Below are 72,089 nucleotides of genomic sequence, written 5' to 3'. Positions count from 1 at the left end.
CCCGGTCTGTCTCTGTTATCTGATCCTTGACCTCGAGTCTATAGGGAGTTCACTTTGCATGCATGTATACTCATACTCTCGTACTGAGCGTTTTATGCTCACGTCTCGTATTCTGTGTTTCTAGACACTCTATTCCATGGGGCAGGTTTGCGATTGGACGAGGAGGGTGGATCCAGGAGGGGCTAGTCAGTGGTTGGCCAGCTGGAGCTTCGTCTAGGTTTTATTACTGTTGTTTGGGTTTATACAGCTATTCGATTTGGTTGTATATTATTTGGATAAATTACAGATTCCTTTACTTGGGATTGTATAATGATTATGGTTTCCGCAGTTTTATTCTGATATCTGTTTAATTAAGTTAATTGCATGCCTAAGTTCTGTTTAGTAGGTGATCCGGGTTAGAGTCACTACATTTATGGTATCATAGCATGCAAAAAAATTCTTGGGATTTAGTCTCATCATGAGGTATTTTTGAAGATGGCAAATCGTGACGACCGGAGTTTTCATGGCAGTGTTGGTAGGCGTTTGGGTGATGCCGACCGGGAGCCTCGTCGAGAACGGCGTCATCGTCATCATGACGACGAGCGTTTCACTGTGCGTCAATTTTTAGCTATGGGTCCTAAGCCCTTAGTTGGAGGTGAGTCCCCGGAGGATGCGGAGAACTGGTTAGACCGCATGGAGACGACTTTTCAGACTTTCCAATGCACCGAGGAGCAGAAGGTGGAGACCCTTGGCTATCTTCTGGATGGGCGTGCGCGCAGGTGGTGGAGGTTTACTTCTGCACCTTTTGTTGCGGCGAGAGGAGTGGCCACCTGGGCTGAGTTCCGCACAGCTTTCCAAAAGCGGTATTTTCCTCCTGCACTCCGACAGTCAAAGGCAGGCGAGCTACTGAGTCTGCGACAGGGAGCCATGTCTATCGATGAGTATCAGCAGAGGTTCTTTGATCTGCTATCCTATTGCCCCGAGATTGCTGATAGCTCAGAGATGAAGTATAATCTGTTCCTTCAGGGCCTTAACCCTGAGATCCATGACCGTGTGGCAGTTGACGACGACATGTCCTACGAGGGTTTGGTGAGCCGTTGTCACCAGGAGGAGGACAGCATTCGGCGGAACAGGTCTTTCCCTCAGTCGAAACCTGCTAGTTCTTTGGGTCCCCGTGCCCAAACTTTCAAGAAGTCTGGATCTTCTTCTTCCTCTGGTTCTGGAGGTGTTGTCCGTTATGGTAAGAAGGACAAGTGTGATTACTGTGGGAAGAACCATCCATCCGACAAGTGCCGTAGAGCTTCTGGAGCTTGTTTCCGTTGTGGAGAGACTGGTCATATCCGGAGGGATTGTCCACTGTCTGGGGGAGGCGGTTCTGGATCTGGTTCAGGATCTGATTCTCAGGCCACCGTACAGCAGAGGTCGCAGGGACAGTCTGCTGGGAGTTCTCATTTGAGGCCACGAGCTTCTGGCCAGGTGTTTGCCCTGAGACATGATCAGGCTGTGGAGGAGAATGAGAAAGTCATCGCAGGTACATTTTTGCTTTATGGTATACCTGCTCTTGTACTTGTTGACACTGGTGCATCTCATTCCTTCATTTCTGCACGTTTTGTTAAGAGGCATAAGTTAACATGCATTGCACTAGACGTAGTGATGTCTGTTTCTACTCCGACGGGCCAATCTGCTTTGGCTAAGCGACTAGTGATGGGTTGCCCTTTAGAGTTCGAAGGGAACATTCTGTTAGCGAATCTCATGGTCCTGGCGATGGACGACTTTGATTGCATTCTGGGGATAGATATGTTGACTACCTATCGAGCTTCAGTGGACTGCTATCAGAGATTAGTACGCTTTCATCCAGAGGGGAGTGAGAGTTGGTTTTTCTATGGTGAGGGAGCGCGACCCCCGATGCCTTTGGTATCAGCTTTGAGAGCCTGTCGAGCTCTAGAGTCTGGCGGGAAAGGCTACCTTATCTATGCAGTTGATTTGTCCGCTGAGAGTATTGGGATAGAGAGCATTCCTGTTGTGGATGAATTTCCAGATGTATTTCCTGATGAGATTCCGGGTTTTCCTCCTGCTAGGGAAGTCGAGTTTGGCATAGAGTTGATGCCGGGTACTTCGTCTATTTCTAGAGCACCGTATCGTCTGGCTCCGTCAGAGATGCGTGAGTTGAAGAATCAGCTACAGGATCTTTTGGACAAGGGGTATATTCGTCCTAGTGTATCTCCTTGGGAAGCTCCTGTTCTCTTCGTGAAGAAGAAGGATGGGTCGATGCGGCTGTGCATTGACTATCGGCAGCTGAATCGAGTCACTGTGAAGAACAAGTATCCGTTGCCTCGTATTGATGACTTGTTTGACCAGCTGCAGGGCACATCAATTTACTCCAAGATTGACTTGAGATCTGGGTATCATCAGTTGAGAGTCCGTGATCAGGACGTAGCCAAGACTGCATTCCGTACTCGCTATGGGCATTACGAGTTCCTAGTGATGCCATTTGGTTTGACCAATGCGCCGGCTATATTCATGGATCTGATGAACCGTGTTTTCAGAGAGTATTTGGACAAGTTTGTCGTGGTCTTCATTGACGACATCTTGGTTTATTCGCGTAATACGGAAGAGCATGTTTCTCACTTGCGGTTGGTACTACAGACTCTTCGAGATGAGCAGTTGTACGCCAAGCTGAGCAAGTGTGAGTTCTGGATGGATAGAGTGGTCTTTTTTGGCCATATCATATCCAGGGAAGGGATTTCTGTTGATCCAAGCAAGATTGAAGCGGTACTTAATTGGTCGCGTCCGACGACAGTTGCTGAGATCCGTAGTTTTCTGGGTATAGCAGGGTATTATCGTCGCTTCATTCTGAACTTCTCTCAGTTAGCTCGACCTTTGACGCAGCTTACCCGCAAGGGTGTGGATTTCGAGTGGTCCTCCGAGTGTGAGGAGAATTTTTGTGAGCTTCGATGGCGGTTGACTTCTGCGCCGGTGTTGGCATTACCGTCCGGATCTGGAGGGTATGTGGTTTACACGGATGCTTCTCTTCAGGGGTTAGGTTGTGTCCTGACTCAGAATGGGCATGTGATCGCATACGCTTCTAGACAGCTGAAGCTTCACGAGGACAACTACCCAGTCCATGATTTGGAGTTAGCAGCCATTGTGTTCGCTTTGAAGATCTGGCGTCATTATTGTATGGCGAGAAATTTGAGATCTTCACCGACCATAAGAGTCTCAAGTATTTGTTCACTCAGGCGGAGTTGAACATGAGGCAGAGACGTTGGATGGACTTGCTTAAGGACTATGATTGCGAGATTAAGTACCATCCGGGAGCTGCTAATCTCACCGTTGATGCTTTGAGTCGCAAGGTGCGACTCTCCGCACTTCACACTTGTTCGATGTCTAGTGCGATCAGTGACTGTTGTACTTCAGGGTATACCTTCAAGCATAAGAAAGGTATGCAGAGTATCCAGATGTTTGCGATATTATCTGAGCCAGCCTTGTACTCGCGGATCCGAGATGCTCAGATGTCTGATTCGAAGACCCAGCGTTTAGCTCGTCTAGCTAACGAGGGTAGCTCGTCTGGATTTCATTATCAGTAAGATGGCTTTCTGTGTTTGTCTGGTAGGCTTGTGATTCTGCAGGATGAAGAGTTGCGAGAGGAGATTTTGTCTCAGGCGCATCGCACTAAGTTGAGTATTCATCGTGGGAGCAACAAGATGTACAAGGATCTACGTACTCGTTTCTGGTGGAAGGGAATGAAACACAGTGTTTATCAGTTTGTTTCGAGATGTTTGGTGTGTCAACAGGTCAAGGCAGAGCACCGACGACTTGGAGGATTGCTTCACAGTCTGCCTATTCCTGAATGGAAATGGGAGTTTATCACAATGAACTTTGTGACCCATTTGCCGGTATCCCCGAGGAACTGTGATGCTATCTGGGTTGTGGTGGACCGACTCACCAAGTCAGCGCATTTCATTGCCTATAGCCGAGAATACTCTGTGGATCGCATGGCACGGATGTACATTCAGGAGATCGTTCGACTTCATGGAGTGCCTGTGAGCATTGTCAGCGATCGGGACCCCAGGTTTACTTCTAGATTCTGGGGGAGTGTTCAGCGTGCGATGGGTACTACTCTCAGTTTGAGTACAGCCTATCATCCGGAGACTGATGGTCAGTCAGAGCGCACTATCCGTACTTTGGAGGATATGCTTAGAGCGTGCGTCATGGATTTTGGTTCAGCCTGGCAGGATCATTTGCCGTTGATCGAGTTCGCGTACAACAACAGCTATCATACTAGTATTGGGATGGCACCTTTTGAGGAGTTGTACGGGCGACGTTGTCGTACTCCACTCTTTTGGGAAGAAGTGGGGGAGAGACAGGCTGAGGGACCGGAGCTTATCCAGCAGGCGGTAGACATTGTTGATCAGATCAAGAAACGGATTAAGACTGCACAGGATCGTCAGGCCAGCTATGCTAATATCAAGCGTAGGCCTTTGCAGTTCGATGTCGGGGAGAAAGTGTTTCTGAGAGTGTCACCTTTCCGCAAGATTCTCATATTTGGCCTTAAGGGCAAGTTATCTCCCAGGTTTATCGGTCCGTTTGAGATCTTAGAGAGCATTGGCGATTTGGCTTATCGACTAGCTTTGCCACCGCATCTATCCAGTATTCACGACATGTTCCACGTATCTCTGTTGCGGCGGTATGTGGCGGATGAATCTCATATTCTGCAGCGGTCTGAGGTTCAGGTAGACAAGGATTTGACGTATGTTGAGAAACCTCTTCCTATCCTGGATTATAAGGATAAGGTTTTTTGGAACAAAGTCATTCCTTTGGTTTTAGTTCAGTGGCAGCGCCGAGGCACTGAGGAAGCTACATGGGAGCTTGAGGACAGGATGCGTAAAGACCATCCTGAGTTGTTTTGATTTCATTCTTTAAGTTGTATTCAGTTGCAAACTCTGTAAACGTTTAATTTGAATAAAGAATGTTTCTGATTTCGGTATTTGTATTCGGTACTTAAGATCTGATTTCCAGGACGAAATATCTTAAGTGGGGGAGAATGTAGTAGCCCGTAACCAGTATCAGTAATTAAGGAATTAATCATAATTACTTGGGTAGAGTTCGGAAGCTCCGAAGGTGAGTTCGGAAGCTCCGATCAGGATCGGAAGCTCCGAACAGGATCGGAAGCTCCGATCGATATTACGTCAGGCATGACGTGTGGCAAGATCGGAAGCTTCGATCAGGACCGGAAGCTCCGATTACCCCTATCCGGAGTCAACAAGTGATATTTTGACACGTGGCAGATCAGGATCTTCGGAAGCTCCGATGGCAGGATCGGACGTTCCGATCGAGGTTCGGACGTTCCGATCAAGGATCGGAAGTTCCGATCGTTGTCTATAAATAGAAGGCCAAGGCTTCACTTTCATTTGCCAATTCCGAGTTCTCCTTTCCATTCTAGTCCTTTTGGAGCTGTTCTAGTCTTCTTAGGCTTGGTCTGGAGGTCGGCGAGGCGTTCGGTAGTCGTAGCGGAGTTGTGCCCAAGTTCTGGAGGCATCGACATCAAAGGGCTAACGACGGACGAAGGTATAGCTTTTGCTTCCTATAAATATTTAGGAGTATGCAATAGCTTAGTTAAGGCTTTTAGAGCACTTTAATGATAGTAGTATCATTTGGCAGTGTAGAGCAGACTATAGGCGTGGACCTAGAGTTGGTAGAGCTTGCATTGTTTTGAGGTACGAAAGTACTGTTCGAGATATCCTGACTGAGTATGCATGTATTATGTGACTGCATGATTTATATGCCATGATATTATGCTGCATTCATTTGCATCTTGCTGTATCTCTTTCGAGATGTCTGTTAGTAGGGTTGTACCCTATCGTGTTAGTGGATGGACTTCCATCGATTTGGGTCCGGCGTATCCACGGTTATCTCGGTATGGGAGCCACCTCCTGAAGCGACGGCACAGCGTGCTACATACCAGGGCCCGGTCTATCTCTGTTATCTGATCCTTGACCTCGAGTCTATAGGGAGTTCACTTTGCATGCATGTATACTCATACTCTCGTACTGAGCGTTTTATGCTCACGTCTCGTATTCTGTGTTTCTGGACACCCTATTTCATGGGGCAGGTTTGCGATTGGACGAGGAGGGTGGATCCAGGAGGGGCTAGTCAGTGGTTGGCCAGCTGGAGCTTCGTCTAGGTTTTATTACTGTTGTTTGGGTTTATACAGCTATTCGATTTGGTTGTATATTATTTGGATAAATTACAGATTCCTTTACTTGGGATTGTATAATGATTATGGTTTTCGTAGTTTTATTCTGATATCTGTTTAATTAAGTTAATTGCATGCCTAAGTTCTGTTTAGTAGGTGATCCGGGTTAGGGTCACTACATTGCCATTGCGGCATATGCATATGACTTCGCAGACCAATGGTTCAAGGGAGGATTTTGTGACATGATTTTCATTTGATGAGAGTTCCTTCATGACACAGTGTTGGGATCGGTATTTCCTGACTAAAGGTGTTATGCATCGAGAGATTTTGGAACCATCGGAAGGTTAGATTTAGTTTGGTGATTCGACGGATGTCGTAAGCCAGTCAGGTTATGACTTGGTCTTCGTCAGTCTAAGATTTTCCTTGGGACGATGGTTCCAAAATCTCTCGATGCATAAGGTGATTCGACGGATGTCGTAAGCCAGTCAGGTTATGATTTGGTCTTCGTCAGTCTAAGATTTTCCTTGGGACGATGATCTCGATCAAGAGGATGTTTGTATCCATCGTGATCAGTGAGATCGTGGTCAAAATGGAAGATGTATCGGTGTTGAGATACATTAGTTCCAGAGAAGTTCGATTGTCGACAAGCAGCGCAGTAAATTTTCAATTGGGAGAATGCTAATGCGGTTCAACATTAATGGAGCCCGCAGGAATTTTTTCAAGAGTCTGAGTGTGTCAGAAGCTATTCGACCAGACGCGCAAGTAAGGATCTTTAATTACATTCTCGAGATTTTACCCTAGATTTCGAGGACGAAATCTTTTAAGGGGGGGAAAATGTAGTGACCCGTATCCAGAATTAACGTTTAATCAGTAATTAATCATCGAATCATGTTGGTATTAAGTAAAACATGATTAAGAAAATTCCAAATAGATTAACGGAGTCCAAAAATGAATCCAGGACACTCAAAATGGCTGGGAAGGTTCGGAGGATCCGAACCGGATCGGAGGGTCCGAACTTGCATGGCCAGCTGTCCGAGAGAAATTCATCATTGGTGACGTCACTGATGGGACTTCGGAGGATCCGAAGTCGGGAACGGAGTATCCGAACTGGATCGGAGGATCCGAAGTCAGGATCGGAGGCTCTGAACTCCGTCTATAAATAGAGGTGCCGAGATTTCATTTTGAGCGCACCAAATTCCTCCTCTCTCAATTCCTTAGCCTTCTAACTTATATCTAGGGAATTCTAGACGTCCTATTGGGAATTCGGAAGTAGCGGAGCGATCCCGGCGTCGTAGCGGAGCTGTGGCCTAGTTTTGAGAAAAGCGGCAGCAAAGGGCTGATGAAAGACGCAGGTATAGCTTTGGCTTCCTAAAAATATTTAGGAATATGTAATAGCTTAGTTAAGGCTTTTAGAGCTTAATGAATGATGCATGAGTATTTGCATTGTAGAGTTGATGCTAGGCTTGAAACCTAGAGTTGGACTACTAGGACTGCCTGTTGTAAGGTACGTAAGTACTGACTGAGATTTCTAGCGGGTATGCAAGCTTATATGTTGCATTTATGTGTTTGCATGTGATTGCATGGATATTATTATGCGGCATGTACATATCATATTGTGTCTGTACATCTTTTGAGATGAGCCATTTAGGGTTGCTCAGCCCTGTTTGGACGTTTTGATGCCGAGTACCCTTAGGTACTGGTATCTAGAGGATTCCTTGGTCCGCGTCCGAGATTCGGGAGTGAGTGGTCGGGCATAGTTGTTAGCGACCCCGATGTGACGAGCTCATGTCTCAGGCGCCAGTCTGAGCAGTTTGTATACAGTTATCTCTGATATGGATACACTGTCATTTGCATGCATCATATTTGTATATTTATCCGTGCTTTCGTATTGAGCCTAGAGCTCACGTCCAGTATTTTCTGTGCATCTGGACACCCCATTCGACGGGGCAGGTATAGGTGCAAGATTGAGCACTAGGAGCTTGGAGTAGCCAATGACCTTAAAGACAACAGGATTAGCTGTAAGTCTCTACCCTTAGGATTATTTGTAATTCGATTGTATATTGGTTTATTTAGCCGGCTGTATTCTGCCAATCTATTTTATTTAAGTTTTCGGCAACAATTTATTTAATGCATGCTTAATTATTCTTTTAACTCTGATTAGGTAGTGGATCTGGGTAGGATCGCTACATCTACAAGCTAAACAAAGCAAATAGCAACAATGAAGTTGATTTTTTTATCAATTCACATGAAGCAAAATATCATTCTGAAATCTATATTATTGGATAAACCAAAACTTTGTATAAAATCTTTATGCAAACATAAGTAACAAGATTCAAACTTTATTTACAACATCATACTTAAATTGTTAAAAGCACCGAGATTCTTACTTTCTGGCCAATATCATGTTCGAGGTAACGAAAAACTTGATTCTCATTATATTTTCTACAGCAAGGTTGCTGAAGAACCCAAGCAGACCGACTATAACTCCAATAAGAAAACAAAATATCCATTTGATGAGTATATATTGAAATAACTGGATCTTCCCTCTGCTCCTCCAATCTTGTTTGAAAAAATCATTGCCCCAAAACCTATTCTAATCGCAAAAGCTATATGTTAGCTAAATTAAAACTTATACCCAAAAATAAAAAAGAACATATATTTCAAGATCCTTGATAATGGATATAACAAGGAAAAGATTCTTTGGCACATAATGATCATTTCACATAATTTAAATTCGCATCAAATCCTCAAAACTATGCAAGAGCAAAAACGAAAACACTATTTAAAAATCTAACGCAAGAACCCTAACCTATGGCATCACAGATATCAACCCAAGAAAAATCCAACCTCAAATCAACTTAAGAAAAGAACTCCCGGCCCACACTCGAAAAGGTAACAACATAAACAACCACATTGAAGGAAAAAATCTTTTATGTATTTTTAAGGGAAGTTAAGTGAATTTTACTGATCACAAAAGTTTGGGAATAATAGAATTGAACCTCAACAAGAGCGACAAAAGCTATGCTAGTGCAATAATATCCTCCCCAACATGCAGACTGGGTTGACCCCATTGAATAGGATATGGAGTGTTGATCCTGCATGTGTTTTTGAACAGTAAAATAAGCCCTCAAACCCAACAGCTAGTTCTCAAGAAACTTTCTCTTTTAAATACGTACCATGAGGATCCTACCCCGAGTTTAGAGCGATCAACTCGACAACTTAACTAAGTGTTTAGGGGGCAATTTTTTTATGCACCAGCTACAGTCAAAAGAGCTACATTTTCCCACACAATTTCTACTGATATTACGACAACATAGTGCACGAAAATGGGATGTTTATTTCTCCAGATTCCATGAACATATATACTGCAACAAAATGATGATCTCCACAAGGTCATAAACAATATCTTGAGGAATACTTTTGGGAAAAATCATTAATACAATATAAGAAAACAGAAAATCTAGATGAAGGCATTTACCAAACTTAATCTTTGATGTAGACTATGCAACATAAAAAATACTCACTTGACCAAAAAAAAGAAGAAGAAGGAATCATCTTCGGAAGCCCAATTTCCACACATAGTGCAAGCTACAAGCATCGGCCAACAAGAATTATGAATAAGCAAATAGTTGATAGACTAATTTAAACACATGTATTCAATTGCTAATCTGAACTTGTAATCTAAGTCTCCATTTCGATACATCCAATATAGCCTTCAGAGTATTGATAACTAAAAATAAATTGTGAATAAGAAGAAAAATATCATTTACCAACATGAAATTTATATCATTATGAAGGATGATTAATCAGATGTTCTTATAGAAAAGTAAGCTCGGAAAGATTTCCCAATTCACTCGGTATGGGCTTTGTAAAGCTATATCCAGCAAGAATTCTGAAAATTAACAAAGTGTAATTATCCTTGAAAATTTTCCTCTCGGCCCACTATTGAATCCAGCCAAACCCTCTTCTTTATAATTGGAATTTATTTGAGAAAACGCACGGAAGAACAAGAAGAAGGTGCTTAATTGATCAATGAAGCGACAGTAATCACAGATCTTATTTATAATGTATTATGAGATTTGGGAATTTTTTCATATTTATTAAGATAAAACTGAGAAGGACTAAGACACCTGAAAAAAGTACTCGTTTCCCCTCCCTTTGTTATTGTGGGATAGAGGCAGAAAGAACGACACATCATGCGATTAAAAAACACAAGTGTTAACAGCAGAAACCACAAATAAATAAAGAAAACATGTTTCACACACACAACCAATTTACTCAGAATCGAAAAGAAAAAAATGAAAAAAAATATGAAAAAACAACTACATGCGAAACTATGGTTGAACAGAGCGATGACTTCGAATCTTCACGTCGCGATTCCTTGCTATATTGTCATCAAAACAAACCTTAGGACAAGATCTAACCTAATCCTTGCTCCAATAGCAGATTTCCGACTTCATTGGCAGCAAATCGGCGGAAAGAAGTGGGCGGGCGGCTAGGGTTGGGTTTTGGAGGAATCGTGAGAGGAAGCTGTGAGAGGAGAGAGGAATAATTGCTTAAGTTCCTTAAAAAAAATAAGAAGGAAACACAAGGGTTTGACGGTAACATTGTCATATACTAAAAATAAATCCGCTCATAGACAACGGTTTTAAAAAAACGTTGTATTTTTTTTAAAAAAACTGTAGTTGTATAGCTTAAAAAAAATGCACATAAACAGTTGTTTATGAGCGGGTTTTATGACTTATGACAACAGTTTTCAATAAAACCGTTGTTAAAGAGAAAAATACAAGGGTTTTTTGTTGTTTATTAAGTTTTGTTGAATCCAAATATTCTTGTAGTGGAAAGACACTTCAAAGATGAAGTTTACTGAACTTATAAGCATTCTTCAAGTGTTTGAAATAAACTCTATGGAACAAAAGAAAGACAAAGGAAAGTCTATAGTCTTTCAAGTCTCAAACGACACATACAAGGATTTTGTTCAATTAGGCCAAGAAGTATTTCAGTCAGATCTGGCAGACGAATCAATCTTACTCATCACTAAAAAATTTAGTGATTATCTGAAAAAGATAAGGGAGACAAAGAAGACTAATCAGAAACTTAAAGCTCCAATGTTTCTATTAAAAAACCTTTGAGAATCGACAGGCCTGATCAAGCACCAAGAAAGCTTCCTGATCCTCAGAAGCCTAGAATTATTCTAGAAGGGAAGAAAAAGCATACTTCAAAGAAGATTGACATGGTACAGTGTCATGCATGTCAAGATTATGGGCATTATGCAAATGAGTGTGCAAATAAACTTCGGAAAGGGATGAACACATCCTTGAGTTATGAAGAATCTGAAGAAGACGAAGAACATGATGATGAAGAAAGTCACACAACCCTATCAGCTTTGTTGTAAAGCAAGAATATGTTTCAAGTCAATCCCTTAGGTGTTTCTGCAGGTGTTGCCACACCTCACCTCAACATCTCCAAAAATTCAGTATGTTTGACTTCTTCTACTTCTAATAATGTGTGTAATTCTGATGCAGGTGATGAAAAAATTTCTATGGAAGATGTGTGTATTCTATATAAAGAGTTGTATGCTGACTGGATTGAAAGAAATAAGACGAATATTATTCTTTCAAAAGAAAATACTGACTTGAAGTTTCAGGTAAAAGAAGAACTCGGTGAAGCTAAGGCCACACTGGCCAAGTTCAACTCAAGCACAAACAAGCTTGATTATTTGCTCACGATGGGAAGATATGGTAAGGCAATATTAGGCTTTGAAAACAGTAAGTTTAAAGTTGGTGAAACTTCAAAAACTCCAGTGTTTGTCAAGGAAAGTAGCTGTACAGTGAGCTCAACCAAAAAGGCCACGTCAACCGATCTACCTAAATCAAAGCCACAACATACTATTCCTAAAATTCCTGGAAGAAAACTTAAGTTTTTCTGTCACAACTGTCATAGACATGGTCATATCAAACCTTTTTGTTTTAAGTTGAAGGAAGACTACAAACAGACATCTGCATCTAAGGTGTTGTCTAAGATGTTACCCAACATCTCCAATAACATTTTCAGGAACAAATTTATTGTAAGAAAGGTTTGGATACCAAAGTCTGATATTCATTGTTATATGATCTATACTGCTTTGAGAACTAATGTTTCAGGTGCTAATACTTTGATAGTGGAAGCTCACGTCGTATGACAGGTTCTATTAAGTTTCTCACAGTTTATGTTGAACAAAATAGTGGGAAAGTATTTTATGGAGGAGGTTCAAAGGGAAATATCGTAGGAAAAGGCACACTGAATGTTGCTGGTATACCTAAGCTTCGCAACGTGCTCAATGTTGAAGGACTAACTGCAAATATAATAAGCATTAGCCAGCTTTATGATGATAACTTGCATGTGTAGTTTGATAATAAATTATGCAAAGTTTTTGATAGTTCTAACGTGTGTGTAATGACAGGTACAAGGTCATCTGATAATTGTTATCAACTTGGAGAAGAGATGGCTTTTAGGCATATAAAAAGTGACTGAGTTTGACCTATGACATCAAAAGTTGGGTCATGCTAATTTCAAGAACTTGAAGAACTTAAGTAAGCTTGATGTTGTTAGAGATATGTCTAATTTATTTAAAATTTCGAATTTCATTTGTGTGTGAAGCATGTCAAAAAGGGAAGTAGAGCAGGGTGTCGGACCAGATGTTGCCAACATATGAGACAACATGTTGTCTTGAGCTTATTCATATGGACTTAATGAGTTCAATGGATGTTGAAAGCTTCGGAGGTAAGAAATACTCTTTCGTTTGTGTTGATAATTTTTCAAGATATACTTGGGTAAGTTTTTTGAGAGAAAAATCAGATATGTTTGATGCTTTTAAGAAATTTTTCACAAGGATTGTTAATCTATAGAACCTGAAGGTAGTCAAATTCGCACGGATCATGGTAAATAGTTCGAAAACTCTTCCTTTGAAAATTTGTACGACAATAAAGGTATTTCTCATGAATTCTCTACTCCTAAAACTCCACAAAAAATGGAATTTCTGAAAAAAAGAATAGAACTTTGCAAGAGATGGCTAGAGTAATGTTAAGTTCTAAAAATATTTCAAAACATTTTTGGGCAGAAGCCCTAAACATAGCATGTCACATCTCAAATAGAAAATACTTGAGGAATGATACTACTATGAAATCCTATGAAATACTCATGGAAAAAAGGCCAAACCTTAAGTACTTTAATGTTTTTGGCTGTTTATGTTATGTTTTGAATGATAGAGATCATCTTGCTAAGTTTAATGCAAAGATTGATAAAAATATGTTCTTAGGTTATGCTTCGAATAGTCGAGCTTACATGATGTTTAAATTAAGAACTAGAACAATTTTTGAGTCTATTAATATTTTTTTTTGATGACTTTGCAGATGTAAAGAAGAAAACACTCGAAGATGAAGTTGATGATCTGCTTGAAATTTTTTGAAATTCAGATGTTGTCTAAGGTGTTACAACACCTGTGAAAACATCCTCATCAAAATCTCTAGAAACAAAAATTGAATAGTCCACTGATGATAATGAGGATGAGGACACTGAGGAAAATGAAGTTGGTAAGAATATTCCTAGAAAAATTTAGAAGAACCACCCAACCTCATAGGTCATTAGAGATATACATGGAGATATGAAAACCCAAAGAAAATAAAAGGTGGATTATAGGAAGATGGCTGGACTAATTTGCATGAGCTCCAAGTTCTCACAGGTAAGATTTTCGTGTTTTATCACAAACATTGAACCCAAAAATGTAGTAGAATCTTTGAAAGATGAATTTTGGGTCAATGCTATGCATGAAGAGTTAGAACAGTTTGTTAGGAATGATGTTTGGTACTTGGTACCATGTCCTGATCATGTTAATGTTATAGGAACAAAATGAATTTTCAAAAATAAAACTGATGAATTAGGAAACATCATAAGAAACAAATAAAGGTTGGTGGCTCAAGGGTATACACAGGTTGAGGGGGTGGATTTTGATGAAAACTTTTCTCCTGTAGCCAGCATTGAGCATGTCCGACTTTTTCTTGTTATTTCATGTCACATGAGAATGAAATTTTTTTAAATGGATGTAAAAAGTGCCTTTTTTAATGGGATCTTGAATGAAAAGGTATATGTGAAACAACCCAAAGGGTTTGAGGATCCACAACATCTTGATCATGTGAATAAGTTGAAAAAAGGCATTGTATGGATTGAAGAAAGCATCGCATGCATGGTATGAAAGATTAACCAAATACTTGCTCAACCTTGGTTTCAAAAGAGGTGAGGTTGATAAGACTTTGTTTGTGCCAAAGTCTCAAGGTAATATTCTTATTTGCCAAGTTTATGTAGATAACATAATCTTTTGTGCTTCTTGTGAAAAAATTGTTGATGAGTTTGTGAAGTGCATGTCTTCTACTTTTGAGATGAGTATGGTTGGTGAATTGAATTATTTCTTGGAATTGTAAGCCAAAAAAATTCATGATGGTATATTTTTATGTCAGAGTAAATATGCTAGAAATTTGGTGAAAAAGTTTTTGAATGACAACACTAAACACATGCGCACACCTATGGGGTCTAGTGAAAAACTGTCGAGGGACGATGTTGCCAAAGATGTTGACAACACCATCTACAGAAGCATGATTGGAAGTCTTCTTTATTTAAGTGCTACTAGTCCTGATATCATGTTTAGTGTTTTTTTGTGTGCTAGATACCAATCTAACCCAAAAGTTACACATCTTAAGGCCGTAAAAAGAATATTGAAATATGTGGCAGGAACTTTGGATTTGGGTTTGTGGTACACTAAAGAAACCAACACAAATTTGGTAGGCTTTAGTGATGCTGATTTGGCTAGGGATCTAGATGAGAGAAAGAGAACCACGGGAGGTTGTTTCTACTTGGGAAATAACTTAGTATCTTGGTATAGTAAGAAACAAAATTGTGTATCTCTTTCAACTTTTGAATCATAATATGTAGCTGTTGGAAGTTGCTGCTCACAACTCCTATGGATGAATCAAATGTTGAATGATTATGGAATTAAAAGTAAAACTCCCATAGTGTACTATGATAATTCTAGTTCCATTGACATTTCAAAAAATCCAGTACAGCACTCTCGAACCAAACACATTGACATTAGGCATCACTTCATTCGAGATTTGGTCTAGAAAGGCATGATCTTTATTGAGTTTGTTGGAACTACCAATCAATTAGCTGATATATTCACAAAAGCTTTGGATTTTAAGAGATTTTTCAATCTAAGAAAGTCTCTCAGTATGTGTTCATTATAGACAGAGTACAGATGTTGTCTTGAGTGTTGCCAATACCTAAGACAACACCTAAACATGCATGTGCATTTTTATGATCTTTAGGCATTTTACATTCATGCATTCATACTGTTTTGTGAAATGTTTGATACTTTGGAACTATCGACCAGTCATCACTCAGGATTATTATGAAAAATTGTTTTTACAGCCCAATAATGGTTAATTAATTAAGAGCTTTGACTAAAACACTGAGTAGTTGAGGGATGTTCGCGTATTTCATGATCTTGTCCCATGTGAAAAGTGATTTTGCAAATTTAGAAGCTCAAATTGATAAAATTTGGTCAATAATAATCATCTCAATCATCAAATTTGATTGAAAATCAGAAGAAAATAGAAAAAAATACCTAAAGGGGTCCTTTGAAGATCTTTCTTTTAGTGTGCAGGCTACCACTTTTGTAAAAAATATAATGGTTGTCTGTTTATAAAAAAATTTGAAGTGTTGCTGCTAGATGTTGCCAACATTGTCGATAACACTTCATTTGTCAACATAATTTTTGCAAGTGATTACATTTTATTTTTTTGTCAAACTCTGTTTTAGGCATACTTAGGACATGCATATTTATTTTTGTGTGAATATATCTTGCTTAAAGGTTTGACGCTCGAACTAAATGAAATTTCAGTGATTTTCCCTATCGACTAAAATTTTAATTTTTGATTGTGATTGAATTTGTTTCAGTGGAGTTATATTTTGATGAGGAGTTTATTTTTGGGAAATGTTTGTAAAATATTTGGGCTAAGATTATTACAAAAATCAGAAATTTTGTTTCCTAATTGAAGTTGGATTTTTTTACCGTGGGGGATTTTGTTACCGTGAGGGGGTCAGTAATTCGGCCAAACGTTAGGAGTGAAGGAGTTCAGGATTATATTTTTGATGAGTCTTTATTCTTGTAATAAATTATTACCCTTGATATCCTTCCTCTCTCTTCTATCTCTCGTCTTTCGTCTTTCTGCCCTAATCTTCTATCTGTTTTTACTCTCGCAAATTCAATAGCAGGAAAGCAATTTGATTCTCACGACATTCACATAGAGATGGGTCACAAGTTAGATGCTGAGGAGGATGTGCCGACACCTTCTTCTCACATCCTGTGATCGAGCATGCTATTGTACCAGTAGTTGAGGAACCTGTGCCTCTGGATTCCATTGCACCAGTAGAACCCACCAACGCTTTGGATGTTGAAAATCTGTCGGATATGTCTATACTCAACAAGGTGTTCCCTTCCAAACCCCTAACTTGTCGGTCGAAGATATAGGCTGGTTACAATTCATATTACACAGTCACAAATCGATTTCGTGGCAAGGTCCATTCATCACGGCCTTCGTTGATTGATACTGAGTACTCTTAAGGTGATGACAGTGTTGACCAAGATTTTGTGGTGAAAGCTCGTTCAAAGAGCAAATCAAGTTCTACTGCTCAACCAAACTCTGCGATCCCCGTACCCTTTGCTGCTAAGAGTGAATTGTCTTATGATTCCTCGTCTACTAATGAGTCTACTCCATCAAAGTGTGGAGGCCCCGGGTTCGATCTATAAAACGACAAGAAACTAAACCGGGAAAGGAAGATAAAAAAATTTTTAAGGGGGAGAAGCGCAAAAGTGCTTCTGATTCGCAAGGTAAGCACAGATGTGCTTCAGGTACGCATATCTGGAGCACTATTGCGCTCTATCTGAAGCCCAAAAGCACTTCTGGCTTAGCAAAAATTCTGCTGCTGCTGATTTCTTTCCTTTTTTTCAATTTCTAACTTCAAAACCCAGAAAAATGCAATCTTGATATATGGTCAAATCCTACAATCCAAGGGGTTTCAAAAACTATAAAAACTAGATACAAAATACAAAATGTTTGACAAATACTAATCTTCAACATTTCAAAACAAGTTAAACTTGAAAGCTAAAACTGAGCTCCACTTCTACTCTCTATTCCATCGCCCTCAAGGTCCTCTAAAGCTCAACCCTGAACCACCTGTTTTAATGCACACACACAAGACAAAGCAACAGACAGAAAACCTATGAGAAAAAAACTCAGTATGAACGGCAGGAACATATATAAGGATTTAAGCATTTCAAAACAATAATCTCAAATTAATAAGTATTCTCAAATGAACGATCTTCAAATGAAATGCATGCTCAATGAAATAAGGGTTATCAAATCTCTAATTTACTCTGAATCTTGACTATAGGGATCCCAAGGGAAAAAAAACACAACATCACCACCTACTCTCCCAATCGGGGTGGGTGTTGGGCTTCTCAACCACGAACTTTGGCGCAACTATATAGAATATTCTGGCCATAAGAGCTACTCTGCATCCTATGCCACTCAAATATAGACCCAAACGTCCGCTGAAATAAAGGCAATTCTGCCATCAAATCTCCAAGGAATTTGGCTTAATATGAATGAGATGATGCAATTCAAATATATCTAAAACTCTGATCAATCTGATCATTTCATCTCATAAATCAAATCTTAGATTCATATAAACAACATGAATGCAAATGCGATAATCATCGATCTATAATCAAATATTCAATCAATTTCATGAACCGAATAAATTAAACAAATAAAATATAAACAAGTAAATGTGTGGTTTAAGGGGCTCGAGAAATCTCACCCGTCTCCAGGATTCAATCTCATTCTTTTCATTGTCCGATCATACCTTCAATCTTCCAAATTCCGGAAAGCTCAAATCTCTGAAATGATTTAACTCAATCAAACTCAAAAAATTCCATGCGGTCAACTTGGCATTCTAAAATACATAAAACCAAACCAACCTTGACCGAATTTCTCAACAACTCAACTCTTGCAAACATAGCTTGAACTGAATCAACTCCAATCAAATCTGTAATGGATAATAAAATACAAAAATCATATCTAAATTTATCTCGCTCAACAATATATCAACAACTCTTTCAAAATCAAACAAGCGGAATAACGTCTAAAAAATCGGATATCTCCAAAATCTGAACATCAAAATCAACTCAATATCAACTCCAAAACAACACAAAATCATCACCAAATTTTCGAAATACTCTTTCTTAAACAAAATCTGGGATTTTTCGAAAATGCTTCCAAAATAATAAACATGCTCAAACGATGGTATTTTTTCAAATCGTCTTAGATACACCAACTCTATAAGCTCAAGAACATATTTATAAACTCAAATCCAACATAACCCAAAATTTTGAACTTGGTAGAATCTTACCAAACTTACATATAATGAAGCCCTAAACGCTGGGATTCCAAATATGTAGCTATCTTTAAAATATAACGGTCGGATGAAGCCGGATCGGAGCTCCAAGAGCTGAAAAATGGCATCGCTTTTCTGCTCTCCTCCTTCTCGGTTTCTTGGCTGGAAAATGGGGAAGAAACACTTGAAATTAACTCATTTAATTGGCTAAAAACTAGTGAAATCCAATTCTTCAATTTAGTCCCCTATCAAACTTAAAAACTCCAATTCAGTCCCTAAATTTCTGAAACTCGAAATTTAAATCCAAAATACCATAAATTCTTAAATTAAATACTTTTGGGGCATTAAAATTCCTCCCCTATAATAAAAAATTTCTTCCTCGAAATCGAATCTAAATCTTAATGCTGACGAAAAATAGACTGAATTAAATGTTGTAAAACAATATCACCTCAAGCAAAAATTTCTGGATATCTCTGTCTCATATCCTGCTCTAACTCCCAAGTTTCTTCTTCAACACCATGTAAACTCCACTGTACTTTCACTAACTGAATCGTCTTATTTCTGAGCTTCTTATCTTTTCTATCTGGAATCTGAATTGGTCGGTCAAAATAGCTCAAAATCTCATCAAGTTCTACCTCATCTAGCTGAAGTACATGAGAAGGTGATAACTTTGTTTAGTATGCATTATTTTTGTGATATTTTATATTTATTTCGCATGCAATATACTCTCTTGGTTGGATTTTGTAGGATAATGAAGATTTTTGGAACCAAATATGCGGACAATGCGCGCGCGCGAGGCTCTTCCTCGCGCGTGTCCAGAGTTAATCTCCAGAGCCTTCATAGCCAAGGCGCGCGCGGGCGAGCTCCTACCCCGCGCGTGCGCAGAAGAATATTCCAGAGAAGCCTGAATGGAAGTCGCGCGCGCGCGCGAGGTGTTTACAATGCCCCTGTCTTTTAGAGCTGCGCGCACGCGAGCTGTGCCAGGCGCCCGCGTGCGTGTTCGGGATTGCGTGACGTTTGGAAATTATAGGTAGTCGAGGATTCCAATTGGCGCGAATACTATAAATATAAGTTGGAAGATATTTCTGAGAACTTTTTGTCTTTTTTAGTACGCACAAAGCTTACGGCGGCTGCTGAACAATTTCTTCAGTTTTTTCTTCTACTCTCGTATTTCATTAGTTTATGGTTTTAGACTTTGTTTTTATTAATTATGTTTATTAGTGAGTAGTAGTTTTTCTTCGATCAAGACCACGTGATTGGGCCAGACAATTTATGTATAAAACTTGATTTGTTTATTCGATATTTTCAGACTTGATTTGCTTTTATTGTTTATCGAATTTATATTTGTCTTGTGAATTTTCTGGCCAGTTATTTGCTTGCATGTTAATTGATTCCATTTTGACAGAGGAGGTTTTGATTTTGATCACTTCGATAATCAACATGTTGTAAAACTGACTTGAAATAAAATTTGTTTTCATTATGCGCTTTAGGTGTTTACTGAATTTTCACAGTTATTCATGCATTCAAATTTTATTAGACTTATAAAAGATTAGTTCATCAATATTTGAATAGGTTTGATTGTTCTAGAAATAGTCTTTCGAACAAATTAGGAAAATTCTCGTGAATTAAGATTAAGTCTGATGTCTTAGATTGACTGCTTGTTACATGAATTGTCTGGTACCTACGTGAGTCATTGATCGAGCTTTTTCCATATTTGAATTAATCCAAATTTTTCAGCTGTATTTTACTTAATTTAATTTTAATTGTAATTTTTAATTATTAGTTTAAAATCTGAATTCGCTATTTTTGATTAGTCTAGATTAAGTAGAAATAAATATATTCTGGTAGTAATAATTATACAGTCCATGTGGGTTCGACATTCGAATTTTATTCACTATATTATAACTTGACATGGTACGCTTGCCAGTTGATTTTTAATCATATCGATTTAGCCGGTCAAGTTTTTGGCGCCGTTTCCGGAGACTGTTCGATATCAGAATTTTTATTTCTTTTGAGATTAGACATTATTTATTTTATTAAATTCTGACTATAATTTCTTGGTGATTTTCAGGTACCTTCTGTTGTGCATGCATAACATTCGATCAAGGAAATTGTTACCACTTGATTTGGAGATCGAACGCACGCTTAGCAGGATCCTAAAAGCCAAGAAATCTATCAATCTTGAATTAGAGTCAGAATCTGAATCTGAAGTAGAGATGGTGGACAACCGTACTGTTTGGGATATTATTAGGCCTCCAGTTGAAGGTTATGGATCTAGCATAGTTCACCCCGCTGTTGAGGCGAACAATTTTGAGCTGAAACCCTATACTATTCAGCTGATTCAATTGCAAGCTAGATTTGGGGGGTACATCTGTGGAAGACCCCTACACTCATCTGGAGCGTTTTCTTTTGATCTGCGACACATTCAAGGTGAATGGTATGCAGACATCGTTAACTATCTGTCAAGTAAGTTTCTTCCCTCGCATTTAACTTATCAACAGAAAAAGAAATTTTTCACAGAGTTGAAATATTTTTTGTGGGAAGATCTTTTTTTGTTTAAGATCTGTGCAGATGGTATCATTCGTAGGTGTATTCCAGCGGAAGAGGTAAGATCTATACTCTCGCATTGTCACACAAGTCTGACTGGAGGTTACTTCGGCGCAGGTCGTACTGCTGCTAAAGTACTTAATTCGGGATTTTATTGGCCTTCATTGTTTAAAGATGTTTATGCCTATGTTATTACTTGTGATGCTTGTCATAAAATTGGTAATATTTCTAGGAGACATGAGATGCCCCTAAATAATATTCTTGTTTGTGAAGTTTTTGATGTATGGGGTATAGATTTCATGGGACCGTTTCCTGCGTCTGAAGGGAACAAATATATCTTGGTTGCGATCGATTATGTGTCTAAGTGGGTTGAAGCACTTGCATGTAGGACAAATGACTCTAGGGTGGTTGTGAAGTTTTTGAAAAAATTCATATTTTCTAGATATGGTACCCCCTAGAGCCATAATTAGTGATGGAGGAACCCACTTTTGTAATCAGCAATTTGATACACTTTTGAAAAAATATGGGGTCACTCACAAGGTGGAAACACCTTATCATCCCCAGATTAGTGGGAAAGTTGAGATTTCTAATAGGGAGTTGAAAAGAATTCTGGAAAAAACTGTGAATTCAAACAGGAAAGAGTGGTCGAATAAATTAGATGATGCGTTATGGGCCTATCGTACTGCTTTTAAAACACCTATAGGAACTTCTCTCTTTAGGTTGTTATATGGCAAAGTGTGTCATCTTCCTGTTGAACTTGAGCATAAAGCACTATGGGCTACTATATTTCTGAATTTTGATGTGTAGGCTATAGGTGAATAACGTTTACTACAGTTGAATGAACTTGAGGAGCTTAGGTTGGATGCCTATGAGAATGCCAGAATTTACAAAGAAAAAACCAAGAAATGGCATGATCAGCGCATTGTTTCACGTGAGTTTGAGGTAGGCCAAACTGTTTTATTATATAACTCACGTTTGAAGCTCATGCCAGGAAAGCTACGTTTGAGATGGCCAGGACCGTTTACTATCAAGCAAGTGATGTCGTATGGTACGGTAGAAATTTATAGTCCTGCCACAAGAGCATTCAAAGTTAATGGGAAAAGGATAAATGTTTATCGAGGTGGTATCATGGATCAAACACAAACCACCGTCGACTTGCAAGACCCGTTAAATTAAAAAAAGAGGTACAGTCGGGCTATAGACTATAAATTTAGCGCTGTCTGGGAGGCAACCCAGTGTTTATTTTTATGGTTTGCATTTTTATTTTGGTTTTGTTTTTTGTTTTTTTTTTGTTTTTAAAATTTAAGTATTTTGTTTGGTTTTATTTTGCAGGGAAAAAGATGCTGTTTTAATGCACTGCGCACGCGCGAGGTCCCTTCCTCGTGCGCGCGCAGGCTATTCTTCCAAAGGATCGCTGCACTGACCGCGTGCGCGCAAGATTTTTACTCGCGCGCGCATAGTACAAACATCCAGAGACCCATTTATACAGTCTCGCGCGCGCGCGAGGAGAAAGGCGCAGGTCAAAAATTTTTGAAAAAAAAAAACGGTCTCTTCTCCTTTTTTTCTCCCCATTCTCTTCTTCATCTTCCTCCTCCTCTACCATAAACCCTAAATTCCCAATTCCCTACTCTCCAATTCCTCCATAAATTCTTAACACACTTTCCCGTATTTTGCAGATTTCTAGAGTTTATCATCGCAATTCAAGTGGGTGTCCGCCAATTTCTGTCAGAATCCTCATATTTCGCGCTCCTCACCGCCACGCCACCCCTTACCACCGTCGACCACCGCCCACCGCCTCTGTTCCGACCGACCACCACCATGCCAGCCAAGCGATTTCGTTCGTCCGGCCCCGCCACTGCTAGCTCATCCTCCTCCGCTGCACTCTCCAATCGATTCGTCTCTCGGGAAGCCCAAGAAAGGTACGAACATGATCGACTCAATCGCAATCCTATTGTTGAGCGTGGTTTATCTTTGTATTGTAATGATTTTGTGGCTTTGGGGGTAAATAAGAGAAAATGGAATGTCTTTTGCAAAGTGCCCAAACCCGCCATTGTTCCGGTGATTCGGGAAATTTATGCTAATGCCCCTGCCCGAGAGGACTCTAAAGCTTTTGTCCGAGGAAAACTTGTGTCGTTTGATGCTGAGACCTTGAATAGGTTGTTTGATACTCGTGCGGTGGATGATAGTCAATTTAGGAATTTTAAGGCGACTCCGGACTATAATTTGATTTTGAGAGAGATGTGTTATGCGGGTGTATAGTGGCATGATCCCCTCCGGTTCACTCATTTTTCGGAGCGATTTATAAAACTTGAGCCGGCTTTTTGGAATGCTTTCATAGCCCGGCGACTTTTACCCGTGCTCCACACAGTTGACGTGCAGGCAGATATGGCTATTCTTGTGTATGCTATCACGAAGCGGTGGCCTATTGATGTGGGCACTCTTGTCCACGACTCCATTATTTATTCGATGCGGACTCCGACGGTGGGAATCTACTTCCCTCACAGCATCACAGCCCTTTGTCGCCAGGCGGGTATGCAGTTTAGTCCCGATGAGGAGTGGCTCCCGCCTTTCAAGACCTTGGATGAGAAGCTTGCCAATTCCAAGTAAGCGAAGCGTAATCATGTTGGGAGCTCCTCTAGCATTCGGCCACTGCCTCAGCCCTCTCCTCCTCGCCGCACCGCTCAGGACATGGCCGTTGAGAGCTCCGCTTTCGACCAATATGCCATGGATTTCAAGCCATTTCCACTCATCTACAGAATGTGGAAGACATGATGCGCAGCATGGCGACGCAGTTGGGACTTGATACATCGGGCTTTCAAGCGGCACCTTGTTATCCACCTCCATTCCCATTCGAGTCTGCCGTACCACCCCAGTTTGCTCAGTTTGCAACACAGGATCCCTCCATTCCAGAAGAAGAAGACGACTAGTCACCAGGGGAGTCTTTTTGTTTCACTTTTTGTTGCATTTGCATTTTGTTTCTGTTGTCATTGTTTGTATTCTGAAGCATTGAGGGCAATGTTTTAGATAAGTATGGGGGGGTATTTAGTTGTTTAGTTATCGTGTTTTGTGTTCATTCTGTTTGTATTCATTTTGTTTCGTTAGTTGCATCTAGTTCGTATTCATAGTATATTATTTTGTTGCTTGTGTGTTGAGTAAAGAAAGAATTGGATAGCATGGCCAATGATGAGACTTTCTTTGCTTTGTTTTAAAACTGTAATCCATGATCGTCTGCCTGTCTTACCAATTTTAACTGGTGAAACCAATTATATGAATGATCTCTGATACTCTGTGACCTGTGCTAGAATCTGACTTTGAAAAATGCAAACATAGAGATGATTGAGGTGTTGTTGGAATTTTTGGGCCTAATTTTCTTGGAATTAATTATCTCTAAATGCCCTTTTGAGCCTACACTTATATGAGTACATGAGGTACATTTTTTGAAAATTGTTGATAATCATCGTTCACTGTTAATGATTGTTTGCTTCTGCACTGGTTGAAATTTGTATGATTTGATGATGAATTGAAACGTGTCTAGAACTAGTTCGAACACTCTTCGAGACGCAATACGTGCAAAACTGTGATTAGGGATGATTTAGGCAATTTTTCTGTGAATCGTTTGAGCCTTTCAAGCTACCCATTGATACATTCTATCCCTAGTACCTTATTTGAGCTTTAATGAAATCAAATGGCATGCGTTAAACGTGTGGTAAACCCCCATTCGGCATCTTTTCAAGGTCCTACACTCACTACCTAATAATAGCTTAAACACTAATTCCCACCTTAAAAGGAGTAAGTTGAATATGTGAATTGTATATCCTCCTGAATTCGAATTTGAAGAGTGGAATGGTGTGAAAAGAAAAAAAAATTGATAGAATGGATTGAAAAGGGAAATCTGAAAAACAAGAGAATCAATGGTTTGATGAAGTGATTTGGAATGAAACAAGAAGAAGGATGTGAATAATAATGGTTAGTCGTCATTTACTCCTTTCTTTGAACTGTTATCCTTCATTTGTAGCCATAAGCCAGGCCTAACATTACAAGCTTATAAAGACTTCTTGATCGAGTCACAGTTGCCCAATATACTAGTGGAGAAGAGTTGTGAGAATTTAGCATATGGACTGTTGATAGACACTATTGATGAGTATTAATTTTTAATCAAAACACGCACACACTATTTCTCTTTGTATTAAACTGATTGTGAGTGTGTTGATACCTTCTGTTTGATCCCTTTGTTACCTTAAAAAGTCGTCATGATATATGAATGTGTGGATTGAATTTGGATGAAGGTACTTTGAAACATGAGTTGAAGAGATTATAAGTTTATGCGGTGAACAAGCTTATTTATAAACTTTTACATGTTAGTAGGTTTGATGTGATTGGATGTGAATTTTTAAAAAATTATTGCTGAGGCCATTGCTCCATAGTATTTCTTGATTATTATTTGTGTTTTTGCATGTCTTGCTCGAGGGCGAGCAAGATTTAAGTATGGGGGTGTTGATAACTGTGTTTAGTATGCATTATTTTTGTGTTATTTTATATTTATTTCGCATGCATTATACTCAATTGGTTGGATTTTGTAGGATAATGAAGATTTTTGGAACCAAATATGCACACAAGGTGCGAGCGCGAGGCTCTTCCTCGCACGTGCGCAGAGTTAATCTCCAGAGCCTTCATAGTTAAGGCGCGCGCGGGCGAGATCCTACCCCGCGCGCTCGCAGAAGAATATTCCAGAGAAGCCTGAATGGAAGCCGCGCGCGCACGAGGTGTTTACAATGCCCTTGTCTTTTTGAGCTGCGCGCGTTCGTGTATTCGGGATTGCGTGACGTTCGGAAATTATAGGTCGTCGAGGATTCCAATTGGCGCGAATACTATAAATATAAGTTGAATGATATTTTTGAGAACTTTTTGTCTTTTTGAGTACACACGAAGCTTACGGCGGCTGCTGAACAATTTCTCCAGTTTTTTCTTCTACTCTCGTATTTCTTTAGTTTATGGTTTTAGACTTTGTTTTGATTAATTATGTTTATTAGTGAGTTGTAGTTTTTCTTCGATCAAGACCACATGATTGGGCCAGACAATTTATTTATAAAACTTGATTTGTTTATTCGAGATTTTCAGACTTGATTTGCTTTTTTTGTTTATCGAATTTATATTTGTCTTGTGGATTTTCTGGCCAGTTATTTGCTTGCATGTTAATTGATTCCAATTCGACAGAGGAGTTTTCGATTTTGATCACTTCGATAATCAATATAGTGTAAAACTGACTAGAAATAGAATTTGGTTTCATTATGCGGTTTAGGTGTTTACTGAATTTTCACAGTTATTCATGCATTTAAATTTTATTAGAATTATGAAAGATTCGTTCATCAATATTTGAATAGGTTTGATTGTTCTATAAATAGTCCTTCGAACAAATTAGAAAAATTCCTGTGAATTAAGATTAAGTCTGATGTCTTCGATTGACTGCTTGATACATGAATTGTCTGGTACCTACGTGAGTCCTTGATCGAGCTTTTCTCATTTTTGAATTAATCCACATTTTCCAGCTGCGTTTTACTTAATTTAATATTAATTGAAATTTTTAATTATTAGTTTAAAATCTGAATTCGCTATTTTTGATTAGTCTAGATTAAGTAGAAATAAATATATTCTGGTAGTCATAATTATACAGTTCCTGTGGGTTCGACATTCGAATTTTATTCACTATATTATAACTTGACCTGGTACGCTTGCCAGTTGATTTTTAATCATACCGATTTAGCCGGTCAGAAGGATCTGGATAATACTTCCTTAACATAGACACGTGGAATACATCATGAATACCTAATAGCACTGGGGGAAGATCTAATCTGTAAGCTAGATCATCAACTATTTCTAGAATCTCATACGACCCAATATACCTCGGTGACAACTTACCCCTCTTTCCAAATCTGATTGTACCCCTGAAAAGAGATATCTTCAATAATACACGGTCACCTTGCTCAAAACTCAATGGTATACGTCTGAAATTAGCATATTTGGCCTGTCTATCTTGCGTTGTTCTCATTCTAGACTGAATCAACTTCACCTTTTATGTCATCTCTCTGATCATATCTGGCTCAATCAAAGGCGCCTCTGAAACATCATCCAAAAACAAAGATGATCTGCACTTCCTACCATATAAAGCTTCAAAATGAGTAATCTCAATACTCACCTAATAGCTGTTATTGTAGGACAACTCGACAAGTGGCAAAGAATCTTGCCAGCTAGTACCAAAATCAAGCACAAAAGCTCTTAACATATCCTCTAATGTTTGGATAGTCCGCTCTGAATGTCCGTCTGTCTGAGGATGGTATGCTGTACTCAAGTGCAACCAAGTAGAAATAGCTTTTTTCAAACTGTGCCAAAAGTGAGAAGTAAATCTAGGGTTTCGATCTTAAACGATAGATTTCGGCACACCGTACAATCTCGCAGCATCTCTGACATAGATAGTGGCCATCTGATCATGTCTATATGTCATCTGATAAGGGATAAAACAAACAGATTTCGTCAATTTGTCAACTAAAACCTAGATTGCATCGCACTCTCTCAATGATCTCGATAGTTTCGTGACAAAATACATGGTAATGTGATCCCATTTCCACTTTAGAACTGCTAAACTTGCAATAGACCAACCAGTCGTTTTCTCTATGCTTTCACTTGCTGATATTTTAGACACTTGGAAACAAACCTTGTCACATCTGCTTTCATCCTCTTCCACCAAAAATGATTCCTCAAGTCATTGTACATCTTCCTTCCCCCTGGATGGATACTGAATTTACTAAAATGTTCCTCTCTCAAAATCTTATGTCTCAATTCTGAAACATCTGGCACAACAATACGGTTATTGACAAACAAAACTCCATCAATACTAACCTGATACTCTGACTGATGTCCGGATATGATGTTCTCCACTGAAATCTGAATACGTTGATCTGATATATATGCCTCTTTAATTATCACAAACAATTCTAGTTCAGCTTGGATCGCAAAAATTCTGATCGGCTAAACATCTGTGTCAAAATCCAAACAAAAAACACAGCAATCCTCAATCAATCTAGAGACACCCATCGTACACAAAGATAACTCACATACCTTTTTACTCAGGGCACCTGCAGCTGCATTAAACTTACATGGATAATACTTAATCTCATAGTCATAATCCTTCATCAAGTCTAACCAACACCTATGTCTTATATTCAATTCAGCCTAAAAATTAGATAATTTAAACTCTTATGATCAAAAAATATCAAAGGTCTCACTGTACAAATAATGACGCCAAATCTTCAAAGCAAAGACAATGTCTGCCAGCTCAAGATCATGTATGGGATATCGGGTCTCATGCGGCTTCAAATGTCTCGAAACATAGGCTATCACATGCCCTTTCTGCGTCAAAACTCAACCCAGACCTCTTTGAGAAGTATCAGAATAAACAGTAAATCCACCTGTACCTAATGGAATAGTCAATAAAAGAGCACTGGTTAGTCTCTTGTTTAACTCGACAAAGCTAGCCTCACAATCATCTGTCCAAACACAAGGAGCATTCTTCTGGGTTAATTGGGTAATCGTCCTCGCAATACTGGAAAATAATTAAATAAACCTGCGATAATACCATGCTAAACCCATGAAACTGTTGGGGATCGGTTCTCTTGTGCACGGAAACGCAGCGAAAGTTTAAAATTTTTATGTAAAAAGCAAGCACTTGTGTAGCATTCAAAAAATTAAACATCCATAGGGTGTTTAAGAAACTTTTACCTATCAATCTTCAAAAGATTGATTATGGCTCCTACCAAGTTGTAACAACTTTTCTCTTGAAAGTAGACACTATCTACAAGCTTTCAAGAGCACATCTTGCTCAAAATGGAACAAGCTTCCAAGATAATACCTTGCTTGAAAATGGACTCATCTTCAAATTTGGTTCACGACTAGTAAAACTAGATCTACCCTAAATATGCACTAAAATATTTAGAGCATTTTTCATTGAGAATTTCTTTGATTTTTCTCCCAAGATGATAGATAAAATTGTAGAGAATTTGGTGGTGAAGGGGACGACCAAGAGGGAGAGATTTGGAGTGAATATTGTTTTCTTTTTGTATTAAAAAATTGTGTTGTGGTCAAAGATAAAGCATGAAATTAAAGCATGCACAAAAAAATATAAAGCATGCATTGAAAAATGTGCATCTTATCTTTTAACCTTTCATATTCACTCACACTCATATATTATATGTATTTATATGTCAAACATATACATACATGGCCCATGAACTTAATATTTAATTAATTATAAAATTTAAATCCATTTAAGCTTAATCAATTAATTAAATTCAACTTGAACTCAATCAAGCCCACTATAATAATAATTATTAAACACTATTTCTATTTGATCGCTACAAAACCCAATAGTATTTAATTAATCCAACACTTGAATTAATTTAATTATTTGAACTCTACAATGCCCACTAGTGTTTAACTAATTCAACTCCTTAATTAATTAAGTTCATAATAATAATTTTGAAAATCACCATTTTCAAAAACTAATTATTTATTCAAGTCAACTTTTAATCTTGGAACACATTCACAAATTAACTTTCCCCATTATTCTCCTTTAGAATTTATACTTCTAATTTATTTCACTTATAAACTCCTTTATAAGTCGTTCAACACATTGAACTAATTTTATTTTCAACGGGATCTAGAAAGATAGTACTTGTGTGATCCTTAATGGTTCAATGATACAACTAGCAGTGGATCATATCTCCATGTGATTCGAGATCAAAATTTCCCTCATATGAGCATATCCTATATAGCTCCATTCTTATATATCAACTCCTTGATAATAAGAACGTCAGAAAACTCAATTCTGATGGTACCCAACCAGTCATGTTAAACATCTAGCAGCATCGCTTACATTACTCCATAGGTATCAAGTGATAGTTCATGCAAGAACCATTCAGTTATGGTTAGCGTACAGTATGGTCCCTTCAACTCATATATCCCGACCGATTCGACAACATTTGGTTTATCGAGAGTTGTCATAGAATTGATAACTATGTATCATGTCGTAGTTGCATCAAAGGTGTAATTCAATAAACCCTTTTCTTAATTACCATCTACTCTTATTAGAGATTTCAAGCTACATATGCATGTGAACACATAGGATATCCATACCCAAAGGTAAGCAGTGAATCCCCGACTATAATGCATCGAATCCTATATGGCTCGACACAACACCCAACCTTGCCACCTGATGACCCCAGTGGAGTCAGTAAACTAGTCAAAGTGAAGCGCTAGCATATAAAGTTTTCATGTTGACCCGAGTTTATAAGGAATAATGGTGTACAACCATAAACTAATATCTTTCCACTCGATAAGTGAGAACCACTTGGAAAGTCCTTTAGAGAGTGTTGTTCATTGTACTCTACAAGGAGCACCTATTTTCATGATTGGACATCACAATGTCCCCTACCAATGAAATGTGGTACTCACATTGCAAATACTAGTCTCAAGATTAAACGGCTTTTATCCTTCTTTGTGGCGGCTCAATCGACTAGGAATGGTTTAGAATATACAGTATTCCGAATATGAATTTCATGAAAGTCATCACATGACCATCTCATATTCTTTCTACTATTGATATATTTAAGGACTTTATCTATGCAATTATCATGGGTATACAGATACAGAAGTTCTAAATTAAATAATTCAAATATTATTAAAATAAAGATTGTCATACAAGAGTTATCTCAAGAACCCCCGACCAACACTTGGCTCGACGGGCACCTACTCTTACACAAACTATGTATCTCAAGAACAGAAGTAGGTCTAGGCCAGTTAATCACCGCCTCAACCTTTCTTGGATCAACTAAAATACTGTCACCTGAAATAACATGGCCAAGAAACACAACTCTATCTAGCAAAAGCTCACATTTGGAAAACTTGGCATACAACTGTTCTGTCCTCAAAATCTACAAAATAATCCTCAAATGCTCCGCATGATCAATCTCATTCTTAGAATAAATCAGAATATCATCAATAAATATCACAACAAACTCATCAATATACCTCTGGAAAATTCTATTCATCAGATCCATAAATACTGCAGGAGCATTTGTCATCCCAAACGGCATAACCGAAAATTCAAAATGGTCATACCTGGTTCTAAAGGCCATCTTAGGCACATCTGCCTCTCTGACTCTCAACTGATGATATCCAAACCTCAAGTCAATCTTTGAATAGACGGAAGAATCCTGAAACTTGTCAAACAAATCGTCTATTCGAGGCAATGGATACCTATTCTTTATCATGGACTTGTTCAACTGTCGATAGTAGATTCACAATCTCATCGAACCATCCTTCTTTCTTAAAAATAATATCGGAGTGCCCCAAGGTAAAATGCTTGGCATAATGTATCCTTTGGCCAACAAGTCCTTAAGCTGTTTTTTAAGTTCTTTTAGTTCAAGTGGTGTCATTCTATAAGGAGCTTTCGAAATAGGCAACGTACCAGGCACCAACTCAACACTGAACTCTATATCATTGCCTGGGGTGAAAAATCGGAATCTCTTCTGGAAAAACATCTGCAAATTCTCTGACTACTGGAATATCTACCAATTTTGGACTAGACTTCAACACATTGACTACATAAACTAGAAATCCTTCGGCACCCTTTTTCAGTAAACGTGTCAGAGATAAAACCGAAATCAAATGGATCTTAACTCTAGAACCCTTACCATAAAAATTCCAGTCATCTGCCATCTCTGGTCTAAACCTGACAACCTTCTAAAAACATTCCATTGTTTCCCTGTACTTGGTCAGTGCATGGATGCCAATAATGCAATCAAAATCAGATAAGCCAAGTACTATACAGTCAAGCTCTATCACATTCCCTTCAAACTATAGCTCACACCCTCTAACCGATTTCACAGATAATTCCTCTACCCAAAGGAGAAGAAATAGAAACTACAGAAGGCAAAGGCTCATAGGGAAAATAATGCAACTCAACAAATTTCTCAGCTATAAATGTATATGATGCACCTGATCTTTCAATACATAAGCAGGATAACCAAAAAAAATAGTTATCTTCTATCACATCATCTAGTGCAGCCTGAGCTTGATCCTTAGTGAGTGCATAAACCCTCGCTTGTTGCCTAGGAGGTTGGCCCACATTCTGGCTTTCTCCTTGTCTGTTCTGATCTGGCCCGTTCTAAGGCTGAAAGGAATGCACTGAAGGGGCTTGCTGTCAGGGTGAGGTGCAGGCCTCGATGAACTTCCACCTTGTGACATCTCAGAACCATGCTTAGGACACACCTTAGCAAAGTGTCTCGTCTGATGGCAGAAATTACAACTACCCAAAACTCCTCTACAATGATCACTAGAATATATTCCTCCACACTTGCTACAACACAAACCCAAGAATCCCTAACTATGGACCGAACCAGACTGTCTCGGTCCACTGGAACTCGAAGAGCTACTACCTTGTCTTTAAAATTGCTTGCCGTTTGTCCAGAAGTGATCTCTTCTGACACCGCTGCAACCACCTCCCTCAAATATGTTCTGTTGCTAAAACTGTGGCTGAGGCTGTGGTTGTCTCGGTGGCTGAGGCACAAATTGAGCTCCTCTCTATCTCATCAAACCACCCTTTGCTCCCTTGGATCTGTTAAGGGCCTCGACAAAAGTACTCGGTCTTCCAGTGTTAACCAGGGTAAAGATCTCGGGGTTAAGTCCATTAATGAACTGATCGGCCTTGGTTTCTTCATCAATGACTACATGAGGTGCAAACCTCAACAAACTCGAGAACTTGGAAACATAGTCCTCGATATTCAAATTACCTTGCCTCAGGTTGGCAAACTCAGCTCCCCTGTATTTTTTGTATGATGTACGTAGGGAAGAAACGCTGATAGAACTCTGTCTTAAATAACGCTGATAGAACTCCCTCTTAAATTAAACCCAGCTAATAACAATGCCTCGATTCTCCAAAGTTTTCTTGGTCATAATCCACCAACTTTTAGCGACACCAAGAATTTGTTGCACAATCAATCTGATCCTACGATCATCAGAATAATCCAAAGACTCAAACAACTGCTCAATATCTTCAATCCAAATCTCAAATTCAATAGCATTTTTTGTCCCTTTCAAAGTCTGTGGCTTAAAAGATTAAATTCTTTTCAAAAACACCTCCATCGGTGTAGGAGCAACATCCATAGGTGGTCGAGCAAATACTACCACTGAAAATCAACCTAAATATATATATCAATTAAGCTCGAATATATCGCAAGTTCACGAGTCAAGTAATAATATAATGTACAAAGTACGAGTATCGTCCCACAGAAATTGATGTCTGACAAAATTACTCAAGTATTATTCTTTTGTTAATTAAGATAAGATGATAATAAATTAATAAACTAAAATAAAAGATGAAAAAAAACAAAATAATAAAATTAAATTCAGAAAATAAATAAACGATTATTAGGATCTCGGTTCACCTACCCCTTTTTCTTCTCTAATGATTGAAATTCAGTTCTCAAGTCATGCTTTTGACGGAATTCCCTAATCTATCAATATACTCTGTCGAGTTATATTAATCTAAATAACAAATTTCAATAACCAAGTGTCCTTGTGTTATTTAACAATTGCAATTGCATTACGATTTGTGAAATCCTCTAGCTTTCGACCTATTGGACTATGACTATCAACATGTATCCAACCTCATATGTCTATGTAAGTTGTAGATCCATGGACTATATTACCCTATCATGTTATAAAATCTCCTTTCAGTATCAATTATAACACATAAAATCAATTCGAAGTTGATCAATCTCCAAATAATCAATAAAAACAGTAATATAATCAAGAATGCATAGAAACCAAATTCAATCTTCAAGAAGAAATCAAAACAAAGTTTTGGGGGTAGGATCCCCTAAATCCCAACAAATATAAAAGAAAGAAGAGAAAACTAGTGTTGCGATTCTTGAGTTCTTCAAGTTTCCTCCCTCTTCACGTTCTTCTCCTTGGATGGCCGCCTCCTCCTTTGCGTTTCTGATGTGTGGAACTTCGGAACCCTAAATTCTCCACCCCTTCTCATGTTCTAACTCTCTCCCTTAAATATGGGTTCAAAAAGCCCATAAAATAAAGCCCCAAAAAATCGCAACTTTTAATGTTAGAAAATTAATATTTTTTCAGTCCGCGTCGCGCCATGGAGCAGAAAAGTCTCGCCATAGCGTGAAAAGTTCTGTCTCGATTCTCAAATTTTTACCATTTCACGCCATGGCGCAGGAAAAATCACGCCATAGCCTGAAAAGTTCTGCCTCTAGTTTTTAGCGCGCAGTTATCCTGAAAAATTCATATCTTAAGTTCTAGCCGTCGGATTGACCTAAAATTTGGACAGCAACTTCAAAACATCTTGAACTTTATTCGGAACGGTGAAGATCGGATTTGGTTCTTTTTAAAATTAAATATGATTTTTCTACCAAAGCTGCTCCATAATTCACACTTCAAAAATCCACTTTCCTACAAAATCAACACGAGGAGTGAAATACACACACATGCACTTAAAACACATAAAATACATAAAATAAAATGAATGCACACAAAATAAATATAAAAATAATAAGAAATAATGCACACAAAATACACTTATCAACACCCCCATACTTAAACCTTGATCTCCCTCGAGCAAGACATGCAAAACAAAATGCAAACAAAAACATAAGTAAGGATGATTCATAAATGTGCACAGCCTCCGAGAAGTTCAATTACCAACAAAAAAATCACAGACATGCTCTCAACTATTCATAATACACCTTCGATTTAACGTGAACGTGTGTGTGTGAAATGTCATTCCAGTTTCATGCAACTTAAACCGAATTCATCTCAAAAATTCTTAGCAACCTATGACAAATCAGTGCAAGTATCACAATCTAGTGCTCATTCCTTCCAACGACCTCTAGACTAAACCCACCTCCCTTGAGATAATGAATTACACACCTCCGAATTTTTGCACCCGGTATTTCTTTAGCCCCAATAATTACCCGCTGACTTAGCTATAACTGGATAGGATACGAAAAATCATTATATTTTTTCTTTCTAATCCCCTCGTCTATAGCCCGGATGGAGCATCAATCTCATTTAATCCGCATACTTAGCCTTAAATTTAGTCTTTTATAGGATTTTAATCCTTTAAGGCCCGGATGGAATTGAAATTTTTTTTTTAGGTGCGCCCAAGATCATAAGTGTAAACTAGAGCCTCATCAAAATTCATAGAACACAATCAAGATCCACAAACCACCTATTGCCGTGCAATGGTCAAACAGACATAAACTTCATCAAATCTTTCGCTACAATTCACTGGTCTAACATTAGTGCTTAAAAATATTCACGATTCAACCTACAGTTTCTCATGTCAAGTCAAGAGCAAAATTTTTCAAAAATAAATTTTTTCAACATAAACATCATCATCATTGGCTATTATGACTCATCCCACTCATGCAAGACAACACAAACAAACAAAAATAAACAATATGAAAACAAACATGAAACATGACAGATGCAAAACAAACACACAAATGCAAAACTAGTCTACCCCCCATACTTATCCAAAACATTGCCCTCAATGCTCCAGAACAATGAACAAAATGCAAACAAACACACAATGCAATGAAAAACAAAAATAAACACAATGAAAACAAAATAACACTCCCCTGGTCAATCATCGTGGTGTATATCCATCTTCTGCTGTTGCACCACATTTCTTAGGCCATCAATATTCCAAAATATTCACATTGCAAATCAAAAATTTTGAGGGATTAAACATGATCAACTCAATATAAAGCAACAACTAGATAAAAACTAACACTAAAAAAATGATGTAAAAATCTTGGGTTGCCTCCCAAGTAGCGCTTGATTTTCAGTCTTCGGCTCGACCCTCAGAAGCACTCATCAAAGAGCGGTTGACGCCCAAAGTAAGTGTCATATGACACCACCAATGGGTGTTTGTTCCATGTGCCCTTAAGCTTGGCAAGATGTAAGCAGTTTATGCTCGTCACCTCAACAACACTCCATAGCAGCTGATAAACATTGGAGGAGAACATCTTTGTAGGTTCTCGGAGAACAAATTCTTGTGAAATTTGAGTTGGCGGTGTATCTGCATATATTGTCTCCTTCAAAACTTCTTCCGGTTGAGGTTCAATGGGAAGAGAAGACTCAAACATCTCTTGATCTTTAGCATTAATTGATTCGCATTCCAAATCATGGTTCTCTAAGTCATCATCATCGAACCAAATTTGGGGAATCACTGTTTGAGTATCTTTCTTCACTTCATGTTCTTGGTGTTCATGGAGAATTGATATTTTGAGATTCTCTATCTTTTCCTCAATGTGGCATCTAGAATTTATTAGATCTTCTATAGCTCGCTCGTTCATGGCCACGTACTTGATCACCATATCCTCTAATGAATGCATGATCAATTGAGAACAAATTACCTCCTTCTCTTGAAGTTCGAATGGTTGATCTGAAAAATCTGGGTAACAAGTATCTTGTTGGTCTTGGTGGCTCCAAATCTGTGGTGTAATATCCCAATACCGATGGTAGTTAAATTCTTCCATATCATCTAATATGTATATCGCACTGTCATCATCTCGGCAAAATAATGGAAAACCAGTTTGCAAAGCCCCATTAATTACCCATCTCCTTGTCACTGCATCCAAACCATTAAGAAAAAATTTAAGAAGAGAATAATTGGAGAAATCATGATACCGGAATGTGTTCGCCAAATTATTGAATCTCTCCCATGCTGCGTAGAATGGCTCTCCATGTTGCTGGGTAAAACTCGTGAATACTTGTCGATGGAACATCTCAAAGTATTACACAAGATGAATTCCTGCAAAAATAAAATAGAAAACGGTAGATAACGCAGGAATAAAATAGAATAAATAAAAAGAAGAAATTAACTAAAGAAAATAACAAAAAGTAAAATTTGTCTATTTCAATCCCCGGCAACGGCGCCAAAAACTTGGTCGAGCAAATACTACCACTGAAAATCAACCTAAATATATATATCAATTAAGCTCGAATATATCGTAAGTGCACGAGTCAAGTAATAATATAATGTACAAAGTACGAGTATCGTCCCCACAGAGATTGATGTCTGGCAAAATTACTCAAGTATTATTCTTTAGTTAATTAAGATAAGATGATAATAAATTAATAAACTAAAATAAAAGATGGAAAAAAAACAAAATATTAAAATTAAATTCAGAAAATAAATAAACGATTGTTAAAATATCGGTTCACCTACCCCTTTTTCTTCTCTAATGATTGAAATTCAGTTCTCAAGTCATGCTTTTGACGGAATTCCCTAATCTATCAATATACTCTGTCGAGTTATATTAATCTAATTAACAAATTGCAATAACCAAGTGTCCTTGTATTATTTAACAATTGCAATTGCATTACGATTTGTTGAATCCTCTAGCTTTCGACCTATTGGACTATGACTATCAACATGTATCCAACCTCATATGTCTATGTAAGTTGTAGATCCATGGACTATATTACCCTATCATGTTATAAAATCTCCTTTCAGTATCAATTATAAGACATAAAATCAATTCGAAGTTGATCAATCTCCAAATAATCAATAAAAACAGTAATATAATCAAGAATGCATAAAAACCAAATTCAATCTTCAAGAAGAAATCAAAACAAAGTTTTGGGGGTAGGATCCCCTAAATCCCAACAAATATAAAAGAAAGAAGAGAAAACTAGTGTTGCGATTCTTGAGTTCTTCAAGTTTCCTCCCTCTTCACGTTCTTCTCCTTGGATGGCCGCCTCCTCCTTTGCGTTTCTCATGTGTGGAACTTCGGAACCCTAAATTCTCCACTCCTTCTCATGTTCTAACTCTCTCCCTTAAATATGGGTTCAAAAAGCCCATAAAATAAAGCCCCAAAAAAATTGCAACTTTTAATGTTAGAAAATTAATATTTTTTCAGTCCGCGTCACGCCATGGCGCAGAAAAGTCACGCCATAGCGTGAAAAGTTCTGTCTCGATTCTCAAATTTTTACCAGTTCACGCCATGGCGCAGGAAAAATCACGCCATAGCCTGAAAAGTTCTGCCTCCAGTTTTGAGCGCGCAGTTATTCTGAAAAATTCATATCTTAAGTTCTAGCCGTCGGATTGACCTAAAATTTGGACAGCAGCTTCAAAACATCTTGAAAATTATTCTGAACAGTGGAGATCGGATTTGGATCTCTCTAAAATTAAATATGATTTTTCTACCAAAGCTGCTCCATAATTCACAATTCAAAAATTCACTTTCCTACAAAATCAACACGAGGAGTGAAATACACACACATGCACTTAAAACACATAAAATACATAAAATAAAATGAATGCACACAAAATAAACATAAAAATAACAAGAAATAATGCACACAAAATGCACTTATCAATAGGCTCAATGGCTGGCACTTCCTTGCTCAGTCTGAGGGATTTCATCTGTCAAAGGCATATTTCTTGCTCTATGAGGCATAGCTCATAAACAGAATATCAACACATATATAATCAAGATATCATAATCATCATCTCAATATCGATAATCCTCTGTTCGTCAAATTCAAGAATGCTCAAACTCTTATCAAGAACCGCTCTGATTTGCTTTTTCAAATATTGCATGCTTTACAATTAATTTGAATAAGCAAGTAGGCATATAATCTTAAAGCAGTAAAGCATGTTCGCATGGAATTCATTTAATCAAGAAATGAAATCAATCTCATGCAAAAAATAAATCAAGTGGACTCGATCTACCCCGCTTACAAACTTCTAACTCGATCCAAGACACTTATCGCTCTGATACCACCTAATGCGGAGGCCCCGACTTTGATCTACAAAACGACAAGCAACTAAACCGGGAAAGGAAGAAAAAAAAAATTTAAGTGGGAAGAACTGATGCGCTTCAGGTAAGCATATCTGGAGCGCTACTGCGCTCTATCTAAAGCACAGTAGCGCTTCTGGCTTAGCAGCAATTCTGCTTCTGCTGCTTTATTTCCTTTTTTTGTTTTCTAACTTCAAAACTCGAAAAAATGCAATCTCGATATATGTTCAAATCCTACAATGCAAGGGGTTTCAATCACCATAAAAACGAGATACAAAATACAAAATGTTCGACAAATACTAATCTTCGACATTTCAAAACAAGTTAACCAACATGAAAGCTAAACTCGAGCTCCACTTCTACTCTCCATTCATTCTCCATCAAGTTCCTCTAAAGCTCGATCCTGAACCACCTGTTGCAATTCACACACACAAGAAAAAGCAACAGCCAGAAAATCGATGAGAACAAAACTCAGTATGAACGAAATGAACATATATAAGCACTTCAAAAGAATAATCTAAAATTCATAAGTAATCTCAAATGAATGATATTCAAATGAAATGCATGCTCAATGAAATATGGGCTATCAAATCTCTAATTCAGTCTAAATATCGGCTATAGGGATCCCAAGGTAAAAAATAACATAACATCACCTCCTACTCTCCCAATCGAGGTGGTGTTGGGATTCTCAACCCCGGACTTTGGGGCAACTATATAGAGTATTCTGGCCATAGGAGATGCTCTGCATCACATGCCACTCAAATATAGACCCAAAATTTCACTGCATCAAAGGCAATTCTACCATAAAATCTCAAAGGAATTTGGCTCAATATGAATGAGATGACGCAATTCAAATATATTTAAATCTCTTATCAATCTGATCATTTCATCTCATAAATCAAATCTTCGATTCATATAAATAGCATGCATACAAATGTCGATAATCATCAAGCTATAATCAAATAACATAATTCATGTTATTCAATCAATCTCATGAATCGAATAAATTAAACACATAACATATAAACAAGTAAATGTGAGGTTTAAGGGGCTCGAGAAATCTTATCCGTCTCGAGGATTCAATCCCATTCTTTTCATTGCCCGATCATACCTTAAATATTCTAAATTCCAGAAAGCTCAAATCCCTAAAAATATTTAACTCAATCAAACTCAAACAATTCCATTCGATCAACTTGGCATTCTAAAATACATAAAACCAAACCAGCCTCGACCGAATATCTCAACAACTCAACTCTTGCATACTTGAACCGAATCAACTCGAATCAAATCTGAAATGGATAATAAAATACAAAAATCATATCTCAATTTCTCTCGGCTCAACAATATATCAACAACTCTTTCAAAATCAAATCGGCGACATAACGGCTAAAAAATCGGATATCTCCAAAATCTCAACATCAAAATATACTCAATATCAACTTGAAAACAACACAAAATCATCACCAAATTTTCAAAATACTCCTTCAACAAAATCTGGGCTTTTTCGAAAATGCTTCCAAAATAATATATATGCTCAAACGATGGTATTATCTCAAACCGTCTTAGATACACCATCTCTATAAGCTCAAGAACATATTTATAAACTCAAATCTCAAATCCAACATAACCCAAAATTTTGAACTTGGTATAATCTTACCAAAATTAAATATAATGAAGCCCTCGACGCTGGGATTCCAAATATGTAGCTATCTTTAAAATCTAACGGTCGGATGAAGCTGGATCGGAGCTCCAAGAAGTCAAAAATGGCGTCACTTTTCTTCTCTCCTCTTTCTTGGTTTCTTGTCTGGAAAATGGGGAAGAAACAATTGAAATTAACTCATTTAATTGGATAAAGACTAGTCAGCCAATTTTGCAATTTAGTCTCCGATCAAACTTAAAAACTCCAATTCAGTCTCTAAATTTCTGAATCTCAAAATTTAAATCCAAAATACCATAAATTCTTAGATTAAATATTTATGGGGCATTACACTAAGACTCCCACCGCACCTACTGTTGCTGAAGATGCCTCTGCTTCTATTTCTGTTTCTGGAAAATCTATTAATACCGCTCCTCTTGAGTTCTTTGATGATGAGGAGGCATCCATAGCCAAGTTTATGGCTAATTTGAAGCAATCTAAGAGTCAGAAATCTCCAGTTTCTCCTCTATCTTAGATGAAGAACCCGATGGGGAGATGATGCAGGAATATGCTGATATTCGTCCACACCACTTTGATAGCTTCAGCTTTGACTCCAGTGACGATTCAGATGCTAAAGATGAACTAGAGGATGAAGCTTTTGAAGATGATGATGCTTCTGAAGAGGATGTTTCTGAAGGTGTTGCTGACATTCTGGACAACACCTTGACTGAAGAGTACATATTAAGCCAATCCTATTATTCTACTTTTACTCTGAGAGTGCTGCAAACGATTGGCAACACTATGCCAATCGAAATTTCTTTGAGGACCACAACATTGATATGGAAGCATATGGAGCTCAGAATCTTGTGAGATTCTTTCAACTGAGGAATATGCTAGCTACGGTGACATATGCTGCTCCATACTGTAAGAATATGGTTTTTGAATTCTATTGTAATCTAACCACTGTTGTGAAGGACCCGATATATGCTAAGTTTGAGAAGGTGTATGTGAGGGGTCAGATTTTCTTGTTTAGTCCTGATGTGATTAACGGTTTTTTCCGCTCTCCTAACATGGATTATATTGTTCTTCCTACACTGGATGAGATGACATCTGTCATAACTGGTGGCTATGTCACAAGGTTTCCAGGTCACCCACTTAAGTTGTCTGCGGCCAAGATTACTTAACTGTACTCCGTTCTGCACAAAAATATTGTGAAGACTTGGACTCCCTTTGTAGCGACCCAACCCGGATCCACTACCTAATCAGAGTTAGAGAATAATTAAGCAGGCATTGAAAATAAATCGCTACGGAAGACATAAATAAAAGAAAACCGACAGAATACAACCGGTTAAACAAATTCGATTATACAACCCAATTGAATAAATATTCCTAAGGTCAATAGAAACCTACAGCTAATCCTGCTGTCTCCAAGGTCACTGACCACTCCAAGCTCCTGGTGCTCAACCCTGCACCTACACCTGCCCCATCGAATGGGGTGTCCAGACATACATAAAATATTGGACGTGAGCGAATACGCTCAATACAAAAGCAATGATATATATAATATGTGAAACACATAAGTGTATTTAAAACTCAGGTAAAACAGTATACTCAGGGCGCCAAGAATATGCAGGGCTGTGCCGAATAGCTAATCCGCGGTTCCACTCCCATATTCTCCTACCGACTATAGCATCTACTCCACCGTCGTGGTCGCTCCTAGTGATAGAAAAACCAGGAGCTGAGTCTCCCCAGAAACAAATCCATAAGGAGTAACTCATTACCGATGGAAACTGTCATGATTCACATCATACCAGATGCAGTCTATCGTAAAAACATGCATGTGCTAAATTCGTAAAACATATAAAACAAGTAGCACATACTCATGCAACACATATAATATATATGATGCTGGTCATCTCAGTCAGTACTTATGTACCTTACTACAGGCAGTCCTAGCAGTCCCACTCTAGGTTCTCAAGCCTATCATCAATGCTACAATGCAAATACTCATGCATCATTCATTAAGCTCTATAAGTCTTAACTAAGCTATTGCATACTCCTAAATAATTTAAGGAGACCATATCTATACCTGTGTCCATCGTAAGCCCGCTGATGGTGACTATCCCGCAACTAGGGGCACACCCCTGCTGCATCTCCACTACCTCGAGCACTGCTCCGCTACTATGTCAGACACTGTCTGACTATGCTAAATATATATTTCCCCACTCTATAAGAGTACCCATAGACCTAAAATAGAGCCACGCGGGCAAAGGAGAGGAATTCGGAATTTGCACGAATGAGGAGCACGGACCTCATATTTATAGAACACGTTCGGATCGTCCGATCACGCCTTCGGAGCTTCCGATCTGCTTCGGACCGTCCGATCGCCTCATCGGATCGTCCGATCTCCGCTACACGTCCAGCCAATCGCATGCAACTATACACTTGTCCTAAACACTGTTTGGATGGTCCGAACTCAATATTACGTCACCCGTGACGTCAGCCCTCCGATGATACAAAGACGCGTGTCTTTGCTCAAGTTTGGATCATCCGAACCTAACTTCGGAGCGTTCGAACGGCTCGCATCCTCCGAACTAGCTCCCGAACATAGCCACTTCGGATGGTCCGATCCTAGATCGGATCGTCTGATCCTCCCGAACCTTTTCTACCATTTTGAGTGTTTTGGATTCAATTTCGGACTCCGTTAATCCCTTTGGAATTTCTTTAATCATGTTTTACTTAATCTCAACATGATCCAATGATTAATTACTCACTAATCGTTAATTCTGGATACGAATGAGGAGCACGGACCTCATATTTATAGAACACGTTCGGATCGTCCGATCACGCCTTCGGAGCTTCCGATCTGCTTCGGACCGTCCGATCGCCTCATCGGATCGTCCGATCTCCGCTACACGTCCAGCCAATCGCATGCAACTATACACTTGTCCTAAACACTGTTTGGATGGTCCGAACTCAATATTACATCACCCGTGACGTCAGCCCTCCGATGATACAAAGACGCGTGTCTTTGCTCAAGTTTGGATCATCCGAACCTAACTTCGGAGCGTTCGAACGGCTCGCATCCTCCGAACTAGCTCCCGAACATAGCCACTTCGGATGGTCCGATCCTAGATCGGATCGTCTGATCCTCCCGAACCTTTTCTACCATTTTGAGTGTTTTGGATTCAATTTCGGACTCCGTTAATCCCTTTGGAATTTCTTTAATCATGTTTTACTTAATCTCAACATGATCCAATGATTAATTACTCACTAATCGTTAATTCTGGATACGGGTCAATACATTCTCTCCCCCCCCCCCACCCCTTAAATGATTTCATCCTCGAAATCTAGGGTAAAACCTCGAGAACGTACTAGAGACACTTGTTTGAGTGTCTGGTTAAAATAGCTTCCGACATACTCAGACTCTTGTCGTCAGTTGAACTTCCCTGGCACTAATGTATCACTACACTGATACATGTTCTATTCTGACCACGATCTCACTAATCACAAAGGATACAAACACTCGTTCGATCGAGAACAATGTCCCAAGGAAAATCTTAGACTGATGAAGACCAAGTCATAACCTGACTGGCTTACGACATCCGTCTAGTCACTAGTTGAATCTAACCATCTAATGGTTCCCAAAGCTCTCGGTGCACAACACCTCTAATCAGGAAACACTAATCCCAACACTGCTCTTAAAAGCAGCTCAAGAATCTCTCCCCAAGAGAATCCTAGTGACACAAAGCTATACTCCAACATAACTGCTTAACACGATTCCCAGACTAGTTATCCTTCCCATGCTCCCCCTAAAGCAAAAAAGCTTCCCAAGCAATACTGGGAACTCTAACCATCAAGTCTAGTGTGAATCACAGTTCACGTTTCTTGATATAGCACAACGTTGTATCTCGATTATTACTATCGTCACTAGTTAACATGACGTTATGTCATCCATTAACCATTGGCTCACAATGGCAATCATCTCATCATTGATGATTCTCATCATCTCGACCATAGGTTACTCACCCATGAATTTCAGTCGATGGACATCTTCATGATAGTCATTGTGAGACCTCGGTTCTAAACAACTAATCTCAGATTAAACAATAATTAAGCATACAATATCCAAGATTAAAAGAAATAATAAAATAATTTTTTTTGAAATATTGCCTCGCTCGATCGGTAGAATTCAACCAATCGAGCGAGCCCAAAAGTTCGAACTTTCTGCCCGGGTAAAATAAAAAGCTCAGCTCAATCGGTCCAAAACCACCGATCGAGCGGGCACCCTGAATCAAGAACAGAAACATGGCAAAATGTCACTCGCTTGATCGGTCAAATCTCACCGATCGAGCTGTGACAGTCCAGAAGCAAAAATACAGCAGAAACTTGATAAAAATCAAACCCCAAACATTAAAATCATAATCATGCATTACAATCACAATCTCTCCAAATAATACATGAAGTTATAGAGTTGATCAAGTGCTCAAAGATAGAACATGAAACGACAACACTTAACCGCAAAGCTCGCATATACGATACAACATAAAAAAAACGAAGTTAGAAATATAAACATGTTCCAACATAAACTAGATAGACATGCTGACACAAGTTCTAAACCGAGTCCCACTACTATCTCTCCCTCTTGATGCTAACCAGGTCTTCGCTGACTTGATCATGTCCCACCTGTTGCCAAGTACACATACAAAACAAGGCAACGGCCGGATAACTTCAGTGAGAATGATATTCCCAGTAAAAGCAACATACATGCAATAACAAGTATAATATCAATAGCATGATATCAAGACAACATTTTCAAGGCTAAGACGAATGAAATGAATGTCTTTAAAGTCGGGATATCAATTCTGATAAACAAGGGATTGCTGCTATTCTTTTAGGATCCCGATGATGAGATCATGTAACGACTCACCGACTCTCCCAATCGAGGTAGTGCCACGTATCCCACTCCCCTAGACTTTGGTGCGACTATAAAGAGTATGCTGACACTAGGTAAAACTCTACACCCAGGCCACTCGCAGTATAGCCCCCAAAACGTATAAACAAAAAGGGTCGTTCTGCTCGACAAATCAAGGTTTGGCTCAAGATGAATGCATAAGAAAACATAAACATTAAGCCATGTAATAAAAGCTCAATCAAAAACAACATACGAGTTCCACATGCTAGAACAAGTATTGATGCAAGTATGTGATTTTAAGGGAAAACACAAGAACCAACTGTCTCGAGTATGCTATCTCGCTAAACGATGACTGCTTGTACCTTTCAATGCAAGTAGCTCCAACTCTGGATACGCTACAAAAGAGGTTATATCAAAATCTATACAACCTAAACAACAACAAGGCTTAAGGTAAACTCTTTACCGCTCTTCGTCCAACTCTTCGACGATCGAATGTTGCTAACACCGGGCTCGACAAACTCCAAAAGAATCTGTACGGAGGCAAAGAATATCAACAACTACGATCAAAACTCAATGCCAAAGTTCTACAACTCAAAAACGGTTCAAAATCTCAAAACTCAAACCGGCGGCATAACGGCTATAAACTGAACAAACCGGAAACACAGACAGCAGTACAATATCGATATCAACTCATATCAATGCTAAGTCAACAATAATAACTCAAATTCAACACATCTCAAAATCCTCATTTTTGAATTTGGCTTCCAAAAATCATAACAAATCTGAATGTCGCTCTATTTCAAAATCGACTGAGAATAAACGATCAGAACTCTGCCAAGAACAACATAACTGAAACTCAATCGATTCTAACAACATCCAAAAATAAAAGTTTAGCTGATCCTAGAAAAACTGATGATATAACGAAGCTCTTGCTGCAGTGATCGCTAAATTGACTTCAGAAATAATTTCCAACGGACGGATCGAGCTCAATCTGAAATCTGGAAGCTTGGAAAAGCTTTGGGACGCTTCTAATGGAGGGAGGCGTGCAAGGTGGAGAAGATGGAGTGAAGAAGACTAGTCAACTAGAGTAGATAATATATAAAACTTCATTTTTGCACTTTAGTCCTTGAAATTTCAAAAATTTGCAAAATAGACCCTGATCAAAATCAAATCGGCCCTCGAATTTTGGAAACTCTGATTATATCAAATAAGCTCAATTAAGATAAAATTGGGGCGTTACAATTTTTCCCCTTTAAGAAGAGATTTTGTCCTCAAAATCAATTAGAATCACAACTCATAACATAGAATAAAGTACAAAAATAGTAAGATTAACTCACGTCATCCGACTAACTCAGGAAAATGCTGTCTCATGTCAGATTCTATCTCCCAAGTCGCTTCCTTGACCCCATGATGGCTCCACTGCACTTTCACCAAAGGAATCAACTTGGTTTTGAGTTGTTTCTCCTTCAGATCAAGGATCTGAATCGGTCGCTCAAAATAGTTTAGAGTCTCGTCTAACTCGGCTTCATCAGGCTGAAGAATATGAGATGGATCTCGATGATATTTCCGCAACATAAAGACGTTAAAAACGTCATGAATACTAGATAAGGACGGAGGAAGTGCAAGTCTGTAGGAAAGATAGCCTAACTTCTTGAGAATCTCATACGTTCTGATGAATCTCGGAGATAACTTCCCTCTCTTACCAAGTCTAAAAGTGCCTCTAAAAGGAGAAATCTTAAAGAAAACTCGGTCTTCCTGCTCAAAACTTAGAGGTCTACGTTTGATATTCACATACTTTGTTTGTCTATCCTGAGCCGACTTCATTCTCGTCTGAATGATCTTAACTTGCTTTGTCATATCTCGAAGCATATCCGGTCCCAAATGATCAGGAGACTCAGACAAATCATCCCAAAACAACGGAGATCGGCACTTCTTACTGTACAAAGCCTCAAAAGACGCCATACCGATACTCGCTTGGTAGTTGTTGTTGTAAGAGAACTCGACAAGAGACAAAGAATCTTGTCAACTAGTGCCAAATTCTAGCTCTACTGCTCGAAGCATATACTCTAACGTCTGGATAGTCCGCTTTGACTTTCCGTCGGTCTGAGAATGATAAGCTTTACTCAGATGCAATCGATTACTAAGTGCCTCCTGAAGACTGTGCCAAAAGTGCAAAGTGAATCTAGGGTCTCGGTATGAAATGATCGACTTCGGCACCCCATGCAATCTCAAAAAATTGCTAACATATAACTCTGTCATCTGATCATGACGATACGTCATTCTTTAGGGAATAAAACAAGTATACTTCGTCAATCGGTCGATCACTACCCAAATAGAATCGCATCCTCGAACAGATCGCGGTAGCTTCGTGACGAAATTCATATAAATGTGATCTCATTTCCATTCAGGAATAGATAGACTGTGCAACAGACCACCCGGTCGCTTCCTTTCTGCTTTCACCTGCTGACAGTTCAAACATCGAGATACAAATCTTGCAACATCGCTCTTCATTCTCTTCCACCAAAACTGACTCTTCAGATCGATATACATCTTACGGCCTCCAGGATGAACACTGAACCGACTGCAATGAGCCTCTCAGATAATACGCTATCTCAACTCCAAAATATCAGGCACAACAATATGGTTATTCACAAACAAGAAGTCATCTCTAACCTGGAATTCAGAATGATGCCCAGATCTGACTTTCTTGACTGAAACTTGAGTGCTCGGATCAGACTTCTGTGCTTCTTTGATCAAGATAAATAGCTCTGGCTCGGCTTGAATAGAAAATACTCTTATAGTCTCCCTATCTGTTTCAAACTCCAAGCCAGAAGTGCAACAATTATCGATCAACTAAGAAACACCAATAGTAGAAAGATAAAGAACATAACTTTTGGCTCAAGGAATCTGCAACTGCATTTGACTTTCCTGGATAATACTTGATTTCACAATCGATATCCTTCAACAGATCTAACAATCTTCTCTGTCTCATATTCAGCTCTGCTTGTGAAAACAAGTACTTAAGACTCTTATGATCAGAAAAGATCTCAAAAGACTCACCATACAGATAGTGATGCCATATCTTCAGAGCAAAGACGATCGCAGCTAGTTCAAGATCATGAACCGGATAACGAGTCTCGTGCGGCTTCGGCTGCATTGATGAATAAGCTATCACATGATGTTGGTCTAGTCCAATTCATAACCGCATCAATCTTGCTGGGATCGACAGAAATCCCATCACCAGAAATAATGTGACTGAGAAAAACAACTCGATCCAACCAGAATTCACATTTAGATAGCTTGTCAAACAACTGTTCAACTCGCAAAATCAGCAAGACGGTCCTCAAATGCTCTACATGGTCAGTACAGTTCTTCGAGTAGATAAGAATATCATCGATGAAGATAATAACAAACTCATCTAAATAGCGCTAAAAGATACGGTTCATGAAACCCATAAAAACCACTGGAGCGTTAGTCAAACCGAACGGCATGACTATAAACTTGAAATGACCATACCTCATTCTGAATGCGGTCTTAGGAACATCTTCCTCTCGCACTCTCAGCTGATAATAACCTGACCTCAGATCAATCTTCGAATAAACAGAAGAACCTTGCAGATGATCAAAAAGGTCATCTATTCGGGGTAAAGGATATATGTTCTTGATTGTAGCCTGATTCAGTTGACGATAGTCAATACAGAGCCACATAGAACCATCCTTCTTCCGAACAAACAGAACAAGAGCACCCCAAGGCGACACACTAGGTCTGATGTATCCCTTGGAAATCAAATCCTCAAGTTGCTCCTTCAATTATCTTAATTCGACTGGTGCCATACGATACGGAGCTTTGGAAATAATTTGAGTACCTGGCACTAAATCGATGCTGAATTCAATTTCTTGAATAGGCGGCAATCAAGGAATTTATTCCGGAAACACATCAGCAAGATCTCTAACCACTGGTATATCAACCAATTCAGGGCTAGATTTCAGTACATCAACTGCATAAACCAAAAATCCTTCTGCACCTCTCTGTAATAAACGAGTCATAGATAACACTAAAATCAAAGGAATTATAGATCAAGAACCCTTACCAAAGAATTTCCACTCGTCTTCCATTTCAGGTCTGAATCTAACAACCTTCAGAAAACAATCGACTGTTGCCCTGCACTTGGTTAAAGCATCTATACCAACAATACAGTCAAAATCTGATAGCCCAAGTACAATACAGTCGAACTCTAACAAATTTCCCTCAAAACAAAGTTCACAGTTCCTGACTAATTTGACAGAAACAATTCCTCCACCCAAAGGTGAAGTAACAACTACTACAGTAGGCAAAGCATGCATCAACACAAATTTTTGAGAGATAAAGGAATGCAAAGCACCTATATCTATCAAAACATGAGCAGAATAATCGAAAATCAAACAGTTACCTGCTATAACATCGTCCGGTGCTGCCTGAGCCTGATCCTCTGTCAAAGCAAAGACTCGTGTCTGCTGTCTCGGAGGCTGGTTTGCACTTGGGCTACCTCCCTGTCTGTTCTGCTGTTAATGCTGGAAGAAGTGAACTGCAGAAGACTGCCTCTCAGGCTGAGCTATAGGTCTAGATGAACTCCCACTCAGAGCTCGATCTCTACTAAGCTGAGGGCACACCTTAGAAAAGTTTCCCGGTTGCTGACAGGTATTGAAGTTCCCAAAGACTCCTACACACTGATCCGGTGAGTGTCTACCTCCACACTTATTGCAGAACAAAGACAAAGATCCAAAACTCTGTCCTGAACCAAACTACTTGGAACCACTGGAACTAGAAGAACTGTTCCCCTGCTTCTTAAACTGTTTTCCTCTTGCTTTGTAATGATCCTTCTTGTTACCACCACTGTTTCCTCCTTCATACCTCTTGGTTGGTTCTGATACTGAGATGGCTGATTCTGATACTGAGATGGCTGATTCTGAGACTGAGACGGTTGATTCTGAGACTGTCTCTGCTGCTGAGGTACCATCTGATTTCCTCTCTATCTCCACAAACCTGCTTCAGCTCCATTTGCATGATTCATGGCATCCGCAAAGTTATCAGGTCTAGCAGTTTTTACCAATGTGAAGATGTCGGGGTTCAAGACGTTGATGAACTGATCGGCTTTTTCTTTTTCATTGTCGGCAATGTGCGGTGCAAATCTCAGTAAACTATCAAACTTGGACACATACTCCTTGATGTTCAAGTTTCCTTGCCTCAGATTAGCAAACTCGGCTCCCTTATCCTTACGGTACGAAATAGGGAAAAATCGCTTATAAAATTCAGATTTGAAAAGAGTCCAATTAACAACTGTACCTCGATTCTCCATGGATCTCTTCGTCGTGATCCATCAGTTCTTAGCAACACCACGAAGCTGATGAATGACTAACCTAGTTTGGCGGTCGTTAGAGTAATCAAGGGAATCGAACAACTGATCAATGTCGCCCAACCACCTCTCACAATCAACAGGATTCTCTGTACCTAGCAACAAAGGAGGATTAAATGACTGGAACCTCTTTAGCAAGGTTTCCATAAGAGTCATTGTAGCATCCATCTGATCAGTTTCAGTACTAGCTTGCTCATTCGGAGGAGTAACTGGCGATGGGTTTCTGTCAATAACTCGACGAGGACCCATCAGATAATCAAATGTTAGGACACGATATATCTCAATTGCTACAAATCGGTGCCCTTTCAACCTCTCAGAAAATCGTATACCAGTCGATGACAAAAATAGTTATATCTCAAGTAATTCATGCTTTATTAATTAAATCACATAATCATGTAATTCAAATAATTCTCAAATAATAAAGCATGCTCTCATGAATTAAATAAACAATTAAATAACTCAAACACATGCGAGAAGGCAATACATGCGGACTCGAACTACCCCGCTCACTCTAGCTCAACCAAGAACTTATCGCTCTAATACCACTTAATGTGAGACCTCGGTTCTAAACAACTAATCTTGGATTAAACAATAATTAAGTATACAAGATCCAAGATTAAAAGAAATAATAAATTATTTTTTTTTAAATAGTGCCTCGCTCAATCAGTAGAATTCAACCGATCGAGCGAGCCCAAAATTTCCAAATTTCTGTCCGGGTAAAATAAAAAGCTCTGCTCGATCGGTCAAAAACCACCGATCGAGCGGGCACCCTGAATCAAGAACAGAAACATGGAAAAATGTCACTCTCTTGATCGGTCAAATCTCACCGATCGAGCGGTGACAGTCCAGAAGCAAAAATACAGCAGAAACTTGATAAAACTCAAACCCCAAACATTCAAATCATAATCATGCATTACAATCACAATCTCTCCAAATAATACATGAAGTTATAGAGTTGATCAAGTGCTCAAAGATAGAACATGAAACGACAACACTTAACCGCAAAGCTCGCATATACGATACAACATAAAAAAACAAAGTTCGAAATCTAAACATGTTCCAACATAAACTAGATAGACATGCTGACACAAGTTCTAAACCGAGTCCCACTACTATCTCTCCCTCTTGATGCTAACTAGGTCTTCGCTGACTTGATCATGTCCCACATGTTGCCAAGTACACATACAAAACAAGGCAACGGCCGGATAACTCCGGTGAGAATGATATTCCCAGTAAAAGCAACATAACATGCAATAACAAGTATAATATCAATAACATGATATCAATACAAAATTTTCAAGGCTAAGACGAATTAAATGCATGTATTTAAATTCGGGATATCAATTTTAATAAACAAGGGATTGCTGCTATGCTTTTGGGATCCCGAGAATGAGATCACGTAACGACTCACCGACTCTCCCAATCGAGTTGGTGCCACGTATCCCACTCCCCTAGACTTTGGTGCGACTATAAGGAGTATGCTGACACTAGGTGAACCTCTACACCCAGGCCAATCACAGTATAGCCCCCAAAACGTCTAAACAAAAAGGGTCGTTCAGCCCGACAAATCAAGGTTTGGCTCAAGATGAATGCATAAGAAAACATAAACATTAATCCATGTAATAAAAGCTCAATCAACAACAAAATACAAGTTCCACATGCTAGAACAAGTATTGATGCAAGTATGTGATTTTAAGGAAAAACTCAAGAACCAACTGTCTCGAGTATGCTATCCCGCTAAATGATAACTGCTTGTACCTTTCAATGCAAGTAGCTCCAACTCTGGATACACTACAAAAGAGGTTATATCAAAATCCATACAACCAAAACAACAACAAGGCTCAAGGTAAACTCTTTACCGCTCTTCGTCCAACTCTTCGACGATCGAATGCTGCTAACACCAGGCTCAACAAACTCCAAACAAATTTGTACGGAGGCAAAGAAGATCAACAACGATGATCAAAACTCAATGCCAAAGTTCTACAACTCAAAAACGATTCAAAATCTCAAAACTCAAACCGGCGGCATAACGAATATAAAGTGAACAAATCGGAAACATAGACAGCAGTACAATATCGATATCAACTCATATCAATGCTAAGTCAACAATAACAACTCAAATTCAACACATCTCAAAATCCTCATTTTTGAATTTGGCTTCCAAAAATCATAACAAATCCGAACGTCGCTCTATTTCAAAACTGACTGAGAATAAACGATCAGAACTCTACCAAGAACAACATAACCAAAACTCAATCGATTTTAACAAAATCGGAAAATCAAAGTTTAGCTGATCGAAGAAAAACTTACGATATAACGAAGCTCTTGCTGCAGTGATCGCTAAATTTACTTTAGAAATAATTTCCAACGGACGGATCGAGCTCGAGCTGAAATCTGAAATCTTGTAAAAGCTTTGGGGTGCTTCTAATGGAGGGAGGAGTGCAAGGTGAAGAAGATGGAGTGAAGAAGACTAGTCAACTAGAGTAAATAATCTTGCGAAGTCTTCAATCCCAAAGCACACCTCATTGGTCTCTACTTTGATCCTCGACTATCTCAGTCCTTTCAGAAACATCGCGCATCACTTGCTGAAAAACTTGTGACACAACCTGCTAAATCTTGATAACTAGATCCTAGCTAATTTCACCTATCACGATCAAACAACTGATGTTCCCTTGCTAATGTCCATTAGCTTTTCCCAACACTCGTCGGTTTTAACATAACGGTTCGACACAAGAACACTACGTCGAAATGTTCGGTTGACACCCTTGATATCATTGTTAATGGACAACTCGCACACGAAGAAGAAATATTGATCCCTACCGATTACTCAACCCGAGTATGCGATTGCTATCGCTAAGAAATTGCTGAAATCAGTATCAACTTTTCCTTGCGAGAAAGCACTATACTGGAAACTACCAATTTCCTTGCTTGTTTCTACTGTCAACTCATCGCCTAACTTGACCATACAAGTCTAATTGTAATCTTCCTCGATTACAAAAATCCCGAAAGATCCATCTCTGGCAACCCTAGAGACGCTAAAATACCCAAATCGCCGACTGCTCTGAGATTGTACCAAGTACTCATATCTTAAGCACTACGCGTCAGAATACTATCCCAAGTATTTCTTAATTGCTACACCCTGATCATCACTGATTGAGTTCAACTAATCGATCTCGTCTATTCTACTGTGGCTCACACTTAGCTTAATAGTGAAACTCAAATCAGATTACTTCTGATCATCAAAAACTATGTGGCTCGATCAATAGCCTTGACTCAGCTGCCACAAGTCTACTATTTTCAAACACTTGGAATACCTCAAATCACTTCTAGTTCAACGCACCTATGCTTAATAACCAGAAAATATCTATTAGTATTCTATCGACACAACCTCGTGTCTTACTACTGACAGGTGCCTCATATACTAGACTTAAACACCCTAACTCTGACAGAGTCCGAAAAGTTCCACTCGTAGTCATTAGCACAAATCCTGTGCCACCTTAGCATTACTAATCGCTGTCTTGTTCACCCAAGGCAAACTAAGCCCATGAATCGCTCGCGGTCTATCAACCTAAACCATTTTCCATCCCATGGAAAAATCCTATGCTTAACCTCTAAAAACACCAGACAGTTCTTAGCGCAATCGTTGGACTTACTATCCTTGCCTCGTTCATTCAGAATGAACTCCACGGCTCGTCAAGTCCAAAATTACAACTAATGAATCCAAAAGATTCCACAATCTCCAGACACGCTCCTGATTATATTCCCTTGCTAAGACTGTGCAACAATTTAAGACTTAGATAGCTTACCTCGATAACCCACCTGGACAACCACCAAGGTTTCACGGGCATAAGTCACGCTTCCCTCATGCCTCAAATAGTCATGTATAATCCTTAGCGTCTGATATAATCCCATATCCTGGATAAATCCTATCACAAAAGAATCCAATCACCTACTAGATCCACTATTATAGCAGTATCCCATAGGTAAAAACCTATTCGCTCAGAGCACACGCTTGTCAAGGAAATTCCTCCAAGACTGGTTCTCACAGCAGAAAACTCAACCTAATATCTCTGGCACACCAGACGATATCTATCCAATGATATCAAACCTGATATCTAATCCAAGGTCATACCCCGTTGTGAATGTCGCCAAATCCCTAGACTGAGTAGCCTTCCCACCGCCATCTCCTGAAGCACAAAGGCTCCTAGGCAATCTCTGAAGTACAAAGACTCCCAGAGCAACACTGGCATAGGGTCGCACCCCATCACGTCTAGTCATGGTCATAGTCCACAACTCTCGGCATATACTGAACCTGGCATCCTGATGAAAACCCATCATCACGAAATCTCAACCTACGAAGGTCAGACATCCTACTGTTCTAAGGAAACAACCTAGAACAAAACTCAATGTTCTAAACCATACAATATTCTCTTGCCTCTAGATGAGTCCACTCATCGCTGGCACTAACTTAGTCCATTGACTAACTAGGCCAATCCTAGGAAAAACATCTAGACTAACCACAAGTAAAACAGTTACAACTGGCTCACTCAACCCATGAGTTACCACAGTTGAACACTAATTAACTAACGTCATGCCAAAACTTAGCAGAATAATGCAATCATCCACGAATTACTGAAATAATAAAACATGTATCATTACCTCAAGTTATCTACAATTTCTTTATTACAATACCATGTAATACAATTACACTATTTTGAAAATACAATAAAATGTACAATCATTAACTTGAAATGATACAACCAAATCCTAATGATTCATTACAACTGAAATACTGTTTTCAGCTACAACAATACAGTATTTTAAATCATCGCACTCGTCTTCGTTCCTTGAGAATGGAGCTTCTTATCGACACATGCATCAATGCAAGCGTAATTTTGCCCAATATCTCTCGGCATCTCGTCCTGCCATGACTTTTGGAGAAATAACTCAAGCTCGCTAACCAGCTATGCTCTGCATCAGTGCCTGTCAGTCGACCTCTTTTGCTCACGATCTACCGTTAGCGTTCTTTTTGTAACCAAATCATGCTTTTTGAACATGAAGTTTTACGTGTGCCTACCGAACGCATCGATACAAGCATACCGACAAAATCATGTTTTGAATGAGTTTAAAGACCTTACGCTTGAAACCTTTCATGCCTTAGGCACTCGAGGCATTTTCTGGTGAAGTTCTATATGACAATCTCTCCAACTACGATTGGATAATCTTCAGAGTAGTGTCATCATGGTAATGACTGTACAGAAGCAAACATCAAGTAAGTACCCCACCAATCCTCTGGCATCCGGTACTCAATCCAAAGCTAGGATCCACATGAGTAGAAATCTTGAAAGCTCGGACACGATCCATCGCTCCTGCCTGCACTTGCTGGAATCCCATAAGCCAAATCTTTAGAATTTATGCCGATGATGATAGTATTCGGGAAACCCAAACACCTCATCATCGTCTCTTTAAAAGTCACAACAAATTCTACAAGGATAGCCCAAAAGTCTTATTACTATCTTCCAAGTCTCTTTGCATGCATGCTCTGATACCAATAAATGTAGCGACCCAACCCAGATCCACTACCTAATCAGAGTTAAAGAATAATTAAGCATGCATTTAAAATAAATCGCTGGGGAGACTTAAATAAAAGCATACCGGTAAAATACAACCGGTTAAACAAATTTGATTATACAACCCAATTGAATAAATATTCCTAAGGGCAATAGAAACCTACAGCTAATCCTGCTGTCTCCAAGGTCACTGGCCACTCCAAGCTCCTGTTGCTCAACCTTGCACCTACACCTGCTCCGTCGAATTGGGTGTCCAGAAATACATAAAATACTGGACGTGAGCGACTACGCTCAATACGAAAGAAATGATATATATAATATATGCAACACATAAGTGTATTTAAAACTCAGGTAAAACAGTATACTCAGGGCGCCAAGAATATGCAGGGTTGTGCCGGATAGCTAATCCGCGGTGCCGTTCCCATATTCACCTACCGACTATAGCGTCTACTTCACCATCGTGGTCACTCCTAGTGATAGCAAAATCAGGGGCTGAGTCTCTCCAGACACGAATCCATAAGGAGTAACTTATCACCGATGAAAACTATCATGACTCACATCATACCAAATGCATTCTACCGTAAAAACATGCATGTGCTAAAGCCGTAAAACATATAAAACAAGTAGTACATACTCATGAAACACATGTAATATATATCATACTGGCCATCTCAGTCAGTACTTACGTACCTTACTACAGGCAGTCCTAGCAGTCCCACTCTAGCCTATCATCAACGCCACAATGCAAATACTCATGCATCATTCATTAAGCTCTAAAAGCCTTAACTAAGCTATTGCATACTCCTAAATAATTTAAGGAGACCATAGTTATACCTGCGTCCGTCGTCAGCCGCTGATGGCGACTATCCCGCAACTAGGGGCACACCCCTGCTGCAGCTCCATAGCCTCGAGCATGGCTCCGCTATACGAGCACTGCTCCGCTACTATGTCAGACACTGTCACTATGCTAAATATATATTTCCCCACTAAAACTCTAAAATAAGAGTACCCATAGCCCTAAAATAGAGCCACGCGGGCAAAGGAGAAGAATTTGGAATTTGCACGAATGAGGAGCTCGGACCTCATATTTATAGAACACGTTCAGACCGTTTGATCACGCCTTCGGAGCATTCGATCTGCTTTGGATTGTCCGATCGCCTCATCGGATCGTTCGATCTCTGCCACGCGTCCAGCCAATGCAACCATACACCTGTCCTAAACACTGTTTGGATGGTCCGAATTGGCTCTTCGGATCGTCCGAACTAAATATTACGTCACCCGTGACGTCAGCCCTCCGATGATATGAAGACACGTGTCTTTGATCATGTTCGGATTGTCCGAACCTGACTTCGGAGCGTCTGAACGGCTCGCATCCTCCGAACTAGCTCCCGAACACAGCCACTTCGGATGGTCCGATCCTAGATCGGATCGTCCGATCCTCCCGAATCTTTTCCACAATTTTGAGTGTTTTGGATTCATTTTCGGACTACGTTAATCCATTCGGAATTTCCTTAATTATGTTTTACTTAATCTCAACATGATCCAATGATTAATTACTCATTAATCGTTAATTATGGATACGGGTTACTACACCCTCAAGCAACTCAACTAGCGTCACCAAACATCAGGAACCAGTACTGTTTGCCATAGGGACTGGCTCAGCTTTCAATTTTGGGCGACTTGTGTTTGACACAGTCATGACCTTTGCTGAGTGCGTCCAAGCTACCTTCAAGCTACTCTATCCCTCTCTGATTTATTCCATGATGGTAAGTCAAGGCATTGAAAAATATCATGATGAGAGTCTGACAAATGCGGGAGAAGTCCTGAAGATTGAACCTGCACTGCTTCGAGGAAACAAAAAAGTGGATCTCCCTTGGTATGAAACAGATGTTGCTGCAAATGTTGTGGCAGATGTTGCCAACACTGCCCCTGACACTGCAGTGTTGTACCACGTCTTCATCACAGCCACTGGACACATCTTTTCTTCAAGCCCATTTGTTGCATGCTGAACAGAAGTTCAATCAAGCCAAGGCGGACATTGCCTAATCTGAGGCTTTGCGAGCTACTATCAAAGTCTACTTAGCGTTGGTACCTTTTCTGAACAAAAAAAGGGAGAAGAAGAAGTTGTTGGAGAAGAATAAGAAGCTGATAATGAAAGAGCTGATAATGAAGAAGGCTCTTCGAGCAATCAATTTTAGTTTTTTTTACTATGCCTATCTATTTCTTTGTTTTTTAGTTTTTGCTGGTTTGTTTGTTTTTGCTCTGTTTATAATCAAAGCTTGTTTCTCTCTGATGTGTTCTTAAATATTTGTTTTCTCTTCTCTGATACTGTTGGTCTTAAGTGTTGTGACACGATGTTGCCAACATCTCACACAACACCTCTGCTTAGACTAAGGGGGAGAATCGTTTCTTATATTTATGGAGAGATTTGATTCAGGGAAAGTTGATTCATTGAACTATACTTTTTTTTATTGTGTTTTGTCCATAAAGACAAAAAGGAGGAGATTGAAGGAAATTTTATTTCCAAAAATATCTTTCAAGTTTTTAAAAGATTTATTTAAGTCTTTTGTCTTTTTTGACTTGAAGTTTCTATTGATTTGTTTCCTTATTTGATAAGATATAATATATTGTATAGTTATGATAATATATTTTATTTCTCATAACTTAATCACTTTTTTCTTATCTTTGCACATTCAATTTTGAATGAAGGAAACTATATATATAAGCTAATTATGGAGATAAGACTACACACCTACTTGGAAACAATATTATGAAGAATTCTATAAAAAGCATGGAGGCTTGCATAGAAAAGAGGTCGAATAGAGAGAGAATCAAGATAGAGAGTTCGAGCGTATATTTTGAAGATTTCTAAAGCTCGGATTTTCAAATTTTGTAGGTACTTATTTACTTGATCGCCTTGGAGGATTGGAGAGCACTTGACGATTAAATCGAAAGCTTGTGTTGCTTTCGAGTGTGTTTGGCGTCAATGATCAACTCCGATTATTGAGTTTTCTTGTTCTACTTTACGTAGACGTTTAGGAGTTGCTTTAGTATTTATTTTCTCATTTGTTTTTTGAGAAAATTTATTTTGACAATAATTCACTAGTTTTAGGGTTTTTGTAAAACTCTTTATTATCTTTCTAGTGAAAGTTTTGCCCTGAGGTGCTGCACGAGTCTTTTGGACTTGTGTTTAATTATTCTTGAGTTTTTTTTAAGTATTGATATTCTATTAATGCTTTTAATATTTTCGCTGCATGTTATGTCAAATGTTGCAAACATCTAGTGACAACACCTGAATTTTATTTTGTGTGTAACCATTTATTCCTTTCACCAACTTTTTCAGTTTTGATCTATCAATAATAATTTCTTCACAGAATATCCTCGCCAACTTTTTAAAATACATACAAATCGTTGACGTAGTTGACAATTTACATTGTTTAATTTTACTCATGGTTTAACCTTTTATAATATGTATAGATTAATTTATAAATAAAAATATATAATTTGGAAATTTAGAGTTAAAACTACGTGTTTAAAGAATTAATAGATGAAATCTATCACAATACTAAAAGCTTGACCATGAATATTAGCAATTGTGACATTAGAAAAAGAGAATTACGTGTTTAATTTGTTGAAAGTAGTAAGCTCAGAAGGATCACTATTAACAATAACAAACCAACGAACTGACAAAACCATGAATCATTAAGTACTTCAGAATCTGATGAAGACAATAAGGAATCAAAACATTAAAATGCTTCCTCAAGAGAAACATTATCATACTACAAATGCATTCCCAAACATCACAAAAGTTGAAACACCATCCACTGATGTCCTGCAATTGATAGAAAGCTTTCGACCCCAAGAAACTTATTGCCAACAAAAAAACAAGTTTTTTTTAAGCCGATGATTTGGTGTAGAAGCGAATGCCGACTGCAAAACCTAAGATTAGAAGGGGAACTAAGAACTGAAGCAGCTTGACTATGAACTCTGATGTTTTGTCCTGGTTATAGTGAGGTTGCTTTGGAGGAGTGTAGGTGACCTTGGTGGGAATGGTTGAAGAATCAACATCTCCTACGTAGAATCCCTCCATCATCTCCTTCGCAGTGATACTGTGGCCAACATCTTCAAAATCATCAGTTGCATCCTTTCCTAAAATTTTAAAAACCAAACACACAAACCTCAAAATGATCAAGAAAAAATATACATATTTATATGATGTACTCTCATGTACTTGTGCAGTGGATATTGGAGAATGGTGTTACCTGTTGCAGACAACAGAACTTCGTCACCACCAGGATGCTCTTCCAAGAAATTAGTCACATCATAAGCCTATTCAAATGTATTTCAAGTTGAGAAACAACAATATTACATGTAAAAATCTGGAGCATGAGGAGATAGGGGTAGTTCTCTTTTACGTTGGAACCAAGAGCCTCTGGACTATTAATAAAGGCGAAAATTGGACTGTAGCTGTTGATCATGGTCCCATCATACAGTGTGTTTGGGCACTAAAACTTGTTCGAAAGAAACAGTTAACCACTCTGGAAATACTTTAAGTTTATTACTACATGTTTAGAAGCGGCCATACAAAGATTGAATGCTCAAAAGGCAACAGAATTCCGATAAGCCAAATCCTAACATAAAAAATGCTTTGAAGTTTATTTTTCTTTTTTTAAAAAAAAGCATAATGGTAGCAAAGCATGATATTTAATTTCTTAATACTGCTTGATTCATTGGAGATTATTCTCCATGCAGTGAGTTCGAACATCATTATTCTCTCCCTCTTGGGAAAACATCAACGAGACTAGGAGGTGATTGTTGATGAGATAATGTGCGGACAGAAAATAAACAGTTTACAAGCAGCTTACCGCAATTCAAATAAATCACAACCTGAAGGTCAAATCAATTATAAAAGCAGGTGCCAATATGGCCAAGATGAACACTCCTTAGCAGTCAAAGACAACTAAAATCTTGAAGCACCATCGATTGACATGATTATAACGGAAAATGTAGAGACAAAGGAGTCAAAAACTGAGAAGGCTACCATGAGCAATAAAACTGTTAGTGGTGACGATTTTCATCAAAAGATAATACTTAAGATAGAGCTATAGTGAAGTTGCATTACATGGACATGTATGGACTGATAAATGGATTTGTAAGTGGGGATTTCAAACTACTTCAATAATGAGGAAGTTGAAATGCATTGACAGGATAAAGAATAGAATAAAGTTGTAGAAAATAAGAGGTACATGCTTATTCAAGTTACTCGTGACAAAAATCCAACTTCACTAGAGCTAACACTACTACATAAAATATTTGATCTTCTAACTCAGAAGTCCTTTAAGAAGTTGAAGCTTCCAAGTTGAGGATAATATTTTGTTTTCATCCTCAAACTCTTTTTCTTTACTCAAAAATAAATCACATACAATATACTAGAATTAACGTAAATTTTCACCTCTGTTGCTTCCTCCATGTCAAAGGGAAATCAAGCCCAAGCTTCTGTTTGAGGTTAATAATCCTAATAGTTGAGTCAGAATTCAAGCAGTCTGTTTTACGTTCAGAAAGGTGACTACCTTGCATTGATGCTAGTCTCGCACCTACTCACAGGTACTAACTACAAAGTCGGGCAGTGTGGATGACATTAAGAACTAAAAAAGATTCCTTTTGTTGACGCCTTGAATGAAAAGTATTTACGCCCTAAATTGGATGATTTGTACATGGAGCTTGGATTCGCTGTAATAGAATGGTGAATTCGTGAATTTTGAACACTGTAAGCCGTGATATGGAAAATAGTATGCTGTAGAACAGATCTCAAAGGTCAATCCAAATATCAAATGTTGTGGATATATATATAGATTTCAAAATCCATCAAATCACATCGGTGATCGGACTAACTCTATCTCACTGCTTATAGATTTCAAAATCCATCAAATCAATATGCTATTATAGTGAATCCAAGCTCCATACAACAAATACTCAATTTAGGACGTATATGTGCCGCCAATAAAAGGAAGCATATTTTAGCTGTTAATGCATCGACACTGCCCGATTTCAAGTGTTGTAGACTTGTAGTTAGTACCCGTGAGTAGGCACGAGACTAGCATCAATTCAAGGTCGTCGTCAATCTAAAGATAAGTAAAACAAAATGCTTGAATTGTCAGACTCTCGACCATTCGGATCATTCACTGTTTGAGAATTTGACGCTTGGGCTTGATTTCGTTCGACATGGATGAAGAAAACAGAGATGCAACTTCCTAGTTCTCTGATACCATATTAGAAGTCACAAATTGACTGTGAAGAAAATCTCCATTGATAAAACTCAAATAAAAGAGGAACTAAAATGAAAAATTTGCTCATCGTCTTTCTACAACCACCACCGAAGAGTATTTACCATCCACTAATCACAAACAAAATTTACCATTCAAATTTAGCATTTACCGGCATATCTTTTCAAGAAGCACTACAAAACATGCTTTTTCATCTGCCATATACATTTCTCAAAACATTTCCCCAAAATTTTTTACCAAACCATCAAGAACTAACCCAAACAATGCGGAGATCGCTAGTTACGCCAATTTGCAAATTGACAAAAGATTATGCATTTCATTTATCTGTAACAATAGCCTCATATTATACATTTCTTCAGAACCACGAAATGCATTGAACTAAAATGCAACTTCAATGATCAGATGAAGCACCACAGTAAAGTGAATTAGGATCCGAGCAAAAAAGGCCACATTCACTTCCACGCAGGATACCCCTACCTTACAATTCTGAGAATCAGATAACGAAAAAAAGCTGGAATAACTAAACATCCATTCAAACTGATGAACAAAGAGACCAAACCCAATTCAAGAACCCATCAAAATCAAATCTTGGCAGATCCAGACATCAAATAAACAGGAAGGAGCCCACGTACTACCAATCCACAAGAAGTCTAAAAAAGATTCAGAACCATTGGCAGAAATCAATCAACTTCAAGTACCTTGCCATTAATGATGAGCCAGCAGTCCTTGGTGGTGGTGTGCTCAGAAACCTCAGCAAAACTAAACACTTTAGCCATCTGAAGGGAGGAGATTCAGTCTCAAAGAACCAAGAAGAAAGACTAAATCTTGTCAAGAGTGTGGTGATGGTAGGTGTAAACAAATGAAATTGAACTTCTTCCAAGTGCGGTTGGTGAGAGCCAGTAAGGGAACAGGTGCACGGTAGTTCGTCGAATTTCGGGTACGTTATATATAAATAATAATGTTATCGAAATATTTATGATGTTATTATAGAAAACTAAAATATTTTGTCAACACCATACAAGAGAAGAAACTTTATTAAACTAATATATATTAGGCACTCTTCTATTTTTCGTTTTAGTTTATATTTATATATATAAATTACTTAAATCTTTTAGTGTAAAGTATTCTTTTTGTGGGAGAGGTCTGGTCCAAACGCATAAAAATTCTCCACTCTATTTATTGGAGTGATTTGTTAAACGAGTTTTTTGCATTTACTTCTTTTATATTTAATAATGAATTCGATATTTGACTCTCTTAAATGTTACAAATTTTAGATTTCACAAGAGAGATAAGTTTCTAAAACAAATTACAAATATTAAAGAGTTTAATACAAAAATCCCTTTAATTTGAAAAATGACCTCTTTTAATTAATTCATTTGTACTCTTTTACTTTAAAAATAATTTTTCTTTAACCCAATTTCATCAAATTCGTCTAAAACATTAAATTAACGGAAAGACACAATTAATTTATTTTAGAAAAAATTACACGTTATTGAAATCGAGATTCCTGCATTAAATTAGTAAAATTTTAATATCCACTCAAACTGAATGGTTCCTCCCTTTAAAAATGGACCCAGTGCATAAATTTGGTAGTGTAACAACATGCAAAATAAATAGCAAGGATGTAAATTTAATAATAGAAGATGTATGGTATACCAAAAAATCAATATTTTTTTTACAGGAGATGATAAACATATATTTTCAGATGCATTTTCAGGATACTATCTTTAAGATATCATTTTTTTATCATCTCTATTATCACAGCTTACCTCTTGATTATGTGTAGTAACTCGTACCCTATTTTGAGTTAATTAAGTGATAAACATGATTAAGATTTACTAATTAAACAAATCAAAGTATTAAATGAGATTAAAATATGAATTCTGGCCTTCGAAACCACCAAAGAGTTCGGAAGATCCGAACCCTAGTTCGGAAGCACCGAACTGGACCCTTGTTAAGTTTGGAAGCAAGGCAGTTTGGAAGGTTCGAACGTGTTCGGAGGCATGGTTCATGTTCGGATGCCAATGGTCAGTTCGGAACGTCCGAACACAGATTGGAACTTTCGATCTATACCTAGACAAGTCAGCCATTGGTTGCACGATCAGATGCATGCCACATGGATGATCGGACCATCCAAAGTACCCAATTAGAGTGTCCTTTTACATGGCCCGATGTCTAAGCAATGAGTTTTTACGCGTGTATTTGTATGCATGTTCGGAACATCCCAAGACCAAGATCGGAACTTCCGAACATGATCAGAACTTCGTAAGACTTGATCGAAACATCCAAAATCAAGCGATCGGAAACGTGTCAAATATGCAGAGTTCGAACGTCGGAACCCTAGTTCGGAGCTTCCGAACTCCGCCTTAAAATAGATCATCCGAGGCAGATATTTAAGTTACAATTCACAGTGATTCCTCTACACAACAGTCTATAAATAAGGAGTTCCAATGATAAAAGTGAGGTGCTAGCTTCTGGAATAGCATCAAGTTGAGAGTAGAAACTAGGTTATTAACATCAACGGACAAACGAATGATGAAGGTATGATCCAAGAATCTTATTTAAATATAAGAATATTTGTTAGCTTAGTTAAGGCTTTTAAATCATGTTTAGTGATATGATAATTACTTGACTGTAGGCTTGAAACCTATACCTTGAATATACTTGATCTATCACTATTAAGATCGAATGTATGTGTAGAGGAGGGGGGATGAATACACACTTAGAATATTTCAATGAATTTTCAAATTCTTCGTGGACAGCTTGCTAGGGTTAGCTATCAAGACTATTTCTTTTAACCTCAAAAGCAGTTTGGACTACAATAGTAGTGCGGATAAACAGTCCAAATGATTTTGTGATTTCTTTATATTCAAGTAAATATTAACAATAATATATATGAGCAGTTGAAATAAATAAGACTGATATTTGGAATTTCGAAGAAAAAACTTCTACGTCTCCCCTTCTTTCACGAAGGAAGAAATTCATTAGAAGGCTTTGGTTTATACACTCTTTTGTATACAGCTCACTTCAATCGTAGGACTTATCCTTTGCCTAGATCAAAACTTCTAGTTCTCCACAAATTAAGACAACATGTCTTAACAGTAAAAAGAACATATGAAGTAATAAGTAGTTTGAATGAATCCTAAGATTCAAACATTTGAGCAACTCTTCTTCAACAATCTGATGCGAGTAGTTGAGAGTTTACTTTATGCGCCCTTTTTGGATCCTTTAGAAGATTTGATATATGTCTTGTATCAGTGGGCTAAGTGCGCAGATGAGAATTTTCTTGCAAAGTGCTCAGAGAATGCTTTTGATAGGTTGTAAGTTGTGTTGAAATCTCTTTTTATTTGTAAGGATCCTCTATATATATGCATGTTTGATCAACGTTCGACTGGATGTCTTCATAAATGCTTGTCTCAAACGTCTCTTAGTTTTCTTCCTATCTTCATAAATGTTTGTATGTACCGTCTTTTAGTTTTTGGCATATCTTCATAAATACTTGTCGGGGATTCTTAATTTAAGAGGAAATTTCTTCGAATTAAATCTTAGCCGTCTTGATCAATTGAATTTTTGAGACTTTTAATACGGTTGTCATTCTAACTGTTTTTCTGTTTCTTGACTTGAACTGGTCCATGATATCCTTGTAGCAGTTTGAATAAATATTGATTGAGAGCAGTCCAAAAATTTTGTAGAGCAGTCGAAAATATTCAAACAGTCTTGATAACTCTTTTGAGCAGTCGGATATCTTCCAAAGTCTAGATCGGAGCTTCTGATCGTGGCCAAATGCAGAGATCGGAACATCCGATCGGGAGTTCGGAACGTACAATCTTCTCCTATAAATAGGGCATCCGGGAGCCATTTTCAATTGAAAATTCACAACTTTTCCTCTCGTTTCTTGAGTAGATTAGGGGCTTCCAGCATTTCTTTTTCGAGGGACGGGCCTTAGTGAGGCGTTTCTGAACTCGTAGCAGAGTTGTGTCCAAGTTCTGGGGCAATTTACAACAACATGCTAACGACGGACAAAAGTATAATCCGAGTTTCTATAAATAGTTGGGAGTATCTATTAGCTTAATTAAGACATTTTGATAATGCTTAGTGATATAGTAATCTTGTGATTTTAGGCTTGGACACTAGAGCTGGTGTAGCTTGCCTGATAGTATTGAGATACGAATGTATTATTCGAGATATCCTGACTGAGTTTGCATGTATTATGTGTTGCATTGTTATATGACATGATTTTATTTGCATATATTATGTCACGATATTATGATTCTTGCATATTCATATTGAGCATTTATCCTTGAGATAACTTGTATTGGGGTGGTTAACCTAATGTGTTAGTGGATGGTTGGACACGTGTTTGAAAGAGTGGGTGCCCGGTGAGCCAACTTGTGGTTAAGGGCTTTTATGACTCTATGTATAAACAATCTTTTGTTTAATATAATTTCCACTTTTATAATGACATTTACTTTATCTTTTATCATATTATTATGTTGTGACATACTATAAGATGTTTAGATGAAGACCTTGAATATACTATAGTGTATGTAAGATGTGGTAGCACATGGGAATGGCTATCATGAAACACATCTTATAGTCACTGTATATTCTAAACAGTTCCTAGTCGATTGAGTCGTCCGTTAATAAGGATAAGGATCGCTCGAGATTGAGACTAGCATTTGCGATGCCGAGTACCACGTTTCATTGGTATGGAACATAGAGATGTTCAAAGCATGCAAATGGATATTCATATGATGAATGATCGAACTACCCTATCCGGACTTTCCAAGTGGTTATCACTTATCGAGTGGATAAAGTCCGCGGTTTTGGTTGTACACTATTAGTCCTTATTACTTGAAACATCATTGAGACTCTATATGCTAGTACTGTGCTTTGACTTGTTTACTGACTCTATTAGGGTCATCAGGTGTCGGGATTGGGTACAGTTACGACACATATAGGAGTCGATTCTTTGTTGTCAAGGATTCACCGCACACTTGCGAGTGTGGATATCCTATGCAATCTGAGGAGATATTAGTGTGACGAATCTCTGGCCAGAGTACATGATGTATTTTAGGTTACTTGGTTTCCTAGTAACACATGCGATGTCACTATTTGATCTTCAAGATGCATTGCATAGTTATCGAATCTCGAACGACTCTCGATTTACCAATGGTTGTTGATTCGATCGGGATATATGGATGAAGGGATCGTACTGTACGCTAACCAAAATCTATTGGTTCTTGCAGGCACTATCAGTGATACCTAGGGAATCATGGGGCGATGTTGCTAGGCGCTCTTACCATGATTCGATGGGCAAGTCGGAAATTGTTGTTCCGAGTCACAAGGAGTTATGAGCCCATGGCTAGCTGTATCCCTGAACCATTGAGGGTCACACAAGTAATGGATTTTTAATCCCCGTTGAGATAATTAAATTTAAAGAGTTAAATTTAGTGAATAAAGAAGTGGGACTTCTTATTTAAGAGTAGAGGGAGTAAGATTTCCTAAAATGACATAGTGATGGACATTTTTGGAAATCACTGAATTTGGATTCAGAAAATTTATCTTGACTTTAAAAGATGCAGAAATGGTTTATGTGCATATTGGTGAAATTGGTTTATCAATCTGAGTCACGATGAATTTTATATTAATTTCTGAACATGCAGGCTTTGCTTATCAGGCTTGAACTTATGACTAATGGAACCTAAGCTGTTAGCAGCCCACATTATAAATAAGTTATTGCAGTGCAGAAATTAGACAACACAGGTCATAATTTCGAAAACCTAGAGAGCTTTCTCTCAAGGAATTCGGCCGACCCCCTCCCCCTCTCTCACAGTGTTCGAAAATTCAGTCTGTGAATTTTTGAATTTACAGACTGATTTAACAGATCATATCTGTTCTATCTCATCGTAAAAACTTCTGATATACTTTCTAGTGCAGTCTATCAGAGGGATTAAATTTCTGTTCGTGGACCTGATTGAAGAATTGTTCGTTCATCAGTTCCTGGGATATACAACAAGAGCAGATTAATCTGTTGGTGTCCATAATCTCGCTTCGATATTTTAAGGTAAAATTTATATTGTTTAAATTTTATGTTATCAATTTTAATCGTAGGAATTTGATACCTATATGGAATCGTTCCATATAAAAATTTAAAACTTCCGCTGCACCGGGTATCACTTTCTTTTTCGATCCAGAGAACGATCGTGTTCCAACAGTGTACTCGTGATCAGGTCACCGATATCAACAGAGGGTGTGTGAGCCACCTCCTGGTGCGACGGTACAGAGTGCTTCGTACCTTGGCATCAAGTTTATTTGTTCAGAGTTTCTTGACCTTGAGTCTTGGTACCCCGTACACTTGCATTCATGCTCATATAATATTTGTATACTCATACTCTCGTGCTGAGTGTAATCGCTGACGTCCATATTTCTGTGTTTATTGGACACCCCATTCGATGGGACAGGTCTTTGTTGGACGGAGCAGGAGGCTTAGGGCGGACTTAGTTGCAAGATTTTTGCAGTTGTTGGGAGCTTTGTTTGTTCAAGGGATTGTATCAGAACTTGTTATTTTGATAGTGAGAATGTGTTTCGATTTGGTTGTAATAATTTTGGATTTTCTATGCTTGGTTTTGTATAACTTTGGTGTTTTACGCTGATAAATTCTGAATATGCTTTAATTAATATTATTGCATGCTTTAGCTTCTGATTAGTAGGTTATTACAGTGCGGGTGTAGTAACCCATATACTAATTAATGTGATTAAGTGACTAAAGATGATCAAGGAATGTTAATTAGTAAAATTGATAGCTTAATTGGGATTAATATATTAATTCTAAAGTCCGAGTCATCGGGTAGATCGGATGATCCGAACCCGAGATCGGATGGTCCTAACTTGGGGTAGTTCGGAAGCTACGTTGCGATCGGTCGATCCGATCAGGGCGTTCGAACAATCCGAACCCATTCCAGCCAAGTGTCCAGGTTACTTCTGCAAGTGACATCCACTTGATGACGTCATGTGGGGATCAGATGATCCGAAGAGCAGGATCGGACCGTCCGAAGTGCTGGCAGGGACACTTGTCAAAGATTGGTTACACGTGGCGATCAAGGGAGATCGGACGATCCAAAGGTGCAGATCGGACCATCCGATCGTGGCATATAAATAAAGGGTCTGAGAGCGCATTTTAGTACCTTTTCTACCTCTCTTCTCTTGATTTGGGTGATTCCTATTCTTCTAGGCATAACTGTAGCGTCTAAAATTCCATAATTAGGACTACATGCCTATTTTTGCTTAAATATTTATAATTTTAATTTTAGAAATTTAATTGCATTAAATTCTTTTAAAAATTTATTTTGCTTAATTATTTAAACTAATTAATCTTAAGATTCTTGGTTAATTCAATGGCTTCCGGTTCTGGCATGAGGTGACGGTGGATCTCGGTGGTAATTCTTAATTTCCGAAAGATTTGAGATTTGTGAGGAATTGAGGAAAATAAATAAAATTTTGATTTTTAAGATATTTCGGATGATCAGAATCGCTTTATGGCATTCTTGAGTTTATTTTATAACATTTCCATATTTAGCATTTTTTAACCCGGGCAAGCGAAATTTAATTAATTCCTTCAATTCTTTAATTTTTCAAACATAGGGATTTTAAAGGGCTAAGTGTGAGTAGTGCTAAAGTTGTAAAACAACTAGTAGCACTTTTACTAGTTGATAGTGTGACGTCCCGTATTTTTAAAACATTAACATGAACTAAGATGCGGAAAAAGGGTGAGAAAAATTTTCAAAACTAAAGTGCAGGGAATGCATCACACTAACTCAATCAACATTCAAAATGAAATTCAAAATCTAAATCGATAACAATAAAACTCATGTCTCTAACGTGCACAAAATATTTTAAACAAGATTCAACCCTACAGTCAAGACGAACTAAAATACGACACGTCAAAACCTACTACTAACATCTTAAAAGGATAAGGGAAAGTGAGCTAAAATAAACAAACTACTTACATAAAATACATTTGAAAATAATCGAGGAATCCTCACTACAATATCAAACTGAAATGAACATTTAAAAGACTAATCATTTGTAATCTTCAAAACTCAACATTTAAAATATTGACAATGAAAATATTAAAAATTCGGATCTTAAAAGACTGTGCATATAATAATTTAACAATATAATCAAAATAAACATAGGAAAGTCTCATTTCATTAAAAACATCAGAGCTTCGGAACTGTCGTGCCATGCAACGTTATCACCTCTTGGACTCTTCAGCCAATCTACCAATGCCTTTAATTCAAAACTGCTAATCCAATTGTACCATTCAAGTATAGTGAGTCTAAAAACTCAACAAGATTAAAATGCATAATGATAACATAATATCTTTAAAATACCTTATACTTAAAAATGACTTGAACTTACATAAAAATGATACCTTAAACTTGAAAATTTAAACTTAAACATCATGATACTTTAAACTTAAAAACCTTGAAAATGATCTTCAAAACACTATGAAATGCAAGGAACTTAAACATAGACATCTTCATACTTAACTTAAAGAACTTGAAAATAATCTTCATGCATTATTACATAACATTACTACTCCGTTCCTTGATGAAATATATGCAATTAAAATCATATGAAAATCATGAGCCTTGAAATGACATCTTAAAATGAACATAACATAAAAACTTATAATTTTGGGGTGATAAAATATGTGTATTGTGGTAACCGTCATAATAAGTCATTCATAGTTTCCTGTTGTACAACAAGAATATGGCATTACGCCAGTAACTTTCATTCTTTGGATATCCGCTCCGGAGCTCATCCCGAAGTGCATACCCCATGTAACTATCCTGTGAGCCATGTTTGAATAGCCGCTCCAGAGCTCATCCCGAAGTGCATACCCCGTGTAACTATCCTGTGAGCCATGTTTGGATAGCCGCTCTGGAGCTCATCCCAAAGTGCATACCCCATATAATCACCACAAAACGCATAAACAATCAAAATATTTTTCATGTATCGTATCATATCATCATGCTTCAACATAACATTATTCATTCATGCTTCATCATCTTTCATTTCATCATAACTTATCATTTCAGCATATCATTTCATTCATTATGAAGCATCATTGAAACATCGTAATTTCCGTCTTAACTTTCATTTCATGAACATAAATCTTTACTCGATAACT

General features: G+C 38.2%; 1 protein-coding gene and 1 long non-coding RNA gene across 3 annotated transcripts; both read right to left on the bottom strand.

The window, feature by feature from the left end:
- Positions 1-8,507: 8,507 nt before the first annotated feature.
- On the bottom strand, positions 8,508-10,729 carry LOC140893275 (uncharacterized). 2 transcript variants are annotated; one of them, XR_012153083.1, is made up of 3 exons: positions 10,600-10,729; positions 9,700-9,763; positions 8,508-8,763 (listed from the first exon to the last, which is right to left on the bottom strand). It is a non-coding gene; the product is annotated as an uncharacterized lncRNA (long non-coding RNA). The 2 variants fall into 2 exon arrangements; XR_012153082.1 differs by having other exon boundaries at positions 10,502-10,719.
- Positions 10,730-60,290: 49,561 nt separating this feature from the next.
- Positions 60,291-63,822, bottom strand: LOC140887364 (cytochrome b5-like). Its single transcript, XM_073294578.1, has 3 exons — positions 63,589-63,822; positions 60,869-60,935; positions 60,291-60,755 (listed from the first exon to the last, which is right to left on the bottom strand). Exons 1-3 carry the CDS (start codon positions 63,664-63,666, stop codon positions 60,502-60,504), a joined length of 399 nt encoding a protein of 132 aa, XP_073150679.1. The 5' UTR covers positions 63,667-63,822; the 3' UTR covers positions 60,291-60,501.
- Between the last annotated feature and the right edge of the window lie 8,267 nt (positions 63,823-72,089).

This window comes from Henckelia pumila, chromosome 3, assembly GCF_033568475.1.
Source record: "Henckelia pumila isolate YLH828 chromosome 3, ASM3356847v2, whole genome shotgun sequence".
Classification (NCBI taxonomy): domain Eukaryota; kingdom Viridiplantae; phylum Streptophyta; class Magnoliopsida; order Lamiales; family Gesneriaceae; genus Henckelia; species Henckelia pumila.
Note: the sequence above shows the minus strand (reverse complement) of the source record. Positions and strands in the feature narration are given on the sequence as shown.

Excerpts from the sequence above, each read along its gene's own strand:
- LOC140887364 (XM_073294578.1), bottom strand. The coding sequence starts at position 63,666 with ATGGCTAAAGTGTTTAGTTTTGCTGAGGTTTCTGAGCACACCACCACC. Across the intron at positions 60,936-63,588 it reads GGCTCATCATTAATGGCAAG|GCTTATGATGTGACTAATTT; the intron begins GTACTTGAAGTT and ends ACATTTGAATAG. Across the intron at positions 60,756-60,868 it reads AGTTCTGTTGTCTGCAACAG|GAAAGGATGCAACTGATGAT; the intron begins GTAACACCATTC and ends TTAAAATTTTAG.